General features: G+C 43.4%; 1 protein-coding gene across 1 annotated transcript; it reads left to right on the top strand.

The window, feature by feature from the left end:
* Nucleotides 1-22,723: 22,723 nt before the first annotated feature.
* Nucleotides 22,724-51,633, top strand: LOC147454149 (uncharacterized). The gene is made up of 2 exons (XM_086516177.1): nt 22,724-23,152; nt 47,882-51,633. Exons 1-2 carry the CDS (start codon nt 22,960-22,962, stop codon nt 50,809-50,811), a joined length of 3,123 nt encoding a protein of 1,040 aa, XP_086372303.1. The 5' UTR covers nt 22,724-22,959; the 3' UTR covers nt 50,812-51,633.
* The last annotated feature ends 20,456 nt before the right edge of the window (nt 51,634-72,089 follow it).

Below are 72,089 nucleotides of genomic sequence, written 5' to 3'. Positions count from 1 at the left end.
TCAAGATGGAAGTAGCAAGATGATAGGAATATGAGAGGGAGAGAGAGAGTGTGTGTGTATGGTGGCGAATCCGCACACCTTTACATAAGCAGGAAAAAAAAGGCAAGGAACAAGCATATACCATACTCACAATGAGATGTATCCAAAGCGACACAAAGTATGGCACCAAGATGGAGTGTGTTGATTGCTTGCAAAAGATGAATACAATAGGTAGCGTATGGCAAGAAAATGAGAAGGAAACAAGATGGTAGGAGGCATAATGGAGAGATGGGAGTTGATGGCGATGAATATCATGAGTGTGTTCACCCTTCTTCTTCTTGAAATTGTGCCTTCAACCCTTAATTACAAGTGGTGTGGAGGTGTGGTGCTCATCTTTTGTGCATGATGATGGTGATGATGATGGTGTTGTGATTATGTGATTAGGGTTCATGCTACAAGCATGTAGCACAAGAGTGTGTATGGATAGGTGTGTGTGTGTGTGTGTTTGTGTGTTCTCATGGCCTCCTTATATAAGGAAGGAGAGGAGGATTTAGCAATATTTCTATTTGAGGTGAGTGTCCCACTTTGGTGACTAGGAAAATGGGGTGCATGTGACTGTTGCTCCCATCTTGTCTCCTCATTATTTAAAATACCAGAGTCAATAGAGAGAGAAGATGAGAGAATGTGGGTAGGATGTAGAGGATAGGAGATATTTACAATAGTTTAGCTTTGGCTAGACGTAAGCTTATTAGGGAGAGAAGAGAGAGGTAAGAAATTTACAAGAGAGATTGTCAAAGGTGGATAGTTGTTGATGAGGATGGATCCTCCAAAAATGATGATAGAATCACTCTAGACTTGCCAAGACCTCATTAAAAGAGCCTTGTCTCTTGTAATCATGCTTGAAGACTTGTAGAACCATAGCCATTCTAAAGGGAAGAAAATTGGGGATGGCTTATGTCACCATTACACGAGAAAACTGGGGTCCACTACAAAAATCATATCTCCGTGTTCATAACTCCAAAAATTCTGAAAAAAATTGAGCTAAAAGTTGAGATCATGAGCTACATCTTTCATGTTAAACGCTCCTTCAGATTCGGGGTTCATCTCTACTTAAAAAATTCAGCCAAATAATGTATTATTTGTGGTTGCAAAGGTCTTTTGGTGGTCCCCTTTGAGTGGACTTCTCTCTTGCCTTCAAGTGTAAGCTCCTTCATGTGTATGAAAACATGACCTAGAGTTTTGAAAAGAGTGGCAATCATTTAGATGGAGGTATTATTGAAATTTGAAAGTGGGGTTGAGGTTTGAAAATGAAAACTAGTGAATAAAATATTTGGTAGGGTGGAATAATATATATACATGAAAAATATATTAGAAAATACTAAACTATATAATGTAATTTAGAATATATATATTTAATATTTAAGGTCAAAAGAGATATCAACAAAGAAAGCTTACTTATTTATGCTACATTGTGATTGATTAGCATAAGTCTTATTTATTTAATAAAGGCTAAAACGTTTGTGAAAAAGGAAGAAAAAATCAAAAGTAACTTATATAATAGGAAATATTTTGGTAAAAGGAAAAAAATATATGGGGTGTTCACATGCATGGAAAAGCTTGCCTCATTAGCCCTCCCCCTAAGGCTAGAGATATTCATGCCTCTAGCTCTGTACTTGAGCATGTTGAAATAGAGTAGGATCTCTCCTTGGTGGCTAGTAGATCCTTGTAGGGAATAATGGATCCCTTGGAAGCATGAGGCTCCCCAAAGTTCTTTTCTGTGTCCACCTGGGTCCCACACTAAGCGTAAATCCATTGTATGCAATAATGCCCTCTTCAGAAGATCACACTTATAATGATTCTTAAGTCCCCAAACTGCACAAGAATTAACTCTTGCATAAGTGATAGAAGGTATGAAAAGAACTTGATCGGTCCTTGAAAGTATTCCAAAGTGGGACCATGCATGGCTTCCTCGTCTAGACACATAGCCAAAAGGGAGTAAGAAACCATAATCCTCATATCTTGCTTGTTTTCCTTATTCATGCCAAATTGATAGAGACTTGTTTCCCACATGGATAGATTGCATGGTTGATGCCTGTTGCACAAGAGAAGCCACCATGTACAAAAGATAAACTGCAAACCACATTTTGAAAAATGACTCCATGTTACCACTAGTATGCAAAACCATTCTTCCTTGATTGGTGTGTCCTAGATTGATTCCACTGGTTGTTGATGTCAATCCTTCCACTCTTGTCGCAACCCAACTTAAAGAGCTTCCCAAATTAATGTTACACACAATGTTCACAGTTATAAAGGAAAACCTAAAGTGCCAGTAGACCTCAATTGCATTTCTCTGCATGAGTCTTTCACCAATCTCGTGCCATAGGGGTAGTTGAAGTGTCTTCACCACTTTCACATGTGGTTGCAAATTTGAAGGGTCCACCTTGTTGTGGTTGAATGTGAGGCCCATTACCTCAATGGAGCTATCACTTCCTTCACTCCCTGTTGACTCCTCCTCTGAAGTGGTTGAAGAGTCACCACTAGAAAACTCATCCATAGAGGTTTCTAGATCCATGTCGCATTGTCGACCTTTCTTCATGTCGTAAAGTATTGGCCTCCCTTTTGCATCCTTCATCTGGATTATGCCGGTGTACCAGTCCTGCTTAGCTCTCATAGCCATAAGCCAAGGCCTCCCTAGAATGATAGGATAGCCCTCCCCTTTGTGTGGCATGACAAAGATATCCACATCTACCTCGGTGTTGAATGCCTTTATCCTAACTGCATTTATGACACCAACACATTGAACTTTTAAATTATTTGCCATTTTGGCTCGGCATGGTGCCGGCCGACTCACCTCTAAACCCAAATGGTGCATCGTTTTTTCACTCATGACGCATATTTGTGCGCCACCATCGATGTAGATATTGGAGATGTGTTGCCCTTTGATGTAAGCATCCATCACTGGTAATATGTCATCTAGATTCCTCCCAGAGATAGCCCCAACTATCTTTGGCTTTGGTCGTCTCGTGCTAACCATCTTTGTCCATTGTCTCCTCACCCTAGGTGCTAGGTGGAGTAATTGGGGCCAGGTGATTTTTGGGCCCTGCACAGAAACATCTTGAACCAAATCATATGGTTTAGAACATTCACCCAAAGAGAAATCTACAATGTCAATTTTACGTCATGACTTGGACGGCTTTTTGCTAGATTCTCTTTTAGTCTTCATCTTTTCTTCCTTTTGGGAAGATTCACCATGCCTAGCACGTTTTACCCCTATGGCATCTACTCCTTTAACTTTGGTCTTATCCTCCTCCACTTTCTCCTTTCCTTTACCTTCAAGACTGATGACGCTTACTGTTTGATTGCCAATTGGTGGTGGGGGTAAGGGTGGAATGAGAGGTTGTGGTGGTGGTGGTGGTTGTGGTTGAATGGGTGGTTGTAGGATTTGCACGGGTGGTGCTTGTTGTGGTGCCCTCGGTGGTGGTGGTCTTGCTCTCGGTGGTGAAACCTGGTTTTGCCTGGCTCCTCTGTTGAAATTATGCCTCCTTGGGTGTGGACAATAGTACATGCCATGACCATCCTCCCCACAATTGTAGCAGTGGTATTCTTGGTTTTGCCTTCGTTGTCCTCTTCCTTGCTCTCGGTTGCGATTGTGTGCATGCCCTTGTTGTATCAAATGGACCGAGAGATTCTCAAGTTGATTGGTGATTCGATTGAGCAGGTCTTGCTGATCTTCAATTGGTTCTTGTGGTTGAATCCTTTGGGCGGCTGTTGTAGGTGGTGCTAGAGGTGGTCGGGTCCTAACGGCTTCCTCTTCATCGATATTCCTGGCTTGTAGGCGCAACTTCTTGTCTTTAAGGTGGGCCACTTCAACTGCTAGCTCATACGTAGCAGGAAACCTTCCCTTCACCTTCTCTTTAAGAGTTGGCCATAACCCAACCACAAACCGATCCTTCTTTAGGAAATCAGGTGCCCCCTCATCCTCTCTTAGCGATGCAACCCATCGCCCCCATAAATCTACAAACTTTGACTCATATGATGCGTATTCCAGCATACTGCCCTGATTCAACTCTGTCAACAATTGCCATAGCTTCTCTGATGTTGTGCCCTCTCCAAAACGCTTGACAAAGGCTGCTCTTAATAAGTCCCACCGTTCCTTGGTTTTTTGTGCCAAGGCATTGTACCATGATCTTGCCTCCACCTTCATTAGAAGTGGGAAGATGCGTAAGCGCGAAGCATCATCATCTCTCGCAGAGATGACACATGCTATTTCCAAGTTGTTTAGAAAGTCTGCAGCATCCTCACCCACCTTACTAGTAAATGTTGGAAATGCTACACTTACCATTGTGAGAGTGAGAAAATTAACTCGACTTAGATTTTTTTATTATTTTTTATTTTATAGAGATTCAATACATGGGTGCTCGGTGGATGGAAAACATACTATACAAGGATGAAAATAACTACATCAAAAGACACTTCATGATTAATCATAGGGAGGATAAAGGGTAGAGAAGAGGTGTTTATCTCTTGCAGTCGTTCTCTACCAAACATGGTTGTAATGATTTGCTGATAAAACATCTTGCGGTCCAAGATTACTTTGATTGATTGAATTCGTTGTGGTGCATAAGTTTGGTTCCTTGCAAAAGGCTGATGCGCTGGGTCCATCACATGATAATTCGGAAAGGCTCTCTCCTTTGTGGTGGAAGGTTATAGTCGGAGGTGTAGAGCTCTTCGTAGTCGAGGTCAAATTTATAGTACCACAGGACAAGGTTGTCTTCGTCTTCTAGCTCTAGGACTGCCCCTCTAGCAAGCTCTTGGAAAAGCTTGAACTCTCTCTCTTTGAGCAACTTCACTTTCCTGCAAGATAGAGTGCCATCTAGTGTATACACAGGTGTGATGAGGTAGGTGGTGAGTCTTACCACTTGTATTAATCCAAGTTGGATGGATACATAGCAAGCTGTAAAGTCGTCATCATAGCCTTGATCCACAAGCAACACCCCTTGGAGGTGGAGGGTCTTGTCTTTCCGCCAAGCAAAACCTGTGTCAAAGACCTTGTCGATGACAAGCTCCGCCACTTCACTCGGTAAACAACGTAGAATCCATGCTGCTATTTCTAGTTCTTGGCTCATGAGATGAGAGTGAGGTATAGAAAGACTTTGGAGGATTTACCCTTTTGTTTTGGAGACGGGGTGATTGTCGGCGCTTGAAAACCCTTGAATCTTTTGGTGCAAGGGAGAGGGAGGGACCACGCGTTCGTAGTAGCTTCCTCAAGTTGTGAAGGCTTGTTGTGGATGTAGGTGGAATAGGTGGCAAAGATGGGGACGTAGATGTAGAGAAGCCTGGTGCTACTTGAAAGCCTGCTGATGTGAGAACGCCTGTGCGGATGTCGAGGGAGAAAATGATGGCCTTTTCTTCACTTTGGGTTGCACTCATGTCGAAGGTGCGATTTTTGGCTACAATGTGAGCATGATGCAGCTTGTGCCTTCCTTTTACGCTTGCGGGGATGATGAGAAATGTAAACAATTTGAGTAGGGAAAGAGGGTCTTACCACCTCTTCTATGCTAACAATACAACACCCTGGCAAGAGTGTCTTGATGACTTGAGTCAAACCTTCTTGAAGCTCCTCCTCTTCAGTGGTCCAATTAAAGAATTCAAGAAGCCACTTGTCCATAAAGAGAAGTAAACATGTCAGTCTTGTAAACTGAAGGTTTCAAGAGCCCTCCTCAGTGGGGGTACCAAATGAGAGGCGAAAGTGAAAAATAGACCCGGTGGCCTCTACACCAAGACTATGCACAATGGCCTCATCATGGGGGATACACAATAGGGGCAACACCTAGCAGGATATGCGGCTAGGACGCATACATTTACACAATGAAGCATGCCATGGAAAACAATTTCAAGATCCACGCCCAAATGTGGAATGGGGTGGTCGGAGAATAAGGTGAGAGGAGTGGTGAATGAGTGAGAATGGGCTTGCTACTCATGCATGTTAGTAAGGAAGATAATGAGGTAGGGGAAACTTGTGAGTATGCTCACTTATCATACAAGAGGTAGCGAATCCGCACACCTCAAGATGGAAGTAGCAAGATGATAGGAATATGAGAGGGAGAGAGAGAATATGTGTGTATGGTGGCGAATCCGCACACCTTTACATAAGCAGGAAAAAAAAGGCAAGGAACAAGCATATACCATACTCACAATGAGATGTATCCAAAGCGACACAAAGTATGGCACCAAGATGGAGTGTGTTGATTGCTTGCAAAAGATGAATACAATAGGTAGCGTATGGCAAGAAAATGAGAAGGAAACAAGATGGTAGGAGGCATAATGGAGAGATGGGAGTTGATGGCGATGAATATCATGAGTGTGTCCACCCTTCTTCTTCTTGAAATTGTGCCTTCAACCCTTAATTACAAGTGGTGTGGAGGTGTGGTGCTCATCTTTTGTGCATGGTGATGGTGATGATGATGGTGTTGTGATTATGTGATTAGGGTTCATGCTACAAGCATGTAGCACAAGAGTGTGTATGGATAGGTGTGTGTGTGTGTGTGTTTGTGTGTTCTCATGGCCTCCTTATATAAGGAAGGAGCGGAGGATTTAGCACTATTTCTATTTGAGGTGAGTGTCCCACTTTGGTGACTAGGAAAATGGGGTGCATGTGACTGTTGCTCCCATCTTGTCTCCTCATTATTTAAAATACCAGAGTCAATAGAGAGAGAAGATGAGAGAATGTGGGTAGGATTTAGAGGATAGGAGATATTTACAATAGTCTAGCTTTGGCTAGACTTAAGCTTATTAGGGAGAGAAGAGAGAGGTAAGAAATTTACAAGAGAGATTGTCAAAGGTGGATAGTTGTTGATGAGGATGGATCCTCCAAAAATGATGATAGAATCACTCTAGACTTGCCAAGACCTCATTAAAAGAGCCTTGTCTCTTGTAATCATGCTTGAAAACTTGTAGAACCATAGCCATTCTAGAGGGAAGAAAATTGGGGATGGCCTGTGTCACCATTACACGAGAAAACTGGGGTCCACTACAAAAATCATATCTCCGTGTTCATAACTCCAAAAATTTTGAAAAAAATTGAGCTAAAAGTTGAGATCACGAGCTACATCTTTCATATTGAACGCTCCTTCAGATTCGGGGTTCATCTCTACTTAAAAAATTCAGCCAAATAATGTATTATTTGTGGTTGCAAAGGTCTTTTGGTGGTCCCCTTTGAGTGGACTTCTCTCTTGCCTTCAAGTGTAAGCTCCTTCATGTGTATGAAAACATGACCTAGAGTTTTGAAAAGAGTGACAATCATCTAGATGGAGGTATTATTGAAATTTGAAAGTGGGGTTGAGGTTTGAAAATGAAAACTAGTGAATAAAATATTTGGTAGGGTGGAATAATATATATACATGAAAAATATATTAGAAAAATACTAAACTATATAATGTAATTTAGAATATATATATTTAATATTTAAGGTCAAAAGAGATATCAACAAAGAAAGCTTACTTATTTATGCTACATCGTGATTGATTAGCATAATTCTTATTTATTTAATAAAGGCTAAAACGTTTGTGAAAAAAGAAGAAAAAATCAAAAGTAACTTATATAATAGGAAATATTTTGGTAAAAGGAAAAAAATATATGGGGGGTTCCCATGCATGGAAAAGCTTGCCTCACCATATAGTCCAAAAACCATGCACAATCTCTCCACGTTTCATTACCATGGAGCTTCTCTATCCAATCGTCAGGATAGAGCCGGTCTCCTTTCTCTCAGACTCCACCCACGCATCGCTAGGATGCTCGGGGGTATGGACTACGAAGGCCTATTTTAAGGGCGCCCAACCACCATTCTACAAAAAACAGGAGGAATAACTCTAACTTTCATAACACACAGTTAGTGTATTGTATAGTTCAATACCTGTATAGCATTTATCGGACAGTACAAGCGAAATGTGGCTGCTGCTCTGTGTTGTGGGTAGCTTGTATGTTTGCTTCCATCGCACAAATGCCTTCCCAAAGTGCTTTGGTTGAAAAGCCTGCAATGCATCACTAAGGGACATGCCACAATCACGTGCGGCGCGTGCATGCAGCTTCTTTAACGTGGAGTTATCGGCCTCCATCTTTTCGACTCAATACACCCTGCACATTAAGTATTAGTAATGTGGCAATACTAGAGAAAACGCCAAACTCTAGTGTTAGTATGCTCACCTTTCAAGCTGCCACCAATATACGTGCATTCTCAACCATTGTGAGAATGGCTTCTCCTACATTGGAACACATCCCCCTTCGTCAATATATCAATCAGCCGACATTTTCTGCAATATATCATTGGATAACATTCTTAAAAAATTAAGGAGAACAAGCAGTGCTTTCATAAGCAAATAGTACTTACTCCGAAGGACTAATCCGCACCCGTGCAACCTCGGAGACCCTAAAGGGTGTCATTTTGCAACCCTTCTCTCCCCAACCCAGAAAAGAGATGCATTTTTGGAACAAATATGTTCCATTTTTGGGATTGGCTATGACCGCTATCTCTAATCCCTTTTGCACAAAAAAATTTTCGGTCTCTTTCATCTGCTATTTGTGCGTCATAGTGAGCCGAAACTGTGTCAAACTCAAAATTTAATGAAATGTTAGGTATCACAATTTTGTGGTTGTTAAAACAGACATTTATTTGTGGTAGCATTCCTTACCTAGTGGAAAGGAGTCCAGCAGTTCGGATGGCCAAATAGACACCCGGTGGCTGCCCTTGCTTTGAACAATACCAATGGATATGGTTCGCTCAGGACCTCGGGATCTCAAGGCTTGGGAAGGACTGGATCTCCGTGACTCCAAGTGACGTTCATATCACCTTGCCCATAATCTGACCCGCCACTTTTCTGCTCGCTGCTTTCACTCTGATACTCTGAAAACTCTAAAGATGATAGATCATCCTCTCTTCTTGCCTTGTTTGGGTCTGTCCTGCGCACTTTTTGGGCTTTGAGGTCCCTTGGTCGTGCCAGGAGAAATGGCATCGGTGGGAGGCTGATTGCTAGTGACATTCCCTCTTTTTCCCTTACGCTTTACCTTCTTGTGCAATGCTGCAAGTCTACAAAAAAGTTATGACACTATAGCAAATTAAACACATTACTTGAACAAGAAAAACATTACTTACCGTTGTATGCTTCAGCTTCGTCTTTGGGAAATTCACCATCCATATAGTCCAAAAACCATGCACAATCTCTCCACGTTTCATTACCATGGAGCTTCTCTATCCAATCGTCATGATAGAGCCGCTCTCCTTTCTCTCATACTTCACCCACGCATCGCTGGGATGCTCGGGGTATGGACTACGAAGGCCTATTTTAAGGGCGCCCAACCACCATTCTACAAAAAACAAGAGGAATAACTCTAACTTTCATAACACACAGTTATTGTATTGTATAGTTCAATACCTGTATAGCATTTGTTGGACAGTACAAACAAAATGTGACTGCTCCTCTGTGTTGTGGGTAGCTTGTATGTTTGCTTCCATCACACAAATGCCTTCCCAAAGTGCTTTTGTTGAAAAGCCTGCAATGCATAGCTAAGGGACATGCCACAATCATGTGCGACGCGTGCATGCAGCTTCTTTAACGTGGAGTTATCGGCCTCCATCTTTTCGGCCCCACTCAATACACCCTGCACATTAAGTATTAGTAATGTGGCAATACTAGAGAAAACCCCAAACTCCAGTGTTAGTATGCTCACCATTCAAGCTGCCACCAATATACGTGCATTCTCAACCATTGTGAGAACGGCTTCTACTACATCGGAATAGATGCTTCCACTAATGACACATTGCCCTTCGCCAATATATCGATCAACCGACATTTTGTGCAATGTATCATTGGATAACATTCTTAAAAAATTAAGGAGAACAAACAGTGCTTTCATAAGCAAATAGTACCCACTCCGAAGGACTAATCCGCACCCGTGCAACCTCGGAGACCCTAAAGGGTGTCATTTTGCAACCCTTCTCTCCCCAACCCACAAAAGAGATGCATTTTTGGAAAAAATATGTTCCATTTTTGGGATTGGCTATGACCACTATCTCTAATTCTCAGTCTCTTTCACTGCCAAATCATTGCTTGCCTTGTAGTCATCTTCGTGCATGTGGTACTCTCTACTCCCCTTCACTAGTAAATTTTGTGTTTTCAACCGATACATTTCATCGAACTCTTCCTGCAATACAAATCGCTGGATCAGATTCATTTAAAAAAAAACCCCTATGTGCTTACCTAATGCATGTGTATTATAAATTTACAAATACCTTCCACAATTGTTGCGCTAGCAAAGCCATAGGTAGTCTAAGCCATTTTGAATGGTCCATTGCTATTCCATGAAGTGCCCTATAAGCTGTTGTTATATCTTCTTCATTGAATTTGTCCAATAAGGATTTTGGGTTTTATTAAATGCTAATTTTTGCAGCATGAATATGTCGTGCACAGTGGTGTGAGGCACATGGACTCGCGTCACCCTAATTTAAATTGAAGGATTATATTAACAATTGGTAATATCAAGTGAACCAATAGAAGTGTCAAGAAACTTACTTGTTGATCATGCCGAGCACCAAAAGAAATTCATCCATCCCCGCAAGGTCGCACTTCACAATCGTGCACTCAACCTTTAGTGTAGAGGATTCATCCAACCACTCCTGCAATGGCCAATCTTTCCATGCATGGAGCCGATGGTTGCCATTCCAAACAATAAACATTTTCTCTTGCATGTGAGAGAGCTCGGGGTTATCTCTAATTTGGTCATCAAATGTGGCCGACATCACTAACTCTCTCATGTAAGTGCCACGCCTATCGAATGGTATAGGATCTTGTCTTGAAAAAGCTTCGGACACAATGAATCGAGCCATCGTGGGCTGGTAACCTCTTTTAGCTATAGAGGTCGTTAGTTCAGCCACACAATCATCTTTTGTTATAATGGCCGGGTTGGCCAAAAGACGGCAAATGGGGATGCGAGGCAACAATTGATTGTATGACACAACATGTGTATCAATACAACCCAATGAGATGTGGATATCAACCACGGAATCAAAGAAACCGGTAAGAGGATCATTACCCATGTTTTTCGCAAGGATGGTCGTGATATGATTGCACTTGTCGAAGGAGGCAAATCCATCGTTGTCAAAACGGATGCTCCAACCATGGAACCACTCTCTTGAGTGGTGTGCAAAGGTTTTTCTTCTTGGGTGATTTGAATCGTCATCTCTTCTTGACGGTCCTCATCTTTGGATTGCTTTCTTATTAAAATTGGCACCTTGTTTGTTAATTAGGGTCCCGGTGGTTTTCAAAAAACTAATGGAAGGTGAAAGTAATATGAGAGGTTTGAAGGTGTGGGAACAAGACTTAAGAGAAATGATGAAAGGTGAAAAGTGAAAGTAATAGGAGAGGGTTGAAGGTGTTGCAGGTGGGAATCAGGTTTAAGAGAAATAAATCGAAGAGAGTAGGAGTAGCAGGTTTGGAAAGGTATAAAGGAATGAAACAACTGAAAGGGTCACTGTGGCTTTCTAAAACAATAAGAAAGTAATAAAATTATTAGGTTGAATCAGTGTTCGGGAAAGGATTACCTCATCTTAGCCTTGAGCCGGTTGAAAATCGAGACTAGCTGCTTGCAAACTATGGTAAAGGGAAGAAAAATCGGTGAACTATGTGAGAAAATAGTTCAAAAATCCTCCAAATTAATTTTTTTTTGCTAGTATTTCTAGTTTGCTTCTTAGCGAGGAGGAATCTTAGCTGCCAGTGTTCAGGACAAGTGTGCCTCAACTTAGCCTTGAGCCGATTGAAAACCGAGATGGACCAATTACAAGCAATGGTAAGGGAAAAAAATTGGTAATATATATGATATAATAGCTCAAAATTGTGCAGGTTTGAAAATCTCTACTAGTAGTTTCAATTTGCATCTTTACATGTAAGAGGCTTAACCCCTTAGGAAAAAAGACTTTCCTAAACATTGTCGATCAAGATTCCTTTGTATGTATGTATAGAATATATTAAAATTATGCAAGGTGAAGCTTCACTTTGGCATTCTAAAACAATAGAATGCAAGAAAAGTCAAGACATGTCAAGGATGTGAAATGAAAGGTGAAATAAAAATATCCATTCAATATTTTAAAATAAAATAGCACTTAAGGTAAGTATCACTCAAAACATTGAAAGTATCTCATCTCTAAGGCTTCTTTTAGTAAGCCAAGAAAAAAAATTAATTCTCTAAAAGATATAGATCACGAACGCTTTATGGAAGAGTAGAACTACGAAGAGGAATATAAAGTCCAAATGTAAGCTTTATAGGCATTTGCAAAAGAGGGGGGCCCAAAAAAAAAGAATTATTTATTATTAAAAGAGAGGGAGAAAGAGGGTGGGATTTATTTTTTTTTGCGGGGGGGGGGGAAGGGTACGTAAGCGTGGAGAGAGGGGGGGCAGCGAGGGTAGACAAGCGCAAGGAGCAAAGGGGGGGGGGGGAGGGGGGGGTGGAAGCTGGGGGCGAGGGGCAGGGCAGGTGACGCGAGGGGCAGGACAGGAGGAAGGGGGCATGGGGCCGACGGGTACAGGCGGCACGAGGAGCTAGGCACGGGCTGCAGGGGGCAGTGCAGCGAGGGGAGACAGTGGGGTAGTGGGTGGGGGGCAGTGCAATGAGGGAGGGCAGGGGGCGACAGGTGGAAGCGATGCGAGGAGCAGGGGGGCACTACAACGAGGGGGAGCGGGCCCATGTGTAGAGATAGGACAGGGGCAGTGGGGGCAGTGCAGCGAGGGGGAAAAGTGGGGTAGTGGGCACGGAACGATGCAACGAGGGGGGCAGGGGACGTGGGGGGCAACGAGTGCAGGCGACGCGAGGGGCAAGCGGCAGGGGGGCACTGCATGAGAGGGGGTGCCCCCCCCCCCCCCCCCCCCCCCCCCCCCCCCCCCCCCCCATATGCAAGGAGGGGACATGGAGCGTGCACGTGAGGGGCAAGGTGAGGGCAGGGAGCGTGCACGTGAGGGGCAAGGCGAGGGCAGGGAGAGCGCGCAACAAGACGAGGACAGGGAGCGCGTGCGCGAGGGGAAGGGTGGGGGGCAGTGTGGGCGGGCGGACGTAGGGTGGGTCCCTACTGGCAGTCCATGTGGTCAACATGGGCACACCACGCTTGCCCGCCTACACTGCCCCCCTCGTGCTCGCCCCCTGCTCCGCCCACACCGCCCCCCTCGCGCTCCCTACCCATGTCCCCGTCCCCTTGCTGCGTTTTCCCCCTGCGCCGCCCGACCACCCAGAGAGAGAGAGAGAGAGAGAGAGAGAGAGAGAGAGAGAGAGAGAGAGAGAGAGAGAGAGAGAGAGAGAGAGAGAGAGAGAGCCCCGCCACCGACTGCGTTTCCCCCTTGCGCCACCCGATCGGGGAGAATGAGAGAGGGAGAGCCCCTCCACCCCCACCGACTGCATTTTCCCCCTGCGCCACCCGATCGGGGGGGGAGAGGGGGCGGAGAGAGAGAGAGAGAGAGAGAGAGAGAGAGAGAGAGAGAGAGAGAGAGAGAGAGAGAGAGAGAGAGAGAGAGAGAGAGAGAGAGAGAGAGGGGGGGGGGGGGGGGGGGGGGGGGGGCAGTCCACACGGGGGGAGGGGGGAGCTGGGGGCGGTTCACGCGGAGAGAGAGAGAGAGGCACGGGGTGATTTAAAAAATTATTAAATATTATTAATAACTACTAAGACTAATATAAAATGATCTTAAATCCTTTAAACAAAAGTAAGCACTTTCACCCTCATCTTTTCAAGCTCTTGCAAGAGATTTCTACTCTACTATCATGTCATGCACTATAGCCTTCCCTTCTTTTGGAAGGGCTTTTCCCTTTACCAATGGGAAGATTATCTTTGGGGTTAAATTTCTACCAAAGCATGTTTCGCCACAAACTTTTTCTGCTTTGCATGCAATTTTCATGGTTGAGAGTGAAGAGTTGACAGTGCCAATGGAGAGAACAAGCAATCACTTGGGAGAGGAGTTTTATGTTGTGGACGAATCTCCTTCTACAAAATTCGTGGTGCTAATCGAAGATGACACGGTCTCAAAGTCTAATTGCATGGTTGTTCCATTGGTGGATGTTCCCTACATAGACCTTACTAGTCCAAGCAAGGAACAACTCTTTGGAGAACAAGCATTGCAAACTCTATCGAGGTAAGGAGTTCAAACAGTATTTTGTCATTTGTTAATGCAATGATGAAGCCCAACACTTTGACGAAGCTTCTTTTAAAGATAGTGGAAATTAAACAAGTGTCAGAAATACCAAAGGTGTACAATGGTAACATGGTGTTTGAGTTTCCACCGACCTTAGGAAAGGTTCATCCAATGGATGCTACGGAACATAAGTATGATCCACACCATTGGACCAAACCGCAAACCTCAAATATTGCATTTCTTGGAATGTGTCGCAAAAGTCAATGTGCAGGTGCTCTAAAATGTCTCAATGAAAGTTGTCCCAAATTGGTTAATTTCGGGAAGTCAAACACAACACATTTCAATGGCAGCATGCTAAAATTACCTTGTGTGGGTGAGTTTTGCGATGGAGTAGGTGGTAAGCTTAATTGCCACTATTGCGGTCAACCGCCCATTTTTTTGTGTACGTGATTGCTTCGTATATTATGTCATGCCAAGGGATGAGAGTATGAACAGATTAATGGTACATCAAGGAACTCACCACCATGACATGCGCGATGAGTCATCAAAAGGGCTCACTGATAAAACCAAAGAAATGGTTGCACGAGTCCTTAGTGTGGATAGGCATGCAGGCACAAGAAAGGTGCAAATGTGTGTGGCAAAGGAAATTGTGACGACAACTTTGATGCAAGAGGGGGGCTCTAGCCATGTGCTTGGTGAGCAAGAATTTCCAAATGTTGCTGAGGCAATGGGTCCCTTGGTTGAGGACAATTGGTGAGGATGCTTTTATTTTCTCTTGTTTGGACATAATATTTCAAAGTATTTTAACTCTAAAATACATGTTTCGAAGATCCATGGCTGCAACTAAGAATGGGCCAACAAAGGAGAGCTTTGGGGTGGACTCCTTGCTGCGGCTAAAAAGAGATTGCACATATGATTTTTTTCACAAAAGCAAGTTTCCCAAGCAAGGAGCGGAAGGGGAGCGTTGTTTCGTGTTCAAAATATCTACATTAGGTCTTGCATCTGGATTGGATTTGGTTAATCAAATGCGACGAAGTGGACCTGGAGAACTTCTGCACGCTTGGGTGCAATTTAATCACACTCACTGAGTGGCAGATTGGGTGACCATGGCATGCCACGTTTAGGATCCAAGGTTAGTTGTCTTAAGAACATATTTCAAAAGTTTGGCATATTTTAAGAAACAACCAGAAACATTTTAACTAATGTGCTTGTCTTCTGTTACAGCATGCAGGATCTCCTCACTATTGCAACATGTGAGATGAAAGAGGAAGACATAGAAGCAAAAATTCTTTTGTGATAGTGTGTAAATGAAGTTATGGATTGTCATGGATGTAAGAGAGCGGATTTTCATGGATTCATGGAGTACGAAGCTCAAGCCAAGTGGAATGCAATTTGCACAGTGTTCAATGGTGGCAAAGACAATGTTCTACAACATCAAGAGCGATCTTTCCTTTTTCATTGGAAACAGAGTATGGTGGCACACACCATAAAGTATATTGTCTCTTCATCTCAACAAACCCACAAAGACATGTGCGAAAAGTGGCGTCTAGTCCCCTCTAATGAGACAGCTGCATTGGAGTCTCGTCTACTTCGACAATGGTGGTGTAATGGAAATTGCATGGATAAAAACATCCTTGCAATGGACTCTTGGTTGAGTTGGTGGGAGGTGCGTATTGCACATTGGGGGAGCATCATGTCAACAATAGAGAGAAGTGATGATGGGGCAAACACTCCAAGAACCAACTTGGCCGAGAGCAAGCACGGTAGCTGGCTTGTAGGCGAAGGGTTCAAAAGAAAAATCTCACTGTATGATGCATGTACTTCAGATATGACAAATGCAATACCACAAAGCACAAAGGCAGTTTCTTACTCTCAAGGTAAGCATATTGGAAAGGGTCCTTTACTAGAGAGACTAAAAGAAAGAGTTTCCTCTAGTCCAGCACAAGTGATAGAGTAGTAAATGAGACTACATCTAGAACACCCATGTATAAGGCTCACACCCCGCTTGAAGGAGACAAAGAAACGGTTCGACAAAACGGAGGGCCAGTGATTGTGATTGATGTTGAGGATGAATCAACACATAGGCCAGAGTACAATGCAAAAACACGAGACCGCACAACACACGGAAGGCCAAGGAAGATCATTTTCACGGAAGATTCGGGGGTAGTAGATGGAAGTGAAAATTCCACAGAGAAGACGAAGATTTGTGTTTCGGAACGAAAAGTCGATGAAGCTATGTGGGCAATCAGAAGAACCCCAATCGGTAGTTGTGTGACATGCAGTGGCACCCCTAGCACTGGAAAGATACGTTGACAAAATATTGTGGCATGTAGTAAAGGGACTCTCGCACCATCCTTTGAGGGGTATAGAAAACATCCAAATGGGCTACTCAGACAATGGTTCTGGTTTTTTCCCAGACATGTTATTCATTGCTATGTGGTGGATCATAATATAGAACCAAGGCCAGCTCCTCCTCCAACAACTTGGCCGGTTGATCTAGGAACAAATATCACAGATGAAGAAGTTGAGATACTACTTGAAGGAGGATTTCAAGTGGAGACAGTTGGAAGAGACCAAGAGAGTGCAACAACCATGTGAACTCCTCCTAGGGGTGGAGGCGATTCCTCTTCCGCCTCAACAAAAGCAAGCAACAGTGGTTCAATACTAAGAAACGACATAAGAGTCAAATTTTGGACTTCCATTTCAAAGGAGGCAGCTAAGAAAATTGGGCTCGCTCTTTGTTTAAAGGCAAAGGTGATTGAAGAGAAACACATTGTAAACAAAGCACATGAAGTCTTCAAGGTTGAGCATCACATAGTAGATGGACATGTGGGAGTGTATGAGGTGCATATCAAGGATGAACCCTATTGCACATGTGGGAGTAGTAGATGGACATGTGGGAGTGTATGAGGTGCACATCAAGGATGAACCCTATTGCACATGCCTTGATTTCACCGATAGGGAGGCAAAAAAAAATCTTATTTGGCTTGCAAGCACTTGTACTTCATTTTCTTGAGAGTTATTGGATTGAGCCAAAATGAAAACATGTTCATACATCAAACCGTGCTAAGCAAAGTACATGTCTACAATGCTCTTAGCCGTGAACGCACATATCCAAACTTGGAGTGAAGCCGATGATTGTACATTTTTGTGACACATTTTTCGCCATGTATTGTAGCTGGCAAAATTGATATAGATTGGGTAGCAATTGGACCTTTGGCAAAAGATGTTTTAGATTATCTTGGGTTATAAAACTTTTAATCTCTGTTTTTGTTGGCAATAATCTTGATGTAAATTGATTTAGGTGTATACTTCTCCTGGAGAGAGAGAGAGAGAGAGAGAGAGAGAGAGAGAGAGAGTCAAGGGGGAGAAAAAAGGAGCAAAAGCGATGGTGACGACAATGTGGGATCAAGACGTGTTTACCAAGGGAAAAAATCTAGGAGAACGAGAGAGAGAGAGAGAGAGAGAGAGAGAGAGAGAGAGAGAGAGAGAGAGAGAGAGAGAGAGAGAGAGAGAGAGAGAGAGAGTCAAGGGGGAGAAAAAAGGAGCAAAAGCGATGGTGACGACAATGTGGGATCAAGACGTGTTTACCAAGGGAAAAAATCTAGGAGAACGAGAGAGAGAGAGAGAGAGAGAGAGAGAGAGAGAGAGAGAGAGAGAGAGAGAGAGAGAGAGAGAAAACAAAGTTGAGAAAAGAAGCGAGACAGACTTTTTTGGAATTTGCTCGCCGAAGTCCAAAAAATGCTCGCCAAAAAATATCCCTCAAGGCGGAGCAAGTCACACACAAAGTCAGTTCTTGAATGTTGGAATTGTGGCAAGCAAAGGCCACGTCAAGAAGGATTGCTGGTCCAAGAAGAAGGAGTTGAAGTCTCAAGACAACAAGCCAACATCGGAGGCCAATGTGACAGGTAAAGTAGAGCAAGATGCTCCAATTCTCTAATTAATTAATGTGTCTAATTCCTAGATAGTAGATTCCGGTGCTTCATTCCACGTGATACCTCACAAGCAGCATTTCCAAAATTACACCAAAGATAATTTTGGGTATGTATACTTGGGAGACAATGAAGCTTGCAAAATTGTCGGCAAAGGTATAGTTTGCGTCAAAACTGCTTATGGAAATAAATGAAAGCTTAAAGATGTTAGGCACGTTCCTTCTCTTTGCAAAACATTGATCTCTATAAGACAATTGGACGATGAAGGTCACAACATTGCATTCAAAAACAAACGTTGGATGATCTCAAAGGGATCTTTGGTGGTTGCCAAAGGAGAAATAGTTGGTACACTTTACTCAGTATGCAATCTTCAACTTGTGTAATAGCTAGCAGAAGTCGATAGTGCGGTGTGGCACTATCAGCTCGGGCATATGAGTGCCAAAGGAATGCAAATCCTTCAATCAAAAAAGCTTCTACCAGATTTGAAAGAAGTGGACTTAGAGTTTTGTAAGATTGTGTTTATGGTAAACAAAAAAGGATAAAATTTTAAAAATCAAGAAATAAAATAAAAAATAAAAAACTTAAATTGGTTCATTCTAATGTTTAGGGTCCTACAAGTATACCATCCCTTGGTGGCTCATTGTACTGTGTGATATTCATAGACAATGCAACTAGGAAAACATGTGTTTATGTAATGAAGAATAAATCCAATGTATTTTCTATAATTCAAAGGTGGAAAGCCTTTGTGGAGAATGAAGCAAGTACCAACCTTAAATGTTTTAGATATGACAATGGAGGCAAATGGAGCAACCAATCTTTCGTGCTAGCAATGGCATTTAGAGGCAAAGGACAACCCCAAGGACACCTCAAAAAATGGCATTTCCAAAAGGATGAACAAAACAATCAAGGAGCGAGCACAAAGCATGCGGCTACATGGAGGCCTACCGCTTGAGCTTTGGGCGAAAGCAGCAAGTACATCTGTGTACTTAATCAACTGGTCACCCTCAACGGCATTGGAAGAGGCAGCTCCAAAAGAGGCATGGACAAGTAAACCAGTGATTATGCATTTCTCAAAGTGTTTGGGTGCCAAGCTTTTATGCACATAGATAGAAGCCTAAGGTCAAATCTAGATGCAAAGTCCAAAAGTGTTTCTTCATTGGCTATGGACAAGCTGACTTTGGGTATCGCCTATGGAATCTTGAAGATGGTAAAATATTTAGAAGTAGAGATGTAATTTTCAACGAACAAAATATGTACAAAGATTACTTGAAAAGAAAACAAACAAAAGTTATAGGTGATGAGTACATGGAGCTTGTGGACCATGAAGACTCAAGGAGTGCAAGCGGTGACAATGTGCAACAACGTCAACCAAATTAGAAGCCTCAACTTATGCCCCAAAGATCTATGAGAGCAAGTAGACATTCAGAAAGGTTCGTTCCTTCCTTCAACCATCTCTTCGTCTCAGCCAAAATCATATGAAGAAGCTTTGCAACACGAATCCAAAGAAGAGTGGATAAAGAGCATGCAAGTGAAGATAAACTCATTACATCGCAACCAAACATGGGAGTTGGTTGAGTTTCCTAAAGGTAAGTATGCACTACAGAAAAAATGGGAAGAAGGTGGGACGAAAAGGTACAACTCCAGGCTTCTGGTGAAGGGTTCTCTCAAAAGAAAGGTATTGTATCAATGATATATTTTCTCTTGTTGTAAAAATGAATTCAATTAAGCTTGTCCTAAGCGTTGTGGTTGCTCATGGCTTAAATCTTGAGCAAATGGATATAAATACGACATGTAAATACGACGTTCCCTCACGGTGACTTAGAGAAGGAAATTTGTATGCTTCAACCAAAGGGATATGGAGTAAAGGGTAAGGAGAAAATGGTTTGCAGATTAAAGAAGATCTTATATGGTCTAAAGCAAGCATCAAGACAATGGTACTTGAAGTTCGATTGATATATGCAAGATCAAGGATTCAGAAGATGCAACTCAGATTACTGCGTCTACACAAAGAATTTGGGAGATGGGAAGTTCATCATCCTAATGTTGTATGTTGATGACATGCTGATTGCAAGTGCTAACATGTAGGATATCAAAGACCTAATAAAGGAGCTGTCTGAATCTTTTTCAATGAAAGATTAGGTGTTGCAAAGTGGATATTTGGTATGAAGATATCAAGGGACATGACGAAGAAGATAGTAAAGCTATCTCAAGAGGATTACATCAAGAAGGTACTAGAAAGGTTTGGAATGCAAGATGCAAAATCGGTTTCTAAATTGTTGGCTAGTCACTTTAAACTAACCAAGGATATGTTTCCAAAGACACAAAAAGGAGATAGCCTATATGTCTATAATTTCATATGCTGCAGCGGTAGGTTCTCTAATGTATGCAGTGGGAGTTGTGAGTAGATTCATGGACAATCCATGTAAAGAGCACTGGCAAGCTGTGAAGTGGATACTTAGGTATCTAAAAGGGACAACAACGAATTCTTTTGTATTTTGGAGGCACTCATATTTTCTTGCAAGGATATGCTGATGCAGATATGACAGGTGACAAAGATATTAGAAGAAGCACTGCTGGATATGCCTTCACAGTTGGAGGCACATCAGTAAGTTGGGCTTTAAAGCTGCAGAAAGTGGTCTCCATTTCAACCATGGAAGCAAAATATGTAGCAATGACGGAGGCAAGAAAATAAATTCTGTGACTTCATAGATACTTGGAGGAGCTTGGATACAAGCAAGGCAATTGTGTCTTGTACAATGATAATCAAATCGCCATTCATCTTGTGAACAATTCAGTCTTTCGCTCAAGGACAAAGCACATTGAATTGAGATACCACTTCATACGTACTCTTTGGAAGAGGGACATCTAAAGCTAGGAAAGGTGCACATAAGAGAGAATCTTGCAGACATATTTACGCAGGTGGTCAACAAGGAGAAGTTGAGATGTTCTCACCTTCAATTGGCATTCAAAAATAAGAAGCCATGATGGAAAGGAGTCGCAAGTTGGTGCGGAGATCAGTCTCCGAGTAGGAGATTGTTAAGTATGGAGCTTGATTTACCTCTTGTAACTTTTAGTTTTAAAAACGTACATTTGTAAGGCCCCCATTACGAGGAGAAGCCATCGTGCGTAAGAAAAATCACTCACCAAAAAACCAAAAATTCACGCTCGGAATATTTCCTTTTCGTCAAAATATTTTGATCGGAAGACGCCTAGAAAGTGATTGAAAATTGGCTGATCGGTTGACCGGGCCGGTAGTCAATGGTTGGTGGCCGATTTCTAGGCGTAATTGTTTTCTCAAGGGCGACCACACATGGGCGCATGGGAGAATTGAACTCGGACTTGTCTACAGACGGATGACTACACATGGCTGCCTCTCATGAGAGAGGGCATCCCTTTTGGCCCATAAAAGGAGGCTTCTTTGACGGTGCATTTTGAAGTTGATGAAACAAGGTGAGTGTGAGGTGGTGAGAGGGAAGCAAGGCGGGAGCTTCATTAAGAGTATAATCACTTTGTAACCTACTTCTAAGTTGAATTACTAAAACCATTGAGTGACTGCTTTCCCATGGACGTAACCCACACTGGGTGAACCACATATATCGTGTGTGCTCTCTCTTTCTCTCTCTCGACTTTATAATCTCTCGTGTGTGAAAATTATCTTTCTCCATTAAGTAAACTACTCCAATATTTACTTAGCTACGTCCTATTTCCTAACAATTATCACCCAAGTGCGGTAGCTTGGTTATGCCATTTCCCTCTTGAATAGCAGGTCTTGAGTTCACCTTTCGTCGGATAGATCTTTAAGGTCTCTTGGGATAGCTACCTACGACGTTAAAATTCTCTTCTTCTTCTTCTCTTTCTCTTTATTTCTCAAACAATGCAATTTGCAAGAGCATCTAAGTTTTATCATAAGATAATAATGTTTATTATCAATATTACATAAATAGTAAATCTCTCTCCCTCTCTCTCTCTCTCTCTCTGTCTCTTCTCTCGGGTGTGTGTGTGTGTGTGCGCTAATAAAAAGACGAAAATGGTATAACCTTTCTATCACCCAAGTGTGGTAGATCTTGAATAATAGGTCTTGAGTTCAACTCCTCGCCGATTAGATCTTTAAGGTCTCTTGGGATAGTTTCCTATGACGTTAAAACTCTCTTCTTCTTCTCTCTCGAGTTCAACTCCTCGTCGGTTAGATCTTTAAGGTCTCTTGAGATAGTTTCCTACGACGTTAAAACTCTCTTCTTCTCGGGTGTGTGTGTGTGTGTGCCAATAAAAAGAGGAAAATGGTATAACCTTTCTATCACCCAAGTGTGGTAGATTGGTTATGCCATTTCCCTCTTGAATACCAGGTCTTGAGTTCAACTCCTCATCGGCTAGATCTTTAAGGTCTCTTGGGATAGTTTCCTACGACGTTAAAACTCTCTTCTTCTCGGGTGTGTGTGTGTGTGTGTGGGCGTGTGTGTGTCAATAAAAAGAGGAAAATGGTATAACCTTTCTATCACCCAAGTGTGGTAAATTGGTTATGCCATTTCCCTCTTGAATACCAGGTCTTGAGTTCAACTCCTCGTCGGCTAGATCTTTAAGGTCTCTTGGGATAGTTTCCTACGACGTTAAAACTCTCTTCTTCTTCTTCTTCTTCTCTCTCTCTCTCTCTCTCTCTCTCTTTCAATACTGGCTCCATAGCAGTTTTTTCCAGATTCGTAGCAAACAATAGTGAGAGCTCTTCTGAAACGGTGCTTGGCTCAAGTTGGCTGCGAGTAGAAAGATTGCGCTTTTCTGTCGGGAGCGTCGTTTCGCAGGTTCCTGCAGGTGGTGGTGAGCAGCGCAAATGCAGCGAATGTGGCTCTTCAAGCATGTTGTTGCGGAAATTCGGTGGAAATTGCTAGTGGGCCATGGCGCTCTACACCAGGCGAGTGATTACTCCTGTTGAGGACATCTCTAGTGGGAGATCTCTCTCCCCTTCCTCCCGTCCACGGCGTCGTGACAACGCCCCATTCACAACGTCTAGGTCAAACCTGCCCTCCAACAAGTCCGTGCAAGTCTCTTTTGCCTCCCCTGCGCGTCACCCCCCTTTACAGCGTGCCGGTAACGTTTCTCCATGAATCTCTTTACTTTGTTCATTGTTTGTCCATGTGAACACCATCGGGAACATGTTCTACGCTTAGAATGGCACAATAAATGGAAGATCCTTGGGATACTTTAGAAAATTCTGCTGCTCATTAGGCGCACTTGGATGAACATTGTACCTTTTGCGGAAATGGGTTTGCTATCCTAAGCAACTGGGTATAAGTATGGGTGTAGCTAGTATGGGAGTACATTGCATCGTTTACTTTGTGCATGACTTCAAATGCCATTGATCCACTTCTGTTTATACGTATAAGCTGCATGAGGACACATACAAGAAATTTGGGAATGTCTTCTGATAGAGAACGAGTATGAAAACGCACCTTACTTGTACAACACTAATAGGCTTGCTGTTGCAGACATCCTATCCAACATGCATCCTCTACGTCTCTCTTCGCTAGCTTGTCCTCCATTCTCTACTTGATGCATCATCCAAGCTTGCCTCGTGGCTACACCCCCGACCCCCAAAAAAGAAACGAGCTTTGTTTACGGAACACTTTTGCATTTCTTTTCTGCTTTGACATAGGATTTTTTTCCCTCTATTAGGGATACATGCCTCCCTGTTTGTTACAATTTGAACGACTTTATCTGGCTCCCGTGGGCCATCGATAATTAAAGTAACCCCTTGATTTGCTTAAGCATGCTTGATGGTCATGGTAAAGAGACTTTTCCCTATCAAGCAAAGTAGTGCACGATCTTCCACAAGGGCAGCACATACTTGGGGAATACGGTCTTTATTGAAGTATTTGGTCTCAATGCCAAGACCTTGGAGAGGGTAAGGTACACGAATCTTGAATAGGATAGTTTGCAACATGCATAATGAAGAACATGACCATACTGTTCGATGTCAATTGTCTATGATGGTGGTAGAAGAAGTGGGCAATGACAACATTGGTGTCCTCCTCCTTTATGGGGTCACAAGAGGCATTGAGGTTGCTTTAGCGCCTTGCAGGACTTTGCATTACTCCAAACACTCTTCAAGAAGATGAATGTCACGCCATTTATAGCATTGGACCATGGAGCACACGCGATATGCTCAGGTAGGGTGCTTAGTGCACACTGCTCGTGCAGAGCTTGGGGGTGGAGTCCACACGGGATCTCAGGAGGCCTAGGATGGCGTGAAGGGTGTGTAGCCCGGCACACTTAGGATTGTGTCTCTTGGGGCCAAGTGTGAATGGCCAAGGTCTAAGTCTTTATTAAGAGGACTCCTATGGTTGGGTGGTTAGTCATTAGTAGTGCTCCTACGCAGAGAGCTCCTCTAGAGAGCTCGTAAGAGAGACATACGATGCCTAGATTCCACTGTAGGGGTGCTTGATGGAAGAGATTGAACATTGCGAGTGCGGTTTGAGTCTTGAGAGGGAAGAATATATGGGTCTATAGTCGCTTTGCTCTCTTAAATGGTTGCCTTGTCTAGAAGCTCCCTCTTTTCGACAATGACCTGCTTGCAAAGGCGGGCCTCATGGCGAGACTCATGCAAGAATTGTGTGTTCAGTTTGTTTGCCGCAACTTTTCTCTTGGAAGGGCAGAAATAATAAATTGCATGCCTTTTCGAGAAGCTCCTCTTGTGACGATGATTCGCTTGCGAAGGCAGACCTTAGGGCAAGACCCATGCAAGAAGGGTGCGTGCACTTTGTTTGCCCCAACTTTTCTATGGTAATCACAAAAATTACATGACCACAAGCGTGCACCCCTAGCGGGTGACATCCTGTCAAAGTGGACCTCATCACACCAAGTCCAGTCGGCGGTGTATTTGTTTAACTTCGGGGTAATGTGCAGCGGAAGTGATTTATGATGATAACTCAGGATGATAACTCATTAGAGAGATGTGCAATAGACTAGAGTGAGAGATTCTGTGAATGAAGGTTTTGTGAGTGATAGAGAGAGAAAGAAGACTAACACTTGATGGGGTCCCAAACCACCCTCCTCTATCGCTAGAGAGGTGTTTGCTTATCACAAATGCTGATACAATTGTCCTAGATGCCTAGATGTTGAGATGTTGGGATCTTGCTGCAGATGCTTGGATTTGAGAGGCTAAGGGCTGAAAATGCAGAACGCTGGGGATCTGGAACTTAACAAGTCTATGGGCTGGTCCACTATGGCTGATGTCGAGAGTGCTGATGATGACGATGGAAAAAAGGCTATAATCTGAAAACACTGGCTGATTCGATGGGGCTAGGGCTGAAATTTGTTGTTGCTATGAATATTTGCTACATGCTGGTTGATTGGTGCAAAAACGCTGATGAACCTATGTTGGGTTGATGCAAAAATGCCCAAGAGATGAAGGTGCTATTGCTAGAAAATGCTTGGTGAGGGTGCTAGTTCTGAGGGCACTGATGCCCTCATGGGTTATTGACTTATTGCTAAAGGATAACCCAAGGGGTCTCCTTTTTAGGGCATAAAAGCTTGGTCGAACGATGCTAGCAGGCCAGCTTTACATCCCACGACTTCATAAATGCATGTCACTTATTAGTAAGTAGTAACTCATAATAAGAGCCACTTCCTATAAAGTAAACTATACAAGCACTTGAACCGAATGTATTACCACGTTCGTTCTAGATCAGACTCAATGGTACTCGGAAGCCTCGGCTCCTATTCTCAGGGCAAAAACCCTATTCCCAAGAACCTTCGTTCCTTACTCAAAATCCTCAAGAACCAAGGATTTTGCCTTTGGAACTCCTTCCAGACTCGAGGCATGGCATTCCTAGAACTCTTTTCCAACTCTGTTCCGAGTCCTCTTTCATAGATATCTTAGCAACAACTATGCTTTCTTGGACACGTGGTCCTTCCTTGGGAATCTCAACTCCCTGGGGGACCTGATCCCAACTCGAGAGTTTACCAATCGCAAATCCATGGATCTACTCTCAAACTCAGGGTATGAAACACTTGGGCTGATTTGGTTCTAGTTCCTTAGAGCGTTTTTCTCTTGCAGAGGCTAATGTGACATGCCTTCCTTTGCTCCTATGCCCTTGTTAAGAGGAAGTGCACCTGCAAACAAACACTCAGAGATCAAAACATGAAAAACGTTACTTGTGAGTCTTGAAACTTGGAACTCAACTCGGTTATTGGAAGCAACTTTCTACGCAGTGAAACCTCTCTTCTTATCCTACACACAGAAGAGGTGTGCTCTTGCGTTCCTTCTCATAAATCAACCCCGTCTACGACATTCGCAAGCTGAAAACAGAGAAAACAACAACTTGTTGCGATGGAAACAATCTCCGTAGGCACTTCTTCGCGATGGAACTTGCCTACTCGGTCATGGCGACATCTGGTGCACTTGGGGCAGTCATGGGAGTTATTGGCGGCGTCATCTTGGCGGCTGAAATCTGCAGCAGCATGGGCTGATCTTTAATGCTGGCTTTTTCTGGTACCTTTGAGTAAGAGAGAGTCTGCTTTTATAGCTCTTGGCAGTCAGCATTAATAGAGGGGGTCTTCCCGGCAAGATCAAAGTAGAGAGGGGGCGCCAGGGCTAGAGAGAGAGAGATCGCTAATCTCCTACTAAAAAGAGAGAGAGAAGGGGGGCCCCTAGTTTTTGCTACTTATTTTAATCGTGGGCTGTCCACTTATTAAGTGGGCGGCCCGACACATTTAAAAAATGGTATGAACCCGCCAAAAACGAAATGGATGATGATGTGGCAACTGTATGAAGTCTGGACGCCTGCGTTTTGCGTTGACAATGCTACATGGTAGACTATACGGACCTCCACAATTTGCGCTGTGATTGCTGACATGGCAGGTGTATGGCTTAACATCTTTCTCACTGGCTGATTTCAGCGCTAGCTTTTGGGCCAGATGCTTTTGGGAAGTGGTAGCTTCTTATGTAATTACTTTTGAGAGACCAAGGGCATTTCAATATGTGCCATGGGCTCAATCCTTGGCACGTCCCCGCGTGCGAGTGCCGAGGACAGAGTACTGGCTTGTATTGAGTTGAAGGAATATAAAGAAATACCGAAAGGGGTGCCAGGGTTTGGAGTCAGTGCTCTCCTGGTTGGGGGGGGGGGGGGGGGGCTCCGCCACTCCCTATCTCGTGTGTCATGCATCTCTTTCAGTTTAGTTGTTTTTGAAGCGTCTAAAGTCTGTTCAGTCCGTTATTTCCCGTTGGCACGTGGTGCCTTCCTGTTACAATGGTAAAAGAGCTTCAGACGTGTACTTTTCTGAAAGCATACGGGTCCTACCAAAGAGCAGACAAAGCAAGATGGTGCTTCCAAAGTTTATAGAAGTTTTTATCAAAGAATTTGCGTGTCCTTGCCCCGAACTTACTAGCCACTTTCACCCTTAGTTCATCGTGCATCAGACGTGCTCCCGTCTTCATCGCTCTGTCTTACGGGGCATAAGCCATTGTTTTTTTCTCAGAAGCAATGTCATACAGTGGTGGTTATCTATAGCTCCCAAGCCGCACACTCCAAGGACTTGGTAAGCTTTCAAGAAAATTTTTGCTCGAAGTTACATGCCTTCTGACATCTTCCTTGGAGTGGAGCTTCTGGCAAAGTGTGGTATCTTGAAATGCTTGCCAACCCTAGCACATTACGACTTGAAATTTCTGGACATGTTTCAACAGGTGTCTCTTCTCGAGCTGATAACCTTGGAGGCCTAGTGGTGTCATGATTGTGACGTATTCTTGTCTTTGTATTACCTTCTTTACTTGATCCTTTTGCAGATACAAAGATGTACCAAATCAGAGACCCTTGTTCTTGAAAGGACGTGTCTCGTCGCACCTGTTCGACGAATAGCCATGTCTCTTCAGCGAATGGCTGCACCTTTACACCGAAAGGTCACGACTCTACAGCAAAGGGACACGACTATTGGCCTAGAGTCATGTCTTTTGACCTATGGTCATGTCTCTTCATCGTGTCTCTTCAGTTTCTATATAAGAACGCCCTTGTAACACATTTCAAGCAATGAATCGAGTCTTCTAAGTCTTTATCTATGAGTCAAGTGTAAGTTTCTTAAGTCTCAATCATGAATTTAAATTTTAATTAAGAATTAGTACCTAGAATCCTTACAATGGTATCAAAGCAAATTTTTTTCTCGGGACCCGAAGGTTGTGAGCCTCTCACCCTCGCCGCTATGCACTAACCCTCTCCCGGGGTTCCATGGAAGCAGCAAAACGGTGGTACTCACATCCAAGCAAGCACGAGGTAAGATGAATTCCCGAGCCTTGCTGAGTCGAAGCTTCATACTCTCAGAAATCTCATCCAATGATTGACTTTCAGCATTGGCATCGGGCACTTGACTAACCGAGCAAGTCAAAAGTGACTGGAACAGACGGCCAAAAGTTGCCTCATACGGAGTTCGACCAATGACAGAGGTAAAAGAGTTATTCAAAATAGCGTGAACCAATGGGAGATAGAGCTCCCAATGAGACTGCTGATCATGCACATATGACTTTAAAACATCAAAAGCCAACTGATTGTAAATCTCTGTCTGACCATCTGATTGTGGATGAAAAGCTGATGAAAAATTCAACTTAGTGCCAAAATTTTCAAAGAGTGCACGCCAAAAATTGGACGTGCCAATGACTGACTTTCAGCATTGGCATCAGGTATTTGACTAACCGAGCGAATCAAAAGTGACCGGAATGGACAACCAAAGTTGTCTCATGCGGAGTTTGATCAATGGTAGAGGAAAAAGAGTCATTCAAAATGGCTTGAACCAATGGGAGATAGAGCTCCCAATGAGACTGTTGATCATGCATATATGACTTTAAAACATCAAAAGCCAACTGATTGTAAATCTCTGTTTGACTATCTGACTGTGGATGAAAAGCCGATGAAAAATTCAACTTAGTGCCAAAATTTTCAAAGAGTGCGCGCCAAAAATTGGACGTGAAATTAACATCTGTATCTGAAACAATCGATTTTGGCAAACCACAGAGGGGGTACCGATGCTTGATGAACAACCGTGCTACATCTTTTTTTTTTTTGGGAAAAATCAGGGTTGTATATTACTGAGTACAATATAATCCCCAGCGGATGCCAAAATAGCCTATCACGTGGGGTGTACAAGCTGAATGTAAGGGTGAGAGCCACTATAGTGACAACTCGACTAGAACAATCTCATGGTGGTCCGTGTGATGAGTGGAGGAGAAACCACCGAGGGGGGGCATAATGCCATGTAATCTGGCCACCTGTAAGTGTGAAGAAGAGTGGAGATCGGGCCCAACGCCGAAGGAAGGCAAATCGACGAGCCTCGGCTGCTCGAGATGTACCTGAGGAAGAATCCCACTGCCAAATCAGGGTGTGAATGATGTCCAACCAAATGGCAGTGAGGGTATCCTGAAGGAGCTATGGAGCCGCACTGAGAATGTGAAGACAACGAGCTCTCCAAACATTCCATAGTGTAATGCTAGTGATGACTGAAAAAACTTCATCACGTGTCTGAGGTTCCCCCTACCAAGCAATCTGTGGTAACATAGCCAAAGTCCCTCGCCGATAACCAGTCGAGGTAAGCATAAGAGCTGGATCTGTGTCTGAGCCCTCGTAGAAAAGATGCGGTCCGGGCATCGGCATCAACCATGAGACAGATCCCCAAGTGAGAAATCCATGCTGAACACCGGCTCTGCTAAGTAAAAAGCAAACTGCTAGCCACACTACATGAGAAGATGAGCATGACCAAAGACAGTGTGCAGGTGACTCATGTAGTCACAAAGGACAGCGAGTACATAACGGATCATGACCCATAGTAGCTAGCCAAGTCCCAACTGGAAGTCCTGCATGTGCAATCATCCACATGAAAAAAGAAATACGACGAGTGTAACAAATTGTTGACGTGTCAAAGCCCTGAAGAAGGGAGCCAACTTGCAGATGTCGGCCGAGGGGCCTAAACCCTAATTTCTGCCAGAAACCCTAACTGCTGAAACCCTAATTCTGGAAACCCTAACCCTAAAACCTGCAAACCCTAATTTCTGCCAAAAACCCTAACTGCTGAAACCCTAATTCTGGAAACCCTAACTCTAAAACCTGCAAACCCTAATTTCTGCCAGAAACCCTAATTGCTGCAAACCCTAATTCTAGAAACCCTAAGAAGAACAAGCAACAAAAGAAGTCCTACCAACTTATGGGGACCCCGTCCGATGGGGCCCCAAGTGACATAAAGGCATTAAAAATAAAGCAGAACACACTCAAAAGACTTTGCACATCAAAATATGATGATGTGGCACATGTACGGACGTCCCGGAATTCGCGGCGGATTTTTAGGGAAATCCCGAAATTTTAGGAAAGTGATTTTTTGGAGTCAGCTTTTCATATTTGATGCTTTTAGGCTTTGGGCCTTTAAATATGAGCCTTGGGGGCCCTCTCTGGCACTCTTCAGCGTGCAGATTGCAGAGGAGGTGCTCCCCGGTTGTTGTACTTTGCGAATCAGCAGTAATATAAAGAAATACTGAAAGGGGCGCCAAGGTTTGGGGCCAATACTCTCTGGGGTGGAATTTCGCCACTTCGTGTCGCGTGTCGTCTCTCTCTCTCTCTCTCTCAGTTCAGTTGTTATTGAACAGTTGTTATTGAAGTGCTAAAAGTCTGTTCAGTCTGTTCTTTTCTATTGGCACGTGGTGCCTGCATTTGTGACAGTGGTATCAGAGCATCAGGCGTGTGCTTTTCTGAAAGCATACCGGTCCTACAAAAGAGCAGACAGAGCTATTGGAATTGAATTATATTTGAGGTATCAGCCACTCCCACCCTTACTTCATCGCGCATCGGGCGCGCTCCCGTCTTCATCGCTCATGTCTTACATGGCATAAGCCATGCAAGAGAAGGATCCAGATTTGTTTCAAGTCACTGTTTTTCTCAGAAGCAGTGCCATGCAGATGTTGATGTCTATAGCTACCAAGCAGCATACTCCAAGTACTTGGCAAGCTTTCAAGAAAATTTTTGCCCGAAGTTATATGGTTTCTGACATCTTCCTTCGGAGTGCAACTTCTAGCAGAGTGGGGTATCCTGAAATGCTTGCCATGGAAACCCTAGCAGATTATAACTTGAAGTTTCTCGACATCTCCCAGTAGATGTCTCTTCATGAGCAGATGACCTTGGAGGTTCAGTGTGATTGCTATCTCTTGGGACTACCATCGCCGCCAAAGAAACACTGTCTGTCCAAGAGCTGATGGACCATGTTGTGCTCGGCTACGACCTTATGGAAGGAACCTAACCCTAATTTTTGGTGCAGGTTTCAAGATGGAAAGTCGATCGACTTTTCGAGCTCGATTGATGTCGAGATTGCTTTTTAAGTTTAAGTTCTGTTTGATCTTGTTTGGTGATCCTGTTTGGAATTTGTTTGAAATGGATGATATCTGTTTTGAACCTGTTTTGGTGCCGATTTGAATTGTTTGACTCTGGTTTGATACTGGTTTCAATGATTGGTGATTTTACTCCCGGGTGGAGAAGTGAGAAATAGTGTTTTGGTATTGTTTGAACCTCGGAACGACGCAGGCCGATGCCTGGGGAGTGTTTCGTTGTATGCTTGAACCTCCGAGCGACGCAGACTGCGGTCTGGGGAGCGTTTGGTTGTACAGTCCTCTGAGCTCATGGCCCGGACCTTCTTAGGTTATTTGCGGGGGGAGTGACGAGGTAGTCGTTGAGTAGCTTCATAGCGCAGACCGTTTGTCTCGGAGGAGTTCTCAGCGGCGCTGTTTGTTGTGTCTTGTAACATGCATATGTGAGCATTTGTGTTGCATTCTGATGTGTCAATTACTGAATATTCCTAATTGGATGAGATTGCCTGGGTATGTAATTTTAGTGCATCAAGACACCCGTGGAAGATCAGTACGGTCTGGGTGTGATGGCTAATTTTACTACGCCGGAATATCAAGAGTTCCAATCTGGACGAAAGGAGAAGCTAACTCCTTGATCAAAACAGCCGAAGGAGAAGCTAACTCCTTGATCAAAAGAGCGGAAAGGAGAAGCTAACTCCTTGATCAAAAGAGTAGAAAGGAGAAGCTAACTCCTTAATAAAAAGAGCAAATTGATTGTCCCTCTGAATGACCCTCGGAAATTTTTGAGCTAACTTGAGTTGTTTTGCAGATATGCTGTAATCGCGGACGATTACTCTCTTTCAAGAAGGGGAGATGTAACAAATTGTTGACGTGTCAAAGCCCTGAAGAAGGGAGCCAACTTGCAGATGTCGGCCGAGGGGCCTAAACCCTAATTTCTGCCAGAAACCCTAACTGCTGAAACCCTAATTTTGGAAACCCTAACCCTAAAACCTGCAAACCCTAATTTCTGCCAAAAACCCTAACTGCTGAAACCCTAATTCTGGAAACCCTAACTCTAAAACCTGCAAACCCTAATTTCTGCCAGAAACCCTAATTGCTGCAAACCCTAATTCTAGAAACCCTAAGAAGAACAAGCAACAAAAGAAGTCCTACCAACTTATGGGACCCCTGTCCGATGGGGCCCCAAGTGACATAAAGGCATTAAAAATAAAGCAGAACACACTCAAAAGACTTTGCACATCAAAATATGATGATGTGGCACATGTACGGACGTCCCGGAATTCGCGGCGGATTTTTAGGGAAATCCCGAAATTTTAGGAAAGTGATTTTTTGGAGTCAGCTTTTCATATTTGATGCTTTTAGGCTTTGGGCCTTTAAATATGAGCCTTGGGGGCCCTCTCTGGCACTCTTCAGCGTGCAGATTGCAGAGGAGGTGCTCCCCGGCTGTTGTACTTTGCGAATCAGCAGTAATATAAAGAAATACCGAAAGGGGCGCCAAGGTTTGGGGCCAATACTCTCTGGGGTGGAATTTCGCCACTCCGTGTCGCGTGTCGTCTCTCTCTCTCTCTCTCTCTCAGTTCAGTTGTTATTGAACAGTTGTTATTGAAGTGCTAAAAGTCTGTTCAGTCTGTTCTTTTCTATTGGCACGTGGTGCCTGCATTTGTGACAACGAGCCGCATGTAAATCCCAGATGGCTGACCAAAACTGCTGTAGATAGGCATGGGAGAGACCTGAATGTAACCAGAAACGCATACGAGTGGGCTGCTCTGGGTGCTGTCTCATCAATGCTAATCTTCCAATTCTAGAATGATACAGTTGCACCGATGGGGTTAGAGTGAGGCCAATGCCACTCTCCTGGGTCCCAATAAAGCTGAGATAGGGCACGACCGTGCTACATCTTGTGCTCTGACTGTGGCCTTATAAGGAATTTACATGCAAAACTTGCTGAAACGATCAACAATTGTCAACCATTGAGTGTTCCTTGAATGCAAACTAGGTGGAAGGTTAGTTACAAAATCCATGGAAATATCTTGAAAAGGTCCGTCGGGAATAGGCAGCGGAAGCAAGAGGCTTTGCTGCTTACCTCGAGGAGCTTTTACCTTTTGACATATAGTGCACTGTGTGACGTAACGAACCACATCTTTTCGCATTTTAGGCCAATATAACGGCCTATCATGAGACGATTAAATGTACCCACGGCACTTGTCAATCGAAAAGGCATAACAACATACTCCCATTGCCCTTGCTCTGTGCGAAAAGCGGTCTTGAAGATGTCGCCTTTGAATACCTATACCTGATGGTATCTACTCTTGAGATCGATCTTACTAAAAATCTTTGCCCCATTGAGCCTATCAAGGATATAGTCAATGCGAGGCATCGGGAACTTGTTCTTGACGGTCATCTTGTTCAATGCCCTGTAATCAACACTCAAACAAGACGGACCATCTTTTTTGCGGACAAACAAAATTGGAGCAGCAAAGGACTTACACTAGGACGTATGAATCCTCTAGCCACCAACTCCGTGAGTTGCCGCTCTAACTCTTCTTCCTGTGTTTTGTTCAAACGGTAGGGAGCCTTACTGACTGATTGTGCCTCTTCCGTAAGCTCGATGCGATGGTCCTCCGGCCTCTCGGGTGGGAGACGGGATGGAAGATCATCCTGCAAAAAGAGATGCTTAAACTTTGTAAACAAAGCTGAATACCGGTCTGGTGCCTGAATGCTCTGGGTAATTGGAGCAGCATAGATGAATGCCGCTTGTGCTCCTCGTCGTAATTCACGTTTTACCTGCACATGAGAAATGAGAGGCAAAGAATGCAGACTCTCCTCAGCACGAATGATCATGGGAGAGTCACTCTTGGCATTTAATGTGAGAGTGTTGGCCTCCCAATCAATGAGAGGGTTATACTTCCGAAACCATCTAATGCCCAAAAGTATATCACATCCTGAAAGAGGAGACACGAGAAATTTCCTACGGAAAGCAGCTTGTTGAACTGTAAACAACACAAGGAGATTTCTGACTAACCTCTAGGCGGGGTCTCTCAATAAGAGAGGCACTAATCACATCATGCATACTGCCTGGATCAAACAATATGGTAAAATGTTGACCCTTTACATGACCATAACACGTCATGAGAGACTCATCAATGTGTGTGTCAGAGACATGAGAAGATTCAGCTTGGTTCGTTAAAGTGCTTGTGGGTGCCTTAGGTTCTTTAGGTGGGGCTGTCTTAGGACAAGCCTTCTTAATGTGACCCTTGACGTGACATTGATAACATCTACCTTCCTTAGCATAAATCACTTGTTCTTCAGCCGTTATGTATCCTCCTATAATTCCTTGTGCGGCTTTTTCATCCGGGGTTAGCTTAGGTTTTGCAGGTGCTTTAGCTTTACCCTTAGATTCATTTTGAGAGTTCTTTTTCGAAGGATTAGAGGAAGATTGGCTAGAAGAGTTACCATTCTTACCGTTCTTACCATTCTGCGGGTTTTGTGAAGTCTAAGAGGTTCCTTGAGAAGTCTTGTTCTCCTTAGGCTTTCCCTTATTGTGCTTCATCTCCTGTGGAAGAGCAATCGCTACTGCATTGTTGGGATCGATTGGATCAAGTACCTCCACATCAAACTTGATATACTCGTCCAATCCATAAAGGAATGCCTCTTTGCGCTTCGCATCCGATTTGCGTAATTGAGTGCCGAGCTGCAAAACACGATTAGAGAAAGACATAACTGGCATAGCATTTTGCTTGAGACCGCGCCAATCGTCCTTTAATCGTGCGAGGTATTGGGGTGGCATAAACCGCGCCTTGAGCTTGTCTTGGAAGTCGGCCCAATTGAAAGAAAGGGGCACGCCGTCCTCGGTTTCCTCTAGGTGCGTGGTCAATTGTGCCTCTTGCCATGTGTGGTACCAATTAATGGCATCACGAGCAAGGTACATAGCTGCCGTCAAAACCTTGCTATTTCCTGTCTTCTTAGTGTCGTTAAATTGATGCAACCAAGAACGAATAAAAGTAGCATCCATCTTACCATCATATTTATTGAAAGTCAACTTCTCGTTGACTGGGTTATTGGATTCTGAATCTCGGTTTGCGCCACTTGATGAACTACCAACATCTTTGGCTGGCTCGGACTTCGAGGTGAGAACCTATCGAATCAACTCTTGCATGCGTAGTTCTCTCTGTGTCTCACGCTCTACCTGTCTTTCTTTGGTCGCCAAGCGCGCTTGCTCATGCTCACGCTCCATGGCTTCCTGTCGTGCTGCTTTTCTTTCTTTTCGTTCCTCAGCCGCAATGCGCGCTTCGCGATCCAAGGTTTCCTATCTGTTTTGGCATTCACGCTCCTCGGTGTTTTTGTCGATTTGCTTTTCTTTCTTTTCATTCCTTGGCCACCAAGCACGCCGCGCTCCACGGCATTGCGATTCGCTTCTCGTTGTGCCATCACCACGCGATTCGCTTCTTGTTGTTGTGCCATCATGTTTATCATCGACTTGACCAAAGACTCCATAGGAGTTGGTGCAATTCGTGGCGTAGATGGGGAAGGGGGGAGGGTCAGAAAAACCTCACGGTGGGGAAAATTCTTCTTCGCCACTGCCATGCTCATCACCTCCATGCAAAGTATCCATTTCGCTTTGGGTAATGACCATACATTGAAGTTGTGGGTTCTTAAGTTCAAGAGGAACTTGGGTTCTTGTGGGTCTTGAGTTCTTGAGTTCTTGAGGTTGATCTTTAGCTTGTAATCTGTGCTAGAGAAGGATCTTCTCTTACCCGAGCTATACTCTTTCCTGCAGGCGCACCCCTTGGCGGCCTTGCGCTCACACCAAGGTTTCCTTTTCCCACCTCACGTTGATTGGCCGGCGGCTAAGTGCACGGTCCGCTTGCAATGAGTGAGAAGAGAGCAAGGGGAGGCTGGACAAGCCCTTCTTTCTTGGGTTTCTTGTCACTCTTCAAAAACACGATTAGTAATCGACACGCCCAAGAAGACTTGGGTTACGTGCGACCGCAACAAGCAAAAAAAATTATGTGGTTCTTGTGGTTCTTTCCTTGAGTGATACAGAACACTGCCAAAGCTTTGATACCAATGTAAGGTGCAACGGAAGTGAATGTTGAACTTTGCTCAACTTTGCTCAAGATGGGTGCTCCGAACTGTGCTCAAGGTTCCCTTTACCTACGGAATGGAGAGCCTTCCGTGCCTTTAATGAGGGAGTGCAAGTGATCACAAACAAAGTGGATAAACACTGTGAATGAAGGTGCTGAGACTGAGAGATAGAGAGAGAAGAATACGACACCAGACAAGCTGTCAAACCCTCCTCCAAAGGCCCCTCTCTCGATGGCGAGAGAGGTCTATGCTATTGATTGCAGAAATCTGGTACAAGATACTGATGCAAGTCGTGAGGCTATGATGCAATTTGTGTCTAGGTTGGAGACGACGGTGACGACGAGTGCGGCGACGACGACGTATCTGCTGAAAACGCTGGATTTAATGCTGTTGATACTGCTGAAAAACGCTGAAGTTGCTGCTGTCTTATGCTGCTGAGAAAACACTGGTATGCTGATGTCCAAAACGCTGAATTGCTGCATGGAAAAACGCTATCAAGTAGGCTTGATAAACGTTGTCCAACTGCTGCAAAATGCTGTCCCAATTGGCTGCAAAACGCTGTACCAACGCTGATGGAAAACGCCAGTAGTCCAAGGCTGAAAACGCTAGGGTTTATGGGAGGGTTCTTGCTTGAGAAGTTTCCCAGAGGGCCTGCTGCATTGGGTGCGTGTGCTCTCCTTTCTCCTTCTGCCAGATTGCACTAGCGCTAGGTTTTCTTTTATATTTGCTTAGTTCAATTGCCCTACCTAGTTCCCAACAAAAGTCACTTAAAAATAATAAGTGAAAAATGGCTAAAATAGGGAAAATAGGTTTTGTGCACTGGAAAATGCTCTTGATGGATTCTGATGGTAATGCTGATGATCATGCTGTGTGCAACCAAAGGATATGCATCTAAAGTGCCTGGCATGCACGGTCTGCGAATAGACTCACAAAAGTGCCAGAACACTTCCTAAGCTATGCTAACTGAACCCTTGTCCTGAAGTAGCTTGTCCACATGCACATAGGGTTAGATGTGCACGTGACATTTAGGATCTAGCCTGGCACTTTGTGAGCCTTTAGCAGGACGTGCATGTTCAAGCAACATATCCTTTCTTGCACAGTACAATCAGTTCAGCATATAGGCATGTGAACAATCCCTTAAGGCACTTAGTAATAAGTGACCTTTCAGCATTTTTTTCCCAAGGTCGTGGGGCTCTCATTGGCACTGCTCGACCAAGCATTCCCTTCCTATATAAGTGACTTGGGGGCCTGGGGGTCACCTCTTGGGGGAAGAACAAGTACCAGCACCTGTAGTACCCGTAGGAGACAGCAGCACCAGCCATTCAGTACATCATGTCACAAATTGTTGACGTGTCAAAGCCCTAAAGAATGGAGCCAACTTGCAGTTGTCGGTTGAGGGGCCTAAACCCTAAGTGAAGAGGCAGAAGCAACAGAAGATGAACCCGGATTTCGTGCTGGCTTGCTGACGTGGCAGACTGTACGGAATCCTGTAAATTGTGCTGACATGATGACGTGGCAGGTTGTACGGAATTCCACGTTTTGCGTTGACTGTTGACACGGCAGCTGTACGGATTTCCGTGATTTATGCTGGCAGCTTTTTGGCATTGCTTTTGGACCAGATGCTTTTGTGTTTGAAGGCTTTTCACTGTAAATTGCTTTTGGGGCCTAGGGCCTTTAAATATGAGGCCATGGGCTCATTCTCTGGCATGCTTCTTGGAGAAGGTGCAGAGTCTGGAGTACCAGCTTGTACTGTGTTGATGCAATATAAAGAAATACCGAAAGGGGTGCCAAGGTTTGGGACCAATACTCTCGGGGTGGAATTCCGCCACTCCGTGTCCCTTGTCGTCTCTCTCTTCCAATTCAATTGTTATTGAAGTGCTAAAAGTCTGTTCAGTCTGTTCTTTTTTATTGGCACGTGGTGCTCGTCTTGTGACAATGGTATGAGAGCATCAGGCGTGTGCTTTTCTGAAAGCATATTGATCCTACCAAAGAGCAGACAGAGCAAGATCGCACTTCCAAAGTTCACTGGAAATTTTAGCTTCGTGCTCCGACCGCGGACTTATTAGCCACTTCCCCCTTACTACATCGCACATCGGGCGCGCTCTTGTCTTCACCGCTCATGTCTTACAGGGCATAAGCCAAAAAGATCACTTGCAAGAGAAGGATCCAAGATTTGTTTCGAGTCAGTGTTTTTCTCAAAAGCAGTGCCATGCACATGTTGATGTCTATAGCTACCAAGCCGCACACTTCCAAGGACTTGGCAAGCTTTCAAGAAAAATTTTGCCCAAAGTTATATGGTTTCTGACATTTATTTTTGGAGTGCAACTTCTGGCAGAGTGGGGTATCCTGAAATGCTTGCCATGGGAACGCTAGCAGATTATAACTTGAAATTTCTCGACATCTCTCAGTAGATGTCTCTTCACGAGCAGATGACCTTGGAGGTCCAGTGCGATTGTTATCTTGGGACTACCATCGCCGCCAAAGAAAGCATTGTCTGTCCAAGAGCTGATGGACCATGTTGTGCTCGGCTACGACCTTATGGAATGAACCTAACCCTAATTTTTGGTGCAGGCTTCAGGATGGAAAGTCAATCGACTTTTTGAGCTCGACTGATGTCGAGATTGCTTTTTAAGTTTGAAATCTGTTTGAGAACTTGTTTGGTGATCCTGTTGGAATTTGTTTGAAATGGATGGTATTTGTTTTGAACCTGTTTTGGTGCCGAGTTGAAACGTTTGACTTTGGTTTTAATATTGGTATCATCGATTGGTGATTTTACTCCTCGGTGGAGAAGTGAGAAATACTGTTTTGGTATTGTTTGAACCTCGGAACGACGCAGGCCGATGCCTGGGGAGCGTTTCGTTGTATGCTAGAAAACCTCCGAACGACTCAGGCCGATGCCTTGGAAGCGTTTGGTTGTATGCTTGTAAAATAATTGATGTTGTGACTCCCGGCCGGGACCTAGATGGTTATGCGTGAGGAGTATTAAGAAGTCTGAGCAGTGGTTACTCTCAACACCTCCAAACGACGCAGGCTGCAGTCTGGGGGGCGTTTGGTTGTAAAAGGTCTCTATATCTCCCGGCCCGGACCTTTTTAGGCTATGCGGGAGGAGTGATGAGGGAGTCGTTGAATATATCCCGGCCCGGACCTTGTTAGGTTATGCGGGAGGAGTGTTCATCGTCGACTTTATGTTTCTATGTCTTGTAACATGCATATGTGAGCATATGTGTTGCATTGTGATGTGCCAACCACTGAATATTCCTCATTGGATGAGATTGCTTGGGTATGTAATTTTAGTGCATCAAGACACCCGTGGCAGATCAGTGCGGTCTGGGTGTGATGGCTAATTTAACTACGCCAGAATATCAAGAGTTCCGATCTGGACGAAAGGAGAAGCCAACTCCTTGATCAAAAGAGTCGAAAGGAGAAGCCAACTCCTTCATAAAAAGAGCAAACTGATTGTCCCTCGGAATGACCCTCGGACATTTTTGAGTTAACTTGAGTTGTTTTGCAGATATGCTGTAATCGCGGACGATTACTCTCTTTCAAGAAGGGGAGATGTCACAAACTGCTGACGTGTCAAAGCCCTCAAGAATGGAGCCAACTTGCAAATGCCGACCGAGGAGCCTAAACCCTAAGTGAAGAGGCAGAAGCAGTAGAAGATGAACCCGAATTTCGCGTTGGCTTGCTGATGTGGCAGACTGTACGGAATCCCGTGAATTGCATTGACATGATGATGTGGCAGACTGTACGGAATTTCGCATTTTGCGCTTGCTGTTGACGTGGCAGCTGTACGGATTTCGGTGATTTATGCTGGCAGCTTTTTTGCATTGCTTTTGGACCAGATGCTTTTGAGTTTGAAGGCTTTTCACTGTAAATTGCTTTTGGGGCCTAGGGCCTTTAAATATGAGGCCATGGGCTCATTCTCTTGCATGCTTCTTGGAGAAGGTGCAGAGTCTGGAGTACCGGCTTGTACTGTGTTGATGCAATATAAAGAAATACCGAAAGGGGTGCCAAGGTTTGGGGCCAATACTCTCGGGGGTGGAATTCCGCCACTCCGTGTCGCGTGTCGTCTCTCTCTCTCTCTCTCAGTTCAGTTGTTATTGAAGTGCTAAAAGTCTGTTCAGTCTGTTTTTTTCTATTGGCACATGGTGCCGTCTTGTGACACATCAAACCAGCGTTTCAGCACACCAGCATTAGCGATTCTCAGCAATCAGAACCATCAGTGTTTTTCAGCATCAGCATCACTGATTCTAGCAGTGATATCAGCAATTTCAGCCATCCGATTTCAGCCCTTGTCGCCATCCACTTGCAGATACCTGCCCAATATCCTGGCGTTTTCAGATTTCAGCCCGCAGCCTCTCCATACCGTTGAGTTGGGGCTTCCCGTGCAAGTACCCATCAGCATTTCAGCATCTAGGATCATTGTAACAGCATTGTGCAAATAAATAAAGCAATTATTTGCTCTGGCAATAGAGCAAGGGGGCCCTTGAGGGTGGTTGGGGCCCGTCATGCAGTTTCGTCTCTCTCTCTCTCGACTTGGACTGAGGGCGAGCAGCTGGCCTGAGGGCGAGGGCGAGCAGCTGGACGAGTTGCACCTGCTGGACGAGGGCGAACAACCTGAGGCGAGGGCGAGCAGCTGGACGAGGGTGAGCAGCCTGAGGGCGAGCAGTCTGACGAGGGCGAGCAGCCTGAGGAGGGACGAGGGCGAGCTGCTGGTCGAAGGCGGTGCGAGCTGCTGGTCCTGTGTCAAGAGGGCGAGCAGCTTGCCAAGGGCGAGGACGAGGGGCCTAACCTCTGAAGGACCAAGGCGAGCTGTGCCAAGGGCGAGAGCTAGCTGCCTACCAAGGGAGAGGGCTAGAAGAGCCAAGGGCGACCAGACGGGACCAGTGCCAGGGCGAGGACGAGAACAATCAAGTCAGCCAGGACGAGGGCGGGGACTTGGTGACGAGGGCAAGGCCAACCAGGGCGGATGCTAGACCTCAGCTGGTGAGGGCCTTGACTCAGTGCTCGCTTTGTTCTTCTCTCTCGGATGGACCAACCTGTCGAGGATGGTGATGCAAGTGGCTTCACCACGCCACAAAAAATGAAAGCGACATTCAAGCGGAGGAACAAAGATAGCATACTCTCGCCAAGCTCATTGCGGGCAGGGAAAACTGTCAGAATCCAAGATGATTTAATGATGGAGAGGGTTCACGTGATGATTAAATCTGAGCTCAGCTTTATGAGAGATGACATCAGGAAAGAGATGTACGCAAACGCAGAGAGTTATAAGAATTCTATGTATGCAGATATGAGGAAAGAATTCTATAAAGCGATGCTTGGTAAGCATGATGAGATGTATCTATTTGTGAAGGGGGAGATGCAGGCTCTAATGCGGGCAGAAGTGAATGTAATGGAATGTATTATGCAGAAAAAGTTGGATAAGGCAATTGCAAGCTTTGAATCTTGGAAAACCAATGTGGAAAAGTGCATGAAGGAAAAAGATGCAGTGATTGAGGAGCTTAAAGGGGAACTTGCAGCGTGCAAAATTATGCCCAAAACGGAAGGGGGAAATCAGCCCTCGATGTTAAAAGAGCTCGAAGATATTAAGGAGCAGGTGAAAACTCTGCGCGAAGGGGAAGAACTAAACTCGAAAGAGGCTTCCTCATGGGCGGAGCGCCTTTCTAAAACACAGGATAAAGTTGACGAAGCAAAAAATGGATTGAAGGTGCAAAGAAAGGAAAGGCCCGGATGCCAGAAGCCGCACAGACTTCTACCATCATCAATATGACCATTGAGGAGGAACAGAAGAGGAGGACTAGAGCCCTCCATGTGCGTATTACTGGTATCAAAGACACCGAAAATGTAGAAGACGAAGTGAAGGAACTCTTGCAGTGCATGGGCATCCCGGAACCTATGCACACAGGTGTTTGGAGAGTAGGAAAGAAGGGAGTGGATGAGAAGGGAAACGTCAAAGAGAAAGCACTTATTTTACGTTTCCCGACTTTGGAAACAAGGAAGGAATTCCTGAAGAAGAGACCAGCACTTAAGAAAACTGGAATATTTATGGGGGATGACCTTACTTTAGCACAAATAGCACATATGCAAGAGTTGATGCCAGAGATCAAGGCAGCAAGGGAGAAGGGAAAAATTGCCTTTTACAGAGGAGGGAAAGTAGTGGTTTTGGAAAAACACACAGCATGACGGTGCGAGACATATGGGACCACACTCCGGATGGCGGCATGGAATTGTAATGGATCATATAGGTTGGATGTGGGTGCCTTTGAAGATAGCTTCAGAAATAGAGACATTGTCTTTTACTCGGAGACGCATCAAAAATCTGGACAGTTGATGCCAAGTGTGACTGGCTATTTATGGGAGACAGCTTGTCGGCCAGACGCTAGATCCCAGCATGGAAGTCGAGGTTCAGGAGGGGTAGCAGTCTTATTCAAGGAAGAGTTGCAGCCGTTATTACAGATTGTCCGGAGAGATGACCAGGCGAGATACATGTGGGTGAGACTGAGAGCTGAGACAGGCAGATTCTTATACATTGCTATATGTTACTTTCCCCCTAGCACATCAGTCTATACCTCACCTAGAGGGCAATCCCCTTTCTCTATACTTGATGCTGACATATGGGAGTTCTCTAGAGATGGAGATATCATTCTCTTGGGAGACTTTAATGCCAGGACGGCCAACTCCCAAATGGTATTTTATGATACCTCGGAGGAGATGCTGAGAGAGATGGATATATCGGAGATGGGACTTGACAGACACTCACAGGATAAAGAGCACACAGAGTATGGGAGATATCTCATGGAGATGACAACTACGCATGGTCTGGCCATACTTAATGGTCTAGAGATTTTTCCTTCGTCTGGGGGATTCACATGCTTTCCACACAGACATGGGGCCAGTACAGTGGACTATGTCATGACTTCACCGAGCTTCATCTCTCATATTCAAGATCTCAGTGTGGGCCCTAGGCCTGATGGACCATGCTCTCCTGACTTTTTCAGTCTCTTTCCAGTATAGTGTCTCTCAGACACCACGAAGGATTGCACACACACGGTATACTTTTACACCAGAGACGGATTCAGTCTATGTGGAAGAGATTTACAGACGGATGGGGGCAGCCTAGCCTGTATATACAGTAGAGGAGATCACCACTTTATTGACGGAGATTTTGCATGGGGCAGCAGGAGAGGCATACCCACACACTCAACCAGATCAGAGAAGACGTTCTGGGAACATGCCTCAGAATAGTTGGTATGATGAGGAGTGCAGAGAGATGAGAGTTCAGATTCAGAGCGAGCTTATACTTATAGTCATTACATATAGACAGTCTCGGATTGCCCTTCGGCGTTTAGTGCGACGGAAGAAGCGGGCCTTTTTAGCCCAGATGGAACGTGATTTGTATCAGCTCTTTTTGAGCCGAGATTCAGGTGAGGCCTGGCGTCTCTTCCATGAGCACTCACCTCCTCCAGTAATTACCTCTCCCGAGATTTGGGGTCAATATGCAGCATCATTATATACAGTACCTGGGCAACCACCATTACCAGACCCTCTAGAGCCATGTCCAGCCACTAGTACCTTCTTTACCACTGAGATGGTGAAGAACGCCATTGACAGGATGAGGACTAGGAGAGCATATGATCATGATGGTTTGGTGGCAGAGCACTTGATACATGCTAGAGATTTACTGTCAGAGGTTCTTGCGCGGTTGTTTAACCGTGTCATGTGTGATGGACTACCCGAGTCCTAGAGATTATCTACTATTGTACCTCTTTTCAAGGCAGGGGACCCCACGGTACTAGGGAACTACCGTACTATTATGATAGGGCACACATTGGCACGGTTGTATGCATCCATTCTTGAACAACAACTGAGTAAATGGGCAGAAAATGAGGGCATACGAGCAGCAGGTCAGGCTGGATTCAGGAGGGGTTTCTCCACTTTGGACCATATTCTTACACTCAGAGCCATTATTGAGGAGGGTCGGGCACATGGGAGACGGATGTATTGTTGCTTTGTGGACTTCCGCAAGGCATTTGACACAGTGCCGAGGGCCAGATTGATGCACAGGCTACTGAAGTTGGGAGTACCCACAGAGATCATATGGGGGATCATGGCTTTATACAGCTCAGTGACTGGCCAAGTACGCACTCCTGAGGGGATTTCTGACATTGTTCATTCCACTATTGGAGTGAAACAGGGGTGTCCTTTGTCCCCTACACTTTTTGGTATGTATGTAGATGAGGTCTCTGACTACATTGACAGAGAGGGTGACAGAGGCGCTCAGCTGGCAGGGACATGGATCCCTTTATTATTATATGTGGATGATATTGTGTTAATGTCAGAGTCGCCAGAGGGCATGCAAAGACATTTGGATGCATTGCACAACTTTGCAGAGGATAGTGGACTGTCTGTGAACCTCGGTAAAACCAAGGTTATGGTGGTTAACACCACACCATAGTGGGTCAAGAGATCGGCACCTACACTCGTATATGGCCAGGACGCTATGGAGTACACAGATGAATATACATATCTGGGGGTGGTATTCACGGGACCGAGGTTTACCCTGAGGAGAGCAGCAAAGACTAGACTATCCAGAGCCTATGCGGCGTTAGGAGGGCTAGAGAGGATGTGTTCGCAGGTTCGGTTTCAAGAACCACGAACAAAACTATGGCTCTTTGATACTTTGGTTGCTTTAGCTATGCTTTATGGGGTCCAAGTTTGGGGACCATCTGTGAATCATGACAGTTGGAGGAACATGGAGAGACCCTTGGTATTTATGATATCCCGGATGATTAGAGCCAAGGCCTCGGTACCACATGCGATTATTTGAGCGGAGGTAGCCGCCCCTCCTATAGAGATTGAGGCTCTTACCAGATCAGTGTCCTTTATGCACAGTCTATGGGATACACATAGAGGCAGATATACTAGACTGGCTCTTGAGTCCTCTAGACAGTTAGCGATGCAGGGAGATGCATCATGTTGGTATGCATAGATGACCTCATGGTTTCAGAGGCATGGTCTCAGCATGGATAGATTGCCTCCCTTTCAGTATTCCCTGGATGCACCCTCCCTGCCAGTCACACGGACGGAGATCACTAGACTCATTCGTCAGGATCTTATACAGTTGGACACCAGGAGGACATGGGTAGAGCCAATACAAGAGTTGGGCACGAAGATGGCTTTCTACAAAGAGCACCTTCTCCAACTTTCAGGGGATGGGTTTGTGACTCGTCTGAACTACATGGACACTCATTTATCTCATGGTCTGCGATGTGCTATTGGTCAGATTCGCACATCCTCACACCAGCTGGAGATTGAGACGGGTAGATTCAGAGGGATACCACCAGAGTCTAGGATATGTCAACCATGCGGTAGAGAGCCAGAGACAGAGCTACACTACATATGCCACTGCACTGTGTATTATGAGATACGAGGGCGCTTCCATTGCTTATTGAGGGAGGGTTTTGGACCCCTAGATAGAGTCATGAGGTATCAGGACTAGAGATGCCTTGGCTTATATCTACTTGAGCTACACCGACATAGAGACAGTGTTGGGGAGACATGGAGTACGACAGTCGCAGAGACAGATCACAGATTTCTTTGGATCGAGGGAGCTAAGAGACCAACCACCAGCACAGGGTTGTACCCGCATTCATACCAGAGGCACCCTCATTGACAGGGCGATTGAGCTCGGGAGATCGAGACGACCACGACCGAGACATAGGAGCACACTACATCGACGGAGACTCCAGCAGAGGATCAGAGGCATTCTAGCACGACACCCAGATTGTCATTGAGGGCCTATTCTACATTTTCACATCTCACATTTCACACTTCATTTCAGTTTTCATTTTTACTTTCAGTACTTTTTGTACTTGTACTTCAGACATTGTATTAGATTCACCACTTTGTATCTGATGGTCTCATAGGTCATTTTGGCCTTTTGAAGACGTTAATATATCATTTCATTTCATTTCATTTCTCTCTCTCTCTCTCTCTCCCCCCCCCCCCCCCTTCCATTGTGTTTAGTTCAGTTTCTCTTTTCAAGTGAAGTAAAGTAACCATGTGTTTGTTTGGAGTACTAATCCTGAGCTAAATCCTTAAACATTTCCGCTGCACCTGACATGCCTTATGTGTGGAAGGTGGTTGGGATCAAGCTCTCTACCTTAGAGCTTAGAGGCCATCTCCAAGCAGCCTTTTATTCTAGGCCTCACATTAGGATTGTGGGATCTCTTTCCACTGAGGAGAGTTACTTCAAAGCTCATTTTGAGACATCAGATCAGGCAAATGAGGTGCCAACATAGAGCTCCTTTTAAATTGGACGAAATCATTTTGCTATTTCTACAGATGTAGACATGGCATGGACCTTTGTGGTCACAGTCAGAGTAGCGTGGCGGTTTTTAAAGTTTTGGCTTTACATCTTAGAGATTGGGAGTTGTACTTGGTGGGGGTAAGACCCAGTCCGATGGAGGTTGAAGCCCCACTTTTAGACTTATTCTTTGCTCCTCTCTCGTGAAGGATCTGTCATGGTTCATCTCCCTTCCTACTATTCGTGGGGGAGATATTCGGCAGAGAGTTTTCTTCGTTGGGCTTTTTGGACAGTTGCTTGTGGGAGACCTGGTGAGTTTTGGTAGCAGCATGCACTGGTAGGAAAGTGCATGAGGCTTCCACTCCTGGGATTCCTTCTCCTACTCAGGCCCACTCTTCTTCGGATGTTTGTACCTCTTCTCCCTGTTGAGCCTGGAAGCATACTAGTCACACCCCCCTTACATCTGATAGAGATGACATTCCTCTAGTTGTGTACATGACACAGTATGAGAAGCGCTTTCTACCTCTGGTATTTGATAAAGTCGCCTTTGCTAGGAAACCTGAGAGGTTGAAAGACTAAGGTGTAGCCTTGTTTTACGCTTTGTTTATGACAGTCTCCTCTGATGTATTTTGTACTCTTTATCTTCGGGTATGTGCCATTAAGATGTTTATTTATAGAAAGTGTTTCCCTTGGAAAAAGGAAAGGGAAGCACCATCTTGGTAACTGGGCCTTCTTTTTAAAAAACGTGACAAAAAAAACAGGTTTTGCATCATTTCCTGTTTGTACACATTGAAAGTCTTGGGGATTTTGAGTGCTTGACCTGCAATTTAGGTCTGCGTTAATACTCACACGTCAGGTCAAGGCGGTAGCTCTTTAATGAAAAAGTTCATCTGCTAAGGTTGGTATCTTGAAGTCCTTGTGGATACACTTTGTTTAGGTACGGTTTTTCGTAGGAGAGAAGATTGTGAATGTACTGAAGAAGGAATTTATGTTGGTACTGCATTATCGACCTTAATTATGCTGTTCTGGAATCACCTGGATAATCCTTCAGTTGCAATCCACAAGAGTTCTGAAGTAGCGGCATCCAAAATGTTTGCAGGTATTTCAGACAAGGGACCCGGACATAATAAAAACAACCCTGGCCATGTTGTAGCAGATCTATCAGCAAGGACGGCTCCATTTGTGCAAAACCATAGGGCGCTTCCATTTGAGCAAAATCAGCTTGGAGCACACAAACACAACCAGTATGTTTCCTCTAATCGTGATCATGTGTTTGTGCCTTCATCTGTGAGCTATGCAGAGGATTCTGAGGGTCCTCTGTCAGAGAGACTGCGTCTTGAGCAAGAGGTCACGAAAGATGGGATAGAGAAAGTTAGTCAAGCCCAAATCTTGGAAAGGTTGCCTCCTACCAAAGAAGATTCAGAAAAATTTGATGAAACAGAAACCCTGGGAAGGAGGTCTCCTGCAAAAGACGTTCCAGATCCTGATTTTAGCTCAAAGAGAGGGTCTGGGAACACTGAAAGCTATTATAATGAGCAAACTGACTCGGACAATGATCAAGATTTGGGTGTGGAAAGTGATGGCGATCGGCTTGGGCGACCACATGATAGGAAACCTAAACTCAATAATCAAGAGTTGCGAAGCATGGCAAGTTTTGCCAAAGCACAGGGGATTGACCTGATGAAGCAGATTGAAGAGCAGAAGAGACGTCAAATAGAGGGCGAACAAGAGCCTGTGGACATTGCAAAGGCTGAAATGGAGGAAATGAAGAAGATCTTGCAAGAACGAAGGCGAAGCTCTGATGAGTACTTCGTTCCCACAGACACGGAAGGGGACTCATCTCCAGAGAGAGACTCTAAAATGAAGGATTACTCATTTGACCGTCAGTTACAAAAAGTCTCTCCAGAGTCTGAGGTCAACCAATTTGATCTTATAAAGATTGAAAACCCATCCACGGTGCTTGATTGGCTGAGAGCTGCAGATGACAGCAGCAATAATATTGTGGTATCAGAGTATCGAATTTTGAGCTTATTGCAAGCAATCAAAGAGGGCAGTGCCGGCATTGTAAGTGGGTCCTCACCTGGCCTGCAAGACGACTGGGTACCAATGGAGAGGTTGAGGGAGGCTGAGAGGCGATCAAGTGCTTCTGAGGAGCAGATTCGGCAATTTGAGGGGCTTTTGAATGCAGTTGAAGATAGTGGTAATGATGAGCAGTTGCGTTCTGTTCTTTCTCGATCAAAAACCATGGAAAGGCACTTTCACCATCTAAAAAAGTTTGCTGATGATAGGCACTCTGAGCTTAAGAAGCTTCACTCCTTACAAGACAAGGACACATTAAAAACTTGGCGCCCTTATAGTGGTGTAACTGGTGTTTCACCAGAGAAGATAAGGAAAGACTTTCAAGAACATGAACACCACAAGAAGCGGTTGATGCAGGTGTACTCTGTGTATAATGAGTTGCTGAAGTTTCTGAAAATTGAGCATTCAAAAAGAGTGGAGGCTGAGAATCGAAATCAGCATCTCACTTCGCAAATCAAGAGGCAGACAGCCACCTTGAGGAAGGCGGAGAAAGTGATAAAGCAGTCGGCATTGTCACCGCTCATGCCTGCTGAGCCGTACTTATTTAGACATGAGATGAGAAGCCCCTCTCCCATGCCCTCTGGCATGCACACTCCAAGGATGGAAAGTTATTTGGTGCAGCCCTCTCCATTCATGCGTGATCATCCTTCAGAAGCTGGGGAAGGTGATCATGATCATTTTGTGCACTTGGACAGTGAGAACCGTGGCGTGCCGACATTGCAACGAATCAAAACCCCTGTTCGAAGTAACATAATTGCTGCTACCCCTAGCCCTCATCAGACAGTCACTAAACAGCTTACATATGACCTTGCTCTGGAGCAGGCATTGTCTAGAAACCCTTCACCTGAGCCAGGGACAGTTTTATCTAACTCCAACCTCATAGCCCAGAATCACAAGAAGGAATTTGAGGAACTTGAAAGGGCCCTCATAGACGAGGGTAAATCAAGGGGGTTCGCTGACGTTGACCTGTATTCTGAGAAAAAGGTAGTTGGAAGAGAGGAGACATGTTGGGAGTATAGGCATGTACACTTGGATTTCATAAGACCAGATCAGCCTAGAAGTGCTTCTCCCTCAACAAGTCAAGGTTTGGAGACTTTGAATCTTCATTCTCTTAACACTTTGCCAATCAGTAAAAGGACAGCCAGCCCTAGCCGATCGGACGGTGTGATTTTTGAAGAGAATCACAGTCATCCCTCGACGAAGTTTGGGTCTTCAAGATCTGTGGCTGGCACAGATCATGGTCCAAGAGAGTTTTGCCCTTTGGAAATTGTGGCAGATGAACATCATCGTCATCAACAACAAATAAAACACGGTCCAAGCTCCTTTAACCCCATGCGCAGCACCAGTGCAAAGGAACAGGAGAGCGAGACCTCCAAGAAGCAGATCAAAGTCTATCGGAGGATTCAGAGCTTTCCAGCGAAGATTGCTGATTCATTTCACTCAAAGATCTGCCATGATCCCAGTGATGTCACATCTCATGCTGCTGTTGGTACTCTGGAAGTTGAGTCTTGTGACGATGAGACGCATGATGCGTTGGATGAAATGTGGGTGGATGTCGCCAAGGAAGAGTTGTGGTCTGATGCAGTAAGGGAAGAAGATTGGGCAGACACAGCAGATGCTCATTCGGATGATGTCACTAAAATTAAACAGACAAAGAAAGATGACATGGCATTAAGAGGTTCTGACATAGATAATCAAAAGAAGGGGGGCGATTATCCCAGCAGCAGAGATCCCAGTGTAGATGCCCAGCGAGGGCAATCTGCACCTGATGGTAATAGAGCATTTGATCTTCGGCAACGCATTGCAGCAGTGGAATGCGGTCATGCAGCACAACGCCTTAGAGAGCAGGTGAAGCGGAGGCGCTGGCTTCTAGCGCTTCAAGTTTTCCTTCTTATGGTGGCCCTTCTATGGAGCGCTACTTGGCGGGGATCTGTGCCTCCTCCAACATGAGCTCTTATGTGAAACCAATTGGAGAGGTAAAACCTTGTAATGCAACCAGGGCTAGGGCATCCGATCTGAATAATGGATGTGAGGGTGCTGAGAAAGGCTCGAGGGAGAGGTTTGGCGCATTGACCTCCCGGCTCCCTGCGGGGAGAGGCTTTTCATTTGCTGACCTCGGTATGAACTCTGAGCATGCAAGACCAGAGGAGGTGCCCTTTGTTACCTAATGGATAAGTTATGGGAGATATTGAGGTGGTGGTCAAAGTATTTGTGTGGGTGCTTGAACACAGAGATTCAAGCCAAGTGGCGTCAATTTGCTCTAGCAGTTTCCCCACCCAAAAAGACAAGCAAAGCAGACTGCAAGAACAATGGCAGGAAAACGTGTTTTCGCGTGTGCGGCCACTGTGCCTGGCACATGAGGCTGCATTCCCGTCTTTGGGCATGGAAATTAATGCTCTCTCTCTCTCTCTCTCTCTCTCTCTCTCTCTCTATACATGATGACTTGAGCATACGATACAACTATTGAACAGAATGCAGAAGCATGAAATAAAGGAATACCTCATGTTGCTCAGAAGTAATACCTCAAAGATGCAAGTTCACCAACACATGCATGGTAGTAACAACAAACATCAAATGCTAATAGAACAAGCCTTGCTATCATTTGGCCAAAGTCTGTCAGAATTGTGGTAGAATCTTATCTTTGCCTACATTGCATTGCATGGGCATCAGGTTTTGTTGCCTCACGAGGGTCTTTATGGAGACTTCTAAAATACACATGGACGGTTATCATGGTATTATATCAGATATAAAACTATCAAACCTTATGTACTATTGTATGCTGCTGCTTAAACGCTCACATGTATGATACCAAATAATCACATTGGTATGATAGCAAGGAATTGTGGGTATCATATTGGTATCACACTGATATTTTTAAAGGTGTGATATCATTATATCTGCACCTCAGAAAAAAAAGAGAGAATTCAGATTCTGCCTCGAGATGCTTCTCTCTCTCTCTCTCTCTCTCTCTCTCTCTCTCTCTCTCTCTCTCTCCCCCCCCCCCCTGTCTATCGCTGCCCGCTCCGCACCCCCTGCTGCACCTGCCTCTCGCGCTCCCTGCCCGCCCCTGCCCCTGGCGCTTCCCCCCTGCTGCTCCTGCACCCTCTCGCTCTCCCGCACCCCCTGCCCCGCGCTCCCGCACCCCCTGCTGCTCCCTCGCTCTCGTGCGCTGCCCGCCCCGCTCCCTCTCTATCGCGCTGCCCCGCCCCCCCGCCCCCCCTCCACCACCCGTCTATCGCGCGCGCCCCCCCTCCTCAGTCTATCGCCCCTCTCCTCCGTCTATCAAACACCCCCCTCCTCAGTCTATCGCCCCTCTCCTCTGTCTATCAAACACCCCCCCCCCCCCCCCCCCCCCCTATTTAATTTAATTTAACTTAAACTTTAATTTTATGCGATATCATTATATACGGTTCATGGACAGGAACCCCTTCCAGACCCTACCAAGCCTTGCCCAGCTACTACGAGCACTTTCTTTACACCTGAGATGGTACAAAGGGCCATCGACAGAATGAAGACCGGGAAGGCATATGATCATGACGGTCTAGTATCGGAGCACTTTATACATGCCAGGGATATGCTGATGGAGGTTCTCGCAGTGTTGTTCAATCGTGCCATGTGTGAGGGATTACCTGAGACTTGGAGATTGTCTAATATTGTGCCCATCTTCAAGGCTGGTGACCCTACAGAGCCTGGGAACTACCGCACTATCATGGTTGGACACACATTGGCACGGTTGTATGCATCCATCCTGGAGCAACACTTGAGTAATTGGGCAGAGGGCGAGGGGGTACGAGCAAAGGGTCAAGCCGGCTTCAGGAGGGGTTTCTCCACTCTTGATCATATTCTGACACTCAGGGCCATCATTGAGGAGGGCAGAGCACATAGGAGACGGATATATTGTAGCTTTGTGGACTTTCATAAAGCATTTGACATGGTACCAAGAACTCGATTGATGCGCAGACTACAGGAGATGGGGGTGCCCATAGAGGTGATTTCGGGGATTATGGCTTTGTACAGATCAGTGATGGGACGGGTACGCACTCCGGAAGGGGTATCTGATTTAGTTCACTCTACCATTGGAGTGAAACAGGGCTGCCCATTGTCTCCTACTCTATTTGGTATGTATGTTGATGGGTGTCTGATTACATTGATAGAGAGGGTGACAAAGGTGCACAGCTGGCAGGGACGTGGATCCCATTGTTGCTATATGCTGATGATATTGTGCTGATATCTCACTCACCAGAAGGTTTGCAACGACAGTTGGATGCACTACGCAATTTTACAGAGGATAGTGGATTGTGTGTAAACTTAGGTAAAACCAAGGTTATGGTGTTTAACACCACACCGCAATGGGTCAGGAGATCAGTACCCACTTTCAAATATGGTCAGGAGATTGTGGAGTATACAGATGCATACACTTACCTGGGGGTAGTCTTTACTGGGCCGAGATTTTCCTTGAGAAGAGCAGCAGAGACTAGACTAACTAGAGCTGGTGCGGCTCTGGGAGGAATGGAGAGGATGTGTTTGCAGGTTCAGTTCCAGGAACCTAGGACAAAGTTATGGCTCTCTGATACTCTGGTTGCCTCTACTATGTTATATGGGGTGCAGGTTTGGGGACCTTCTGTAGGCCAGGAGGGTTGGAGGTGTATGGAGAAGCCCCTGGTATCCATGACCTCTCGGCTGATTATAGCCAAGGCTTCCGTACCACATGGTATCATTCGAGCGGAATTAGTTGCCCCCCCTATGGAGATTGAGGTGCTGACTAGATTAGTGTGTGGGATACTACCAGAGACAGATATGTCAGGGTGGCTCAAGAGTCCTCCAGACAATTAGCTCTTAATGGGGATACATCATGCTGGTATGCACAAATGGCATCATGGTTTCAGACACATGGTTTCACCATGGACAGGTTGCCTCCTTTTCAATACTCTCTACACGCACCCTTGAGGTCTTTGACGCGGGTAGAGATTAATAGACTCATTCGTCAGGATCTGATCCAGCTGGACACGAGGAGGACATGGATAGAGCCGATACAGGAGTTGGGCACAAAGATGGCTTTTTATAGAGAGCATTTTCTCCACCTCACGGGGGATGGGTTTGTGATTAGACCTAGCTATATGGAAAGGCATCTTTCTCATGGTGTGCGATGTGCCATTGGCCAGATACGAACGTCCACTCATGAACTTGAGATTGAGACTGTCAGATTCAGAGGGACACCAGCAGATAGCAGGATATGCCGCTTATGCCATCTAGAGCAAGAGACAGAGGTACATTACATATGTCACTGCACAGTGTACTATGAGATACGAGGCCGTTTTCATTGTCTATTCAGAGAAGGTTTTGGGCCTCTATCTAGGGTCATGAGATATGAGGATCAGAGATGTCTTGGGCTATATCTACTTGAGCTACACAGGCATAGAGAAACTTTACTGAGGAGAGCTGAAGAGAGACAGCCCCAGAGACAAATCACAGATTTCTTTACACTAGATATTGTACACCCAGAAGAACAGACAGAGGAGCAACCAATAGTGGAGAGGTCTACCCGCACTACTGGCATTCTCATTGACCGAGCATTGGAGCTAGGGAGATCTAGACGACCCCGATGGAGAAGAGGAGCTACACAGTTTCGAAGGAGGCTACAGCAAAGGATTCGAGCCATACTTTTTCGTCATCCAGAGTGCAGATGAAGATGGATCTCTATGAAGATAGATCTCTACTTCCCTCCCAAATTGTCTACACATTGTATAGCTCAGTTCACACATCTCACGCCTTTCGCCTTTCACACCTATTCGCCTTTCACACATATCCGCTTAGTTTAGGATTCCGCAGTATTTATATCTTGTTATCCCTAGTTGGATTTATTTTGTTAATCTGACTTGGTATCAGATACATCGCATTGTAACTTCCGGGTCTCTTTGGTCACTTTGGCCTTTTGAAGACGTTAATATAACATTTCATTTCATTTCATTTCTCTCTCTCTCTCTCTCTCTCTCTCTCTCTCTCTCTCTCTCTCTCTCTCTATCTTATCGAGCTTGATAGCAAGAGGACATGGATAGAGCCATCACGGGAGTTGGGTACGAAGAGGGTTTTCTATAGAGAGCATCTTCTCCAACTCACGGCTAGACGGATTTGTCACACGGCCCAGTTACATGGACACACATCTATCTCATGGGTTACGATGTGCTATAGGCCAGATTCGCACATCTTCACACCAGCTTGGGATTGACATAGGCAGATTCAGAGGCATACCAGCAGACAGTAGGATATGTCAGTTATGCCATGCAGAGCCAGAGACAGAGTTTCACTACATATGTCGCTGCACAGTCTACTATGAGATACGGGGACGCTTTCATTGTCTATTCAGAGATGGTTTTGACTTGTTAGATAGAGTCATGAGATATCAGGATCAAAGATGTCTCGGATTATTCCTACTTGAGATTCAGAGACATAGAGACGCTCTATTGAATGGGCAAAGACAGAGACAGTCCCAGAAACGCATCTCAGATTTCTTCAGTCTGAGTACCACAGAGGCAGAGGGGACACCACCATCACAGAGCTCGGTTCCCACCCATACACACACCAGCGGTACTCTCATTGATCGAGCTATAGAGTTAGGGAGATCGAGACGACCGCGACTAAGGCAGTGAACTAGGGGCGGGTAAACTAGGGTGCGCTAGCGTGGTGGGGTAGGGCATTCGCGTGGCAACCGAGACGTCTCGGGCTTGATCCAGGAGTGAACTCGGGATGCCATTTTTGCCCCGAGTTCACCCTTAGTTCACCTCTACTTCACCGAGTCGACAGACGGCTGAGATTGCATTGCGATTTCTGCTTCCCTTTCCCACCATAGATCCCCCTTGGCTGGAGCCGTGCCATATAGTGACGAGGGGGGGGGGGGGGGGGGGGGGACTAATACTGGATTTTAATTTCATGTGAGCCATTAAGTCTTCCCAATCTTAGAATTTTTTAATTTTTTTTCAAAACATATTAAGTGCATAAGTGAAGGGTGAGTTTAAGAAAGTCAAAAGATCTTTTGTGTCCATGTCAAGAGTGTCTCTCTTTTCTTTTATTTTCTCTTTAACATTTTTTTCTCTTTAACATTTTTTTCTCTTTAAAGTGTCTCCTCTCTCTCTCTCTCTCTCTCTCTCTCTCTCTCTCAATGTTGTATCCGTCCTTCCTAGCTAATACTGTGAAACATGAGTCAAAAATAGATGACCAAGTGCTTCACCTCAACTAAGTAAGATATTTTATGATCCACCAATTGCGATTGCATAAACATGAATCTCATAGATTGATGTGTATTACACTTTCATAAGCATTGTAATGATGAACCGTTTAAAAAAACACAAACAATTTTCATGATGAAAAATAGGATCATTAGGTCTCCCCAATCTCTGAAAAATAAACATTCTTTCAAAATATATTAAGTGCGGAAGTGAAGGGTGAGTTTAGGAAATGAAAAGACAGATGAAGGTGGAAAGTCAAAAGACAGATGAAGGCGGAAAGTCAAAAGACCTTTTGTGTCCAATCTCTGAAAAAAAAGTCTTTCAAAACTTATTAAGCGCGTAAGTGAAGGGTGAGTTTAAGAAATAAAAAGATAGATGAAGATGATCCACCAATTGCAATTGCAGAAACATGAATCTTATAGATTGATACTTTCATAAGCATTGTAATGATGAACCGTTTAAAAAAACACTCAAACAATTTTCATGATGAAAAAATAGGATGATTAGGTCTCCCCATCTCCGAAAAATAAAAAGTCTTTTAAAATATATTAAGTGCGTAAGTGAAGGGTGAATTTAGGAAATGAAAATATAGATGAAAGTGGAAAGTCAAAAGACAAATAAAGGCGGAAAGTCAAAAGACCTTTTGTGTCCAATCTTTGAAAAAAATTCTTTCAAAACTTATTAAGCGCGTAAGTGAAGGGTGAGTTTAGGAAATGAAAAGATAGATGAAGATGATCCACCAATTGCAATAGCAGAAACATGAATCTCATAGATTGATGTGCATTACACTTTCATAAGCATTGTAATGATGAACCGTTTAAGAAACCACTCAAACAATTTTCATGATGAAAAAATAGGATGATTAGGTCTCCCCAATCTCCGAAAAATAAAAAGTCTTTTAAAATATATTAAGTGCATAAGTGAAGGGTGAGTTTAGGAAACGAAAAGACAAATGAAGGCGGAAAGTCAAAAGACCTTTTGTGTCCAATCTTTCGAAAAAAAGTCTTTCAAAACTTATTGAGTAAGTAAGGGTGAGTTTAGGAAATGAAAAGATAGATGAAGATGGAAAGTCAAAAGACACATGAAGGTGGAAAGTGAAAAGACATATAAAGGCAGAAAGTCAAAAGGCCTTTTGTGTCCATATAAAGAGGGGTGCAACTTCACATTGTATATTTGTGTTTCTCTTCTCTTTTATTTTTCCTTTTATGTTTTCTTCTCTTTAAAGTGTCATTGCGCTCTCTCTCTCTCTCTCTCTCTCTCTCTCTCTCTCTCATTCTCATTCTCATACACACACACACACACACACACACACACACACACACACACACACGTAAAGTTGTATCCGTCCTTCTCATGTCCAATTGATGCTGTTGCAAATCTGTGTGCTTTGTCATTGCCGTTGCTACGTGCTATAGACTAGGTTGATAAAAGGTGACCCGGAAAAAAAATTAAAATTCAGTGGCTCATGGAAATGGTAAAAATGATATGCTAGCTCTAATTGACAGGCAATGTGAGTACGTAGTATATTGGAATGTGAGCAGAGCTAGGCATTATATATATAAAAGTGAGCCTCTAGTAAAAGGCCACTTAGATATGGATATATGAGCAGAGCTAGGCATTATATATATAAAAGTGAGCCTCTAGTAAAAGGCCACTTAGATATGGATATATCAAAATAATTAGGGCTATCTCATCTAGAACAATCCATTTAAGGCTTAAGGAATGCCTATGCTAACAAATTCTCCCTTCATCTCAAAGGTGAGTCATACATGTGAGATGAAGATTGAGGAAGAGGTTAAATATCATTCTAAACTAGTCTTGCTTGGTGGGCCTTGCTATATAACATCTATAGAATATAACAGGACATATGTAAATTGACATTTAATATCTAGAATTGAAGGGAAGAAGAGAATGACTAATTTGGCATGCCAATTACGATCGAATCCAGCTTATTGAACTTAGAGTCTAGGAGCCACTAATGAAGGACATTTATGTTACCCGCGTTCGTCTTCATTTCAACTTTTGTAATGTCATTTTGATTGTACAACTTATTCAAGGCAAGGTTGTTATTGTGTTGGACGTCTGATCTATGAGTATAGATTATCGTAGTAGAGTTGTTGATGTAGTCATGCACATGCGTTTCATCTATAATACATGCACCCAAGTTACAATTGATCTCATCTACGGGTGGTTTACTTTCACGAATAATGGTCAAGAACTGAATCAATTCAGGGTCCGTTGCATGTCTTATATAGCATGACATCTTGTACAAAGTTGCATGTAGCCAGTGGGCCGAGCTTGTGATATGGCATGTGTGTTGCGAAGCTCCCATGCGTGACTACAAACTGGGGGTAGTTGGGCAAGATCACCGAGCAAGAGAAAACATTTGTTGTTGAAGGGATCTGCCAATATACTGCTTGATACGTTCACATTTTGTCTTTCAATAAGGTCAAAATTCGTTTGGGTTAACATGGATAGCTTGTCTATAATTATAATATCTGCCTCTTTTACGTCCAAAATATCGCTCATCGATCTCATGAATAGAGAGGGGATATTGTTGATTCGTGGTTGGTATCTTGAATTGATAATAGACTATAGATGCAATGTTGCTAAGTCTTGTTGTTGCCACTAGGATGGCAAAGCGCCCAACAATAATACAGAAGCGAGGGCAACAAGAGTGTCTATTTCATTTTTCCATCGACCTCGTAAATCACTATATATGTGAGGTATGCCGTTGTGCAGGAGGGATATATTTCTAGATTGTGAGCAAAGATATCACATTGCATGCTCCAATCTTTATACAATGAAGTGATTTCAAACCATGACCTAGCATATGGACGATAGGCTAGTTTCAAGTTGGCTGCAGTTTTTGCTCCCTAGCTTATTAACAATTTGACTGTAATCTTCTAGGTCTTGAGAACTTCAAATTGATACCTAGTACGGGAGAAAAAAGGACATATATAATATGGAATCAATTATTTAGAGCTAAAGTAATAATGCACAAGGTGAATTCATTATTGCGATACACTACATGCATTCACTACTTGTGTATTCACTATTGTAATACATCACATGCATTGGCTAGCAACCATATGCAAAGAATAGCGTGTGTAACTAACATGTGCACATGTTGATCGACATCAAGTGTATAGTTCTAAAAACGAGATCCAAATAAATCGAAGCAAAGGAAGTAATGCGAAAAATTCTAAAACAAGCAAATAGATAAAGCATGAATGAAATGCAACAATAAATGAGGTGCTTTACTGACCTGCAATGTTGTACTGATGATTTTCGATTGTCCAAGTAACATGCTGATATTTGAGTCAAGCTACAAAAGACAATGTGAATAGTTAAACATATCATCGCGCAATGAAACGTCACAGAATGAAAGTGCAAAGTATACAGTGCACGTCATACAAGGTGCCATACAAAAGCCATGCCCTATCATGTAGCGTTTATGTGTTGCGCCAAGCAAATGCATGCGCATGGGAAATTGGATGCAGATAAAGAACCTTACACTATTGTTGAGTTGTAGTTGCGCTTGTGTAATTGGAACGTGCAGTGTTGTGACTATATGTCCTCCCTACCATACACAAAACACGCAGATGTAACTTTATGTTCTATGTTCTCTAATCAGTATTACCTTCTGTGTGTGTGTGTGTGTGTGTGTGTGTGTGTTAAGCTGCTTCGGTCATCAATTATGCCTTCTTGCCTCCTTGCTGGCTAACCCGAGTTATGTATTGTGCTTCCTAACTACAAATGATAATGGGCATCTTGAGGTCGGCATCCCCATAGTGGAGGGCGCTATATTCAGTCCGCTCGTCAATAATCCAAACACGCATCTCGTGAACTACTATTACGTGTCGCTCATGGGCATTAGTACGGGTGGCGTTCCACTCGATATCATTCAGCAATGCCTTTCCCTTGACATTGAGCTGTCTGCCACTAATCCCCTTACACTCTCTGCTAAAAGTGCAAGCAGCTAACCATCATAAGCTTCGGTGTGATCGGTCCTGCTAAGCTTTTTTGCCCTCATGTCCACTTTTAGCCTTTGCCGTCTACATCACCAACAACCTGGTAGCATCAAGAGAAAAATGTGATGAACAGGTTTGCGAAGGCAATGAGGTCTGGTGATTCGACTCCAGATTAGGCCAATTGATCATCGATTGAAATTTGATATCTTCTATTTCAGTAGCACTAGAACATACCTCAGCCATGGATTGATCGCACAAAATATTTGATCTTTGAGAGTGCTCATCACGTCGGCAAGCATCCGAAGTACCCTCCATCTTGATGATCGGTGAAATATAACCAGGTTTGAAAGGTCTCCGGTACTCCTTTCCGGTTCTTCTCGGCTTGCTGCTTGCACAGACAAACATCGGGAAAAAGAATTGGTGTGAATCTTGAGAATTAGGCATGGGTTCCTGCTGCAATATAACATTTCCATGAACATTGAAGGATGGCCGAGGGCACAGGGTTGTTGAATCTGCACGAGCTATAGTTGGAGCGGCATAATGCTGGCCATAACTAGTTGCGCGTGCAGAAACGACCTGAGTATGGTAGTTGAAGCTGAACAATATTTGAAGATGGACATACTGTTCAGCTGGCCACTGGGTATTGTTGCACACAAAGCTGCTATGATCGCTACGCGGGGAAGGTGCAGGTAGGCTTATAGTTAGGTATTCAGGCTTCACCGCAAAAGAAGGCCGATTCCACCAAGTGATAAAATATGTCTCTGTACACTCTTTGCAAGAGAGAGAGAGAGAGAGAGAGAGAGAGAGAGAGAGAGAGAGAGAGAGAGAGAGAGAGAGAGAGAGAGAGAGAGAGAGAGAGAGAGAGAGAGAGAGAGAGAGAGAGAGAGAGAGAGAGAGAGAGAGAGAGAGAGAGAGAGAGTCGGCATACTAGCTTTTCACGTACTGGAGTCTTTATTTAGAGCTTTTCATGGCAGCAATGTTAAAAAGAAAATTTAAATCTAATGCCACGTGGTTGCTTCTGTATTCAGATACTATAAAAAGAGCCTTTGGCTCACCAAGTAAAAACAGGCGACCCAAGTATCTAGAGGGACATGAGGTAATAGAAAATTGATAGGTCCAACGATGCTTAGAGGGAATATTACATGTCTTAGAGTTTGAACAAAAGCCAACATGGCTGAAGAATAATGGATCCACCGCTTAGAGTTTGGAAAGGACATGAACTTCAAAGGATCTACATCTTCCCCCCTCTCACCCAAAAGAATGATGGTTATGAAATTGATAAGAGATAAGAACCATAGAGACGATTATCAAAGCAAGATTGTTTAACACTCTAATCAAGAACTGGTGAAAAATAATCTCCTCTATAAACATCAATGGAAAATAAGTGAGACAATAATTGATGACAACAATGAACTTTAATTTAAGATCAAGAGTTAAAAAGAGCATGGAAAGATCAAGAGCCTCATTACACAAGACTTTAGCTCTGGTCTTCTAAGCATAAAGATTAAAGTTCAAGCCTAGGCTACTATCCCCAAGAATACATACCTCTACACAAAAGCCTCATTATATATAGGCAAGGAATCTAAGCTCCTATACAATATGCATAAATTAGACCATCCTACCATAGCATATACATGTTGGAACTCCTAATCAACTTAGAAGCATTAAAAATCAATGGGGAAAAATTAATAGCCATCCTGCATGCTTGGCTGCATGTGTAAGCATTTGCCAAAGGTCTAGATGGATAGCCTGATTTAGGACGTCTTTTAGTTAAGCGCATGTGCGTGGCAATATTGGCCACACATGTTATCATATAGATAGATAGATAGATAGAGAGAGAGAGAGAGAGAGAGAGAGAGAGAGAGAGAGAGAGAGAGAGAGAGAGAGAGAGAGAGAGATGTTGATTATGTTATTATATAAAGATCTGTGAAAAGAGCACATGAGCGGCTTTGAGGTTGGCTCATCAAGCGCGTGATAGCAATCCTCAACCAAGTTCCAAAGGGGAAAAGCTCCCCTTTTCAGCCTCTTGATTGTAGAAGTAGACAAATGCTAGGGAGGAGTGATGATATGTGCTACCACTGGAAACTCCTTTAGATGGCCATCAATTAATAGGATTATTTTACTTTTACTTATGGAATGATTCGGAGAAAAGAGAGGAAAGAGTCAAGAGTTTGATCAAATGTCTAGCCCATCAGATGTCTAGATTAGTTAGTGGGAAAATTTCAGTGCATACTTGTTCATTTTTCAATTCACTCATAAACTTGCCTCTTTAAGAGAGATCCTGATTAAAAGGATTTTCTAATTTGACAAATTTTAGGTTTGAATATTCTCAAAGAGATTAATACATGATTTTGTTGTAGAATCATATTGTAATTACAGCCCTGTTGCCTGGGGCTACTATATAGTGATCATGCTTTGCCTAGTCGCTCACGCAACTTGGTACGTGTGTCAACCATGCCTACAATTATATATTGATTTGATGTTGATTAAATATTTCGAGGCAGGACGCACGCTTGTTGTGTGGAGCATGGAATGATGATTGTAAAGTAGGCACGTTCATGTGCTTGAAAAGGTAGAAGAAGAGAAAATTTCATGGTCTTCTAGGCTTGACAAGACCTCAACAAGACTTTTGGAGAGAGAACATCCGGTTTGCATTTGCAGGGTGGGAAGTTGGAAACTAGCCTCATAAAACCAAGCTTTTACCTATACTTATACTAATTGTAACTCTACATAATGACATCATATGATTCAAGCTGGTGCTGCTTTGAGTTCTTCATTAATATTGAAAGGAAACAATTTATCAAAAATTTCAACTTGCAATTGTGGGTGCATGATGAGTGTGTGCGTGGTGCATGAAGGGGAAGAGGAGAGCAACTTTGTGTGGGTGGAGAATGGAGCAACTCATTCTATCTCCTTATTGTTTGTATATAAAAGAATAAGGTAGGTTAGTCTAGTCAGTGGTGGATGGCCAGACATCGGACGACTTATCCCGGGCAAAGACATATCTGCCTTTAACCCCAACAAACTCCCACTTAAAGGCGAATGTGCCGATAAATGGGTCCTACTAGCTAAACTACTAGTATGTACAAGAAAATAGGTGAGAGACTGTTAACTGAGTCAACGTCAGTTAACAAAAGCTGCTAAAGACCGAAAACTTATGCATGCACATCAAGGATGAATGCAAAGAAGCAGTAAAGATTGGAGTTACACATTTTCCACGTTTTTTCCAAAATGGTCATGTATTGTAAATTCCCGATTTATTTCAAGCCATTGTAATATTTTAATGTATTACGGGTTCAATGGGAGTTCCAAGTTGTAAAGAATAGGTCACTTATTGTGCCTAGGTTGCAGATTCAGTAAGTGGTGAGCCCTAAAGGCCTTGGGCGCCCATACATTGCATATTTTTACCCTAGTATATAAGGCAATGTGTAAAAGAAATTAGGGTTCTCAAGTCATTGGTTGAGAGCACTCTTTGGTGAGAGCTCTTGAGGTGTGTGGCTATGGAGTCTTTGAGCTTCTCCTTGCTCATGAAACTTGATTAACACTAATCAATGATTCATTCTCTCTCACTATGCCTCCTTTTACTTCTTATGATTGCCTATGATGTTTAGATTAACTAGATCTTAACTAATTAGTGGTTAATCCCTCTCTAATCTTGTGTGATTGCCCTCTTTTCCTTGTGTGTGCATGTAGGTTTGATTGGAGTGTGGTGCTCGATAGATCTATGTGTGTGTGCTTGCAATTAGTGAGTTGCATGATAGGATTAGTGTTGTGTGTGTCTTGCAATCGTAGTGTGTGTGATTGGGTTGATTGGAGGTGAAGAGAAGTGGATATGGAGATTGCCCTTCATTGTGGCTTAGCTTCTCCATAGGCCGAGAAGCTCACCTCGTAGAGTTAATCATTTGTGTTGCCACGATTAGCTCACTAACCGTGTGAGTGTTTCCATGCCCTAGCCGAGGTAGCTCATCCCTCCGGATTGATAATTTTGTTGGTCATTGGAGCTATTGCAACGATGGGACGCCCAACATTTGGCGCCGTTGCCGGGGACGATGGCCTACGCTAGTGTAATTGTGGCAAAAACGAATGCGTTTCCTCACTAATTTCACTCTTCTGCTTATGTTTTTGTGGATTTTGAATGTGTGTGCATGAAGCATCGTGTCCATAATTCCCTAATGTGTGACCATATCTTACCAATTGTGTGTTTACACACAAAACAAATTCACACTAACCCCTTGCTAATTTGACTAATTTTTGCTAACCTACTAATGTGCTATGAAGGATTGGAGCATTTAACCTACTAATGTGCTATTAAGGATTAGAGCATTTGACCATTCAATTGATCTTCAACGGAAAGGTAATTAAAGTGGTATTCTCAACCTCCCTAGAATCTAGAGATGTGTAGAATTGTGTAGATATCCCACCATGATGCAATGTAATGTGATGCAATGTAATGCTATGCTATGTTGATGTTATAGTTTGAAAATTTTGCGATTTTTCATTTTCACGCTGTCGTAATGCTGAAATTTTTAAGAATTGGCGGTGCATGAATTTGATAAGTTTCAATTGCTCAGTGATGAATGTGTGTTGCTAATTGGATGCCTAATTGAGTTAATTGCATGCTTGGATGGTCAATTTAAAGTGTGTGTGCATTCTAATTGAGTCTGTGCATGCTAATTTTAGGTGTGTGTGCACTATTTTGCCTATGTTTGAGTACCTGGAAATCAATGTGTGTGTTATCATTTTTGAATTGTGATGATTGATTGGCGTTGTGATCATGCCTAACTATTGATTTGTGAAGTCACATTGCAAATTCGACAAATTTAACCCTTTTGTGTGCGCACCTAAAGATTGGTAAAAACTGCCAATTTTTTAGTGTGTCACTAAAAAGTGTTTAAATTTGCATGGTTAATTCAATGTTTTGATTTTGCCGGTTTAATTGCCTATTCTTGAATTTATTGATAAAAATTGTTGGCAATTGAATTGAGGTAATTTTGGAAATTTTATTTGGCTGCACCATTCCCCAATGTGTGGAGAATTTATAGAAATTTTTTGGGTATTTTTCGGATAATTTTTGTAAATTTTTGGTAATTTTTTGCTAATTTTTGGATAATTCCATAAAAATTTTGATTTTGCGATTTTTACGAGCTATTTTATGTGTGCGTATTTACGACATCATTTTGTTCGGATTTGTGTCCTCCGTGGTCGAGTTTTGAGCGTTTGGGTATTTCCGGGGGTCGGGTTGATGATTGTGTTGCAAATTGCATTTTTTGTAAAATCTGCTATATTCAGTGTGCTTTTGCGTGTTGAAAATGCTCGATTGTGAATTACAGTGATTTTCTAAGGTTTCTAGTTTTTTTTGGGAATTTTTTGGATTTTTCTAGTAAATTTTGGGATTTTCTGGCGATTTTTGGAGTTTCGGCTAATTTTCGGCCTATTTTTGGCATTTCTGGACGATTGGAAATTAAAATTTTTAAAAAATTGATAAAGAGCCGGGTTCGACTTTGATTTCGTGCCTTGCGGCGCATAAAATACTCTTCTTTTTCTTTTTCCCGCTCCGGATGAACCTACCCCACGCGCGCCCTCTCTCAATCCCCTGCTCGGCTGCACCTCTCCCTTCTCACTCTTCTCTAACTTCCCTCTCTCCAGTGTTAGAAAAAAAACCGAGGTACAGTGTATTTTAAATGACCGAAATCCTAAAATCCAGATTAGATTTTGAGCTTGCCTTCAAGAAAACCGAGAAATTTTCACGAGTTTTAGTGTAATTACCGGCGAAAGCTTGAAATTTTGACCTAAAACCGAAAGAATTTCGAGAGTGCCCTTCTTTTCTCGTGAGAACACCCCTCTTTCTCTCTCATCTCTCTTTCCCTCTTAACTCTCTCTCATCTTATTCTCTTACTCTCTCTCTTTTCTCTCTCTCTGTCCGCACTCTCTCCCACGCGAGAACCCCCTCTCTCATTCCCTTGTGTATAACTCTCTCTCTCTCTTTTCTCTCTCCCCGCCCGCACTCTCTCCCACGTCTGCCACGTCTGCAACGTCAGCGCAGAATCCGGGGCATGTTGCTGCTGAGTTGCCGTGATTCGTGTGAATGGGCTCTCTCCTTCGTACAACGCGCCAGGCTGCAGGTCGCACCATCAACGGGAAGCCAGCGGCCAAGTTGCGCGTGCGTGCTCCGCTGCACAGTCAGATGCCAGGTCGCACCGTCGCCCTCGCCCTCATGCTGCCAGGTAGGGAAGGTAAGGTTAGTTTTAGTTTAGTTAGGATAGTTAAAGTTAGTTTATTTAAATTTATTAAATTTATTGAAATCAAAATACATTAAAAAACCACAAAAATTTAAAATAAAAGGGATTAATAATTTCACAAAAAATAGAAAATTCATAGAAAAACTCACAATTTTTTTTAAAAAAAAGAGTTTAAAAAATCATAAAAAATAAAAATAAAAACTTTGTTAAAAAATCATAAAAAATACCAAAAATTCACATAAAAATTAGAAAAAAAAAATCTCAATAAAACCAAAAAATTTCATAAAACACATAGAAAAATCATAAAAATTCATAGAAAAAATCAAAAAAATAGTAAAAAACTCCAAAGGTCACTAGAAATTCACAGAAAAGTCAAGAACTAACAAGAAAAAACACAATAAATCTCAAAAAATTCTAAAAAAATTAGAAAAATTCATAGAAAAATAAAAAGCACATAAAAAAATAAAGAATAATCCAAAAATTCACAAATAAATAAAAAACACTCACAAAAAATCCAAAATCGTTCCAAAAAAATAAAAAAAAAGAAAAATTCATAAAACCTTTTTAAAAAAGTAGAAAAAATTAATTTTTTTTAAAAAAAAAACAAAACTTTCTTTAAAGAAAGCATAAAAAATCATTAAATTCCCAAAAAAATAGAAAGTTTAAAATTTCACAAATAAACAGAAAAATTAAAAAGAAACTTGCCGAAAGTGCCAGAAAAAGATAGAAAAAGCCAGGAAGTGCCAAAAAAACCTAGAAAGCAAAAAAATCACACGCTGGGCAAACCGCACAAAAAAGAGCAAATCAAAAGCCGAAAAGCAACGCCGGAGAGTGTGCCGCACATCGAACAAACACCGCAAGCCGAGAATTACACCGTGCAAAGCGAATTAGGTCAGTCGAAAGTAGCGAGAAATCGACCAACTGGAAGGAGTGGAGCGTGAGTCAAATTTGAAAAATTCTGCATGTTATAAATTGGCAAGTGCAAGCAATTGCATTGACAATTAGCTTCTAATTGAACAAACAGGAGCACAACTCGCATATGATTGCAGATTAGGCTGGTACGAGCAGCAAAAATTCTGCTAATCAACACCAAAATCTGCCAATTGATAGTTTTTGCGGATTGAGCCAACATGGACTCATCTCGAGCTGAGAGTTTAAGTACAACAAAGCAAGTTAGTAGAAGTGGCAACACATGCACAACTGCAACAAAGAAAATTTTGTAGCTATATGGCTACAATGGGGACAAAGTCTTGTACATAGATACAGAAGGTCATAAGTATCTTATGAGTAGCAAAAGCAGCACAGGAGCCAAGATCCTATTGATCAGAGTGAAGCCAGATTTAGAGAACTCCCAGATGTTCACAGACTTCAGTGGAGCCAGGTATTGCAAGCTCAAAGATGAGGTGCAGATAGAAGTTGAAAAAGTCAACCCAAGTGGTTATCCAGAAATCTGCACAAGTCCGCAAAGCATCCATTTAGTGCATATGCAATCAGGGTCATTGTACATGGATTACAGTGGTCAGATATATAATCGAGAACCAAAATTGCAAGATCCAACAGATCAACCAATAGAAGCCAATCTAATTGGAGAACCAAGCCAAAGACGGTACAAAGATCAAGATGGAGCAATCTACAGCTTGATGCTCGGTGTTTTGAAAGAAGATGCCGACAATTTGGCAAGCACAAAAACAGAAACTCCTCAGGTAGAGTTTGACATGATAGAGCCAAATGAAATACCACCAGTGATGGCATATTGCTCAGGTTGTGGACGAAAAGGTGGACATTTTTTTGAAGATTGTCCAAGAAATCCAAACAATAGGGACATATAAACTGCCAAGCAAGGTACATAGAAAATTGGAAATGTGAATCTTGATGTAAGTGCATTTAACTTGTCACTTTTGATGCAATCAGATGATTTTGCATTACCATTAGAAGCACCATTAAAAACACTGCAAATTCAAAATCAGCATAAGGATGCACATGCACGTGAAAAGCTTAAAATTGATTCTTTGAACAACAAATTCTTGCATGAATTTAGTAAAGGCGTCAATGTATCACCAAAGGTTGAAAAGAATGTTAAATTTGCAAATGATTTTGCATCCAGTGACACAAGTGTGCAATCATTCATGAGTCTAAGGGACACACCAAATAGAATGATGTTATCTTTGTATGGTACACATTATTCATATGCACACTATGTAGACCAAAAAGGAAAATTGTACAAAAAGGATCAACCTGTGTTTGAACGGCCCACATACCAGCTCATAGAAGTACGTCTAGTGATAGATAAAAAAGGATGGTTCATTTCAGAGGAAAAAATCTATTATAGCCCATCCTCTCTAGAGCTGAAGGATATTACCCGAGTGAATCCAGAAATTTGTTTAGAGCCAAACCCTCCTCCATTGGAAATCAAGCTTCGATGTTGTGACCAAATGAGCATATACTTTGATCAAAACATTCATAGATATAGACGGGATTCTAGCATCTATGATGCATTGGGTCCTGAAACCACAGAAGCTCATATCATAGGAGACCCATGGGATAGACAATATCAAAGCAAAGATAATGCTATCTACAGCTTGACTTGGGGGAATAGTTTGTCATGTTTCACGAAGATACATAGGAAACTATGTAGAAGGGTTACAGATGCCAAATGCTAATAATGCTACCCAAAGTGTACCTTCACAGTCCCAAAAGGTGAGACTAAACCAAAGACAAACAATTTTGAACTCTTACAATGAAGCAGGCTACAATGATCACCCTAGGAAGGGGGGAGCTGCAAATTCATCATGCTTAGCTTATGTACCAGGAAATACTACACCAGTTAGAAGCCCTAGGGATTCTAGCCAACAGACCTCTTCAAAGCTGAAACCATTGAAAAATCATATGGTTGTTGGAAGTTTCCAATTGACCCAGGTTTCATCAGAGTGTGCAAACAAATGCTTATATGAAGATTATCAGGGACAAAAGTTTCAGCTGATCTCCACAAATCAGAGTAAAAAATCGACAAATCCAATAGTGTTCAAACAGTTACATGTGACCAAGCTCACATATGCATATCAAGATGCACATGGTAACGAATATCAGTAAGGTCATGATCTTGTACAAACCCCTACGGATGGCCCGACTAAAGTCAAAGACTATCTCAAGATGGTGCAAAGCCTCAAGCTGCCAGAACAGTAACAGATAAGTCAAAGTCAATGAAAGATAAAGTCCAGAAAGCTACAGAAAGGTCACCACCAAAATCTCCTCCGAAGAGACAATTTTACTAGAAAGTACAATGGATCTTCTAGGATCAAAGGTTACTCAAATGCAGGAGGACAATGCTCAACAATTGCAAAAAAGTGAAGTATCACAGTCATACGAGCTGACATCAACAGGAGGAGGGGGTCAAAGTAAGGAAAATGCAGATAAAGTTCAACCAAAGGATGCTGCCACAACAAAAGAAGTCAATACAGACACAAATCCTGAGACGATCAAGTGCAACATAGTTGGTGAAAACGAAGAAAGGCTATCAAGAGAAGTAAAGCTAGATTTTCAGTTAGACAAGAACCTCATGTCGTTTTGCACTTGGAAAAGATGTGGACAACCACAGCTGGAAGATGCTCTTGAATTTGTGAGCATGTCAGAAAACAAACGAGCAGAATGTTGGGGAATCATCTCCACCACCATTGAAGTAAGTTCAAAGATTATCATAGCTCAATTCCACGTGATCACAACAAAAGATATGCCAGACAAAATCATAATGGGAATGCCAATGGCCCAAAAGATGTTAGAGATATAGAATATAAACAGGATGCAGTCTTCAAAGACAACAAAGAATGAAGACCAAGACTAGTCACCCGTGGATGACAACACAAAGTCCTCAAGCACATTTAAAATGGAGACTTATATCAAAGAAGATCTTATTGAAAATGATTCATCTCCATCGAATAGAGCTTTAGAAGAGCTTAAAGCAAATCAGACAGTATTAAGTGCAGATCAAATAGAGCAAAGAGCAACCAGGGAAGCTATTGAGCAGAGAATGCCACCAAAGCCAGAAGTTAAGAAGAACGAGGTTGCAGACAACCAAGAAGAAATAGGAAGCCCAAAGATCAATCAGATAGTGCCAGTCAAATCAGTAGACAAAGGTAAGGCTAAAGTGAAACTTCCACTGATTAGCAAAGAAGGTGTGACAACATATACCTCTACATCAAAGAACCCTCATGGATCAGCTTCTTCAAGCAAGTCAATCTTTCAAAAGTTCAAGTCAATTACTGACCCAATTGAAACCTCTAAGGAGACACCCAAAAAAGCAAAGATATATCAGCCAAAGTACTCAAGAAATCAAAGGAAAGTCAAGCAAGTGGTGGTTCCAAGCAATTTAGTCAAAGTCAATGATCCGGTTTGGATTAAAGACATGAAATCAACACAAAAAGACAAACACATGGGATGGATAGCATCACAATGGAGCTTAAAAGAACAGGAGTAGTATGGAGGTAATAGATAGATATGGGTTCCAAAACCGCAGGTTAGGGCATATGAAGTAATGTCAAGTCCCTCCCAAGAAACAAGGCCCAAAGGTATCAACCTCGACAATATTCTAGGATATTTAACAAGCACATATACAGCATAACAACATCGAAAGATGTTGAAGTCTACCACAACTCACAAGAGGATACAGAAAAAAGACGGATCTCAAAGAATGTTCCTCTTAGACAAGGATTCTACAAAGGGTATACAAAGATTTGGCTACCAGTCAACCACAAGCCAACTGCAACTACACTAGACTTGCATGAAGGTCTCAAGAACTCAACAAGACGTAGAGCGAAACAAATTCAACAAAGGAGCTACAAAGGTCATCAAGAGATTTGGTTTCCTAAGTCTTCCAATGCTCCTAGTCAAAAGCCAAATGCTGACAGTGAACAAAGGCCTACAACAACATCAAAGAATCCTATCAACAGGCCCACTTAGAGAATCAAACAGATAATGGAGTCTTCACAGTCAAAGAAGGACAACCCAACCAACACGAGTGCAGTCTTGAAGATGACAAAACAGGTATGGCAAAAGAAACCTTCAATGCCAACTTGGTCCTTCACTAATCCTCTTTTTGAGGATTCAAGCTTACTTTTACCTGAAGAAATGTTTGTAGTAAGCTCAAGAATGTAAAAAGTCAAGTCGCCAGGGTGCAAAAAACACTCTTTGGCATAGTCAAAGTCGGGTTGCTGAGCCATAAAATGAGCAAAGCATTAGTCCCAAAGCTTCAAGTCATATTAAACTTTCTGCTAAGAGTCATAGTTATTAAGCTTACGCTCAAGCTGGAAGAGTTGAACATATCTAAAGTCATGTTGCTCATGCTGGATGAGATGAGCATAAGAGTCGAAGTCTATTAACTTGCAATTGGTGGAGTGTCATGGAGTCCAACACTCACGCACAATGCACAGTAAAATGAGAGCACATATCCTTGTCAACAAAAACCATTCTTAAAGGGGTGCCAGCTTGCAAAGACATGTCATATGCTTTTATAGCTACACCATCTTTCTGAAGAACCCCTTAAAATCTTTCTTGCACCGCATATTGTTTCCCATGCATTTTTGTGTATGCATAAATAGGATGTCCCATCATCGGACATATGCATTAGACACTCTTTTTTTCTTTCACCTATGCACCTTGATGGACTACAACAGGCAAACCAATGTTCCATCATGCTACCCTTTCATATTTGCTGCCTCTTTAATTCCATATCTATCAACAAATAATCCCTTGAGTACTTCATTGATATTTCCCATGCTAATAAGTACTCCTTTGAAGCG

This window comes from Adiantum capillus-veneris, chromosome 7, assembly GCF_014529385.1.
Source record: "Adiantum capillus-veneris isolate H3 chromosome 7, ASM1452938v2, whole genome shotgun sequence".
NCBI lineage: Eukaryota > Viridiplantae > Streptophyta > Polypodiopsida > Polypodiales > Pteridaceae > Adiantum > Adiantum capillus-veneris.
This window is presented reverse-complemented; position numbering and strand designations above follow the sequence as displayed.

Excerpts from the sequence above, each read along its gene's own strand:
- LOC147454149 (XM_086516177.1), top strand. The coding sequence starts at position 22,960 with ATGGCGCTCTACACCAGGCGAGTGATTACTCCTGTTGAGGACATCTCT. Across the intron at positions 23,153-47,881 it reads CCCCCCTTTACAGCGTGCCG|GTATTTCAGACAAGGGACCC; the intron begins GTAACGTTTCTC and ends AAATGTTTGCAG.